Genomic DNA, 56902 nt, shown 5'->3' with positions numbered 1-56902 from the left:
TTCAAACATTCACAAAAAAATTAAAAATTAAATTATTTTAATTTATTATTCAATTAATATTAAATTATCCTGAGCCAAAATTTTGAGTCCAGGTGTTACAACTCTCCCTCTTAAAGAAAAAATTTGGTTCCTCAAATTTGTCGTTCTCTCACTAGTTAAACAGTTGGGGGTACTGGGTCCTGAAGTCTGATTCTACCTTCTAAGTGACCTTGTCCTTCGAGTGATTCTGCTATAAGATCTTGATGAAGGGAATTTCTCTGTTGCGAAACACTCTACTCTTTCGGTCCAAAATACCTACCGGTACCTCCTCATAGGATAGATCCTCTTAGAGTGGAAGTGACTCATGAGACAAGATATGTGAAGGGTCTGGGTTGTACTTGCATAGTGTAAACATATAGAATATATTATGGACTCTGGATAGCTCTGGAGGTAGTGTTAGTCTATAGGTGGATATATCAACCCTGTCCAAGATCTTAAACGATATGATGAACCGGAGGTTCAACTTTCCACTCTTTCCAAACCTGTTGAGACCTTTAAATGATATGACCTTAAGGAACACTCGGTCGCCCTTTTCAAATTCTACATCTCTCATTCGGGTATCCGCATAACTCTTCTATCTACTCTGCGCTGTCTGGATGTTCTTACTAATTTTAACTATCTTCGTTATGGTCTCATCTACAATGTCTAGGCTAATCAATTTTCTATCATCCACCTCTTCTCAATAAATCGACGATCTACAGGGTCGGCCGTACAATGCATCATACATAACCATGCCGAGACTTGTTTGATAACTGTTATTGTAGGCGAACTCTATCAGGGGTAAGTGATCATCTCAATGCCATTCGAAGTCTAGAGCACAAGCCCCTAAGCATATCCTCTAGTGTGCGAATAGTTCTTTCTGATTGTCCATCTGTTTGAGGGTGGAATGTTGTGCTAACGAACAGTTTTGTTTCTAATGTTTGTTGAAAACTTGACAAAAACCGAGAAGTGAACCTGAGGTCCCTGTCTAATACTAATGTCACCAGGACTCCATGTAGCCCGAGTATCTTCCAAATATAGATTCATGTTAGCTTGTCTGAGGGGTCGATCATTTTGATGGCCAAGAAGTGAGAGGACTTAGTGAGTCAGTCAACAATTACCCATATTGTATCAAGCCCTGGACGTGCTTTAGATAACTCTGTAATAAAATCTATAGTGATATGTTCTCATTTCTACTCCGGTATTGGTAATGGTTGAAGTAGCCCGCCTGAGCATTGATTTTTTGCCTTAACTTGCTAACATAAAAGGCATTTGAGACGAAATCGACAATTATTTTTTCATCCTACTCCACTAGAATCGGGGTCGCATGCTTTGATTCATCTTAGTACTTTCGGAATGGATAGTGAACTCTGAACTGTGAGCCTCTATTATGATATCCTTTTTTACTTCACTGTCATTTGGAGCACACACCATGTCTTTGAACCTAAGCAACTCATTGTTAGAGACTCAAAATTCTAGATTTACACCATGTTCTGTTCTTTTTCTGAGAGCTACTAGAGTGGAATCAGTCAATTGGACTTCTTTTATTCTCTGAATCAGTTCGGGTTGAACAACTAGATGGGCCAGACATGTGACCCTTTTTAAATCCTGAAACTGTATCTGTTGCATAGGCTCTATTACCCTACATTCAGAAACCATAATATGAGCTAACATACCTGCATTTTTCCTACTAAACGCGTCGGCTATCACATTGCCATTGCCTAGATAATACAAAATCTTACAATCATAGTCATTGAGGAGATCTATTTAACACCTCTTATGCATGTTGAGATTCTTTTGGGTGAATATATAATTCAAACTCTTATGGTCTGTATAAATTTCAAACGTCTCCCCATACAAGTAGTGGCACCAGATCTTCAAGGCGTGAATAATAATGGAAAGTTTCAAGTCGTGGGTGAAGTAATTCTTTTCATGACTTTCAACTGCCTAGATCCATAAGCTATGACATTTTTGTGCTGCATCAAAACACAACCCAACCCTAAATAGGAAATATCACTGTACACTGTATGTCCACCTATCCCACTCGGTAGGGCTAAAACTGGCGCGGTAGTCAACTGCTTCTAGTATTCTGTAAAACTCATTTCACAGTTATTATTCCATTCAAACTTGACGTTCTTCTTCGTTAGTTGGGTCAAGGGGGCGTATATACTTGAAAACCCTTTCACAAACTTGCGGTAATAACCTGTCATCCCCAAAAAATTACGAATTTTCTTAACCGAAGTCAATTTCTCCCAACCCATTACTGCTTCAACCTTCTCGTGATTCACTAACACCCCATCCTTTAATATTATGTGACTTAGGAAGGTAGTTTACTCAAATCAAAAGCCACACTTACTCAATTTTGTATACAACTTCTTTTCTTTGAGAAACTATAAAAGCTGAGTCAGGTGCTGAGCATGTTTCTCTCTGCTATTTGAATAGACCAATATATCATCAATAAACACTATCATGAACTGATCCAAGAATTGACTGAAAACCTTGTTCATCAAGTTCATAAAAATGGTTGGTGCATTGGTTAACCCAAATGACATGACCAGAAACTCATAGTGCTTGTACCGAGTTCTAAAGACCATATTGAAGATGTCCTCTGCCCTGATCTTTACTTGATAGTAACTCGAACACAAGTCAATATTGGAGAAAACCTGAACGCCCTGTAACTGATCGAAAAGATCATTTCGATTATGGAGAGGGGATACTTGTTCTTGATTGTGACCTTATTTAATCTCTTGTAGTCAATATACAACCTCAGGGACCCATCCCCTTTCTTGGAAAATGTGACTCAAATTCTCCAAGAAGATATACTGTATCAGATTAACCTGCTATCTTGTAATTCCTTGATCTATTTTTTCAGTTCTTCCATCTCCACATGACTCATACGGTAAGGGGCAACTGAGATGAACTGGGTGTTAAGCTGAAAATCTATGGTAAATTCAACTTTCCTATCCACTGGCAGTCTGGGTAGTTCACCAGGAAATACATTCGGAAATTTTCAGACTACAAAAATCTCTTAAATGCAAATTTCTTTTTTAGGTTTACCTGATGTAAAAAAGAACAACTGAGTTAAAACATCATATAAACAATGCAGTTACCATGAGGGAATAATATCTAAGACTTTTATTAATTTGTGAAGAGTTCTCGTTAGGAAGATTGAATACAAGCTTCTTATAAAAATGATCTACACTGGTGTGATACGTTGCTAACTAATTCATCTCCAGAATTACATTAAAATTCACTGTGTCTAGTGCTATAAGGTCTACACTCAATTTTGTATATGTTATTTTTACAATATAAGCTTTATATATGACATTCTCTAGTAGTGTCCCATTCTCAAGAGTAAACACAAATAATACAGAATCAATATTTTCAGGTAACATATTCAAATGTTTTGTAAAAGTATGTGAAATAAAAGATTGTGAAACACAAATATCAATTAAAACATGTGCAAGGTGATTACAAATAGTGCACGTACCCTGTATTACGTTTAGGTTGGCTTTAGCATCCTGCTGGGTGAGGGTGTAGGCTCTGCCCTGAATTGAAGGTCTGGCCTAATTTTGATTCCTCGGACATTTTCTTGCGTAGTGTTAGACACTTTCACATATGTTATAAGTATTGTTGAGGGGATAACAGGCCCAGTCCCCATGATCTTTGCCACAGTGCTGGCAAGTCTTGCTGCGTCTTGTTGTCAGAACTAGAGAAGGAGCTTGATTCGCAGGTCTAGGTCTCTTATTCTGTTGAATTGGTGTAGTAGGTATTGGCTTGCAGTGTGGAATTAAGGGTCTGAAATTGCCCACTGTTGGAGGAAAGATGCGAATGTTTCTCTCTATCAGCTGTGTCTTGGCTAGAATTGCTAAGTAGGTGCTAAAATCGAATACATACAGTTTTTGTTTGATCTCAGGATAAATACCCCATTCAAACTTCCTTGCCTTTCTGTCTTCGTCCATCATACTCTTCAAAGAATATTGACCAAACTCTAGGAATTTTAGGGTATATTCAAACACTGTCATCTTACCTTGTACCAGGTGTGCAAACTCTATCTGCTTTAAATGCTAAAGATGCTCTGGGAGGTACTCTTCTTTGAAAGCTACCAGGAATTATTCCCAAGTGATCGGAATGGGTAGGGTGGCCTGTTTCAGCTACCACCAGCGACCTGCCTCACCCACGAACATGTAGGTAGCAAGTATGATATTTTGTTCGGGAACCACCCCAAGAATTGTGAAGGTTTTCTCTGTCTCTGCTAACCAGTACTCGACCTCTTTAAAAGTGGATACTCCTACAATATTAGATGAGTTAGGTCACTTATACCTCTCAATGTAGTCTAGGTCCATCACGGGCGGAACTAGGTCCTATTGAAGAGGAACTAAATTATGTTAGAGAGGGGCCGGGTGGCCCTGTGGCGACACCTGGTTGTATGGTGGGGGCACCAGATTATACTGTTACAGTGCTGGATGATACTGTAGAGGAGTAGGGTTGTATCGGGGTGGCACTGGATGTAGTGCCTGGGAAATTGAAGAAGGAAAAAAAAAAGAGGCCACGTCAGCAGACCCAGTCAGCAGTCCCGGCCAACCGGGACCTGCCACGTGGCAAGACCACGTCGATTCGGGATGGGCGACGTTGGCGATCCGCGTATGCGCGATCGGACAGTCCAGATCAAACGTGTGATCGGACGGCCCAGATGCAATCGCACAGATGGCCCAGATTCAATCAAAAACGGACGAACTAGATTAAATCAAAATGGACGGCTGAGATCAAAAGACAAAATGGTATAAATAGAACCCCCACACCAGACCACAAAACCCTAGCCGCCTGCCCTCGCCGGAGAAGACGAACCAGAAGCCGGCCGCCGCCACCCGCCGCCGCACCGGGGAGATTTTCGACCTCCGATCGAGGTAAATTTCATACCCCGACTTGTTTTTCCACGCTGATTTCCCCTATGGCTAAATCGGAGCCAAAATCCCGGCCAAACGGCCGAAAAACACGGCCGAAATCCAGCGCCGCTGCCGCGTCCCTCCTCAGTTTTTGCTTCCGATGAGGCCCTTCCCGGCCTCCATTTAATGCAATTTCTATATCACCGTGATCACCATTCTTTTCTCTACAGGTTGATCGGAGCCGAATCACCAAAACACAAACTTCACTGGAGAGCCACCGCACCCGAGAGCACCGCCGCCGGTAAGCTTCGGTTTTCCGTAATTTTTTGGCCCCCCGAGGGCCCTAGGGTTGTTTAATTGAAGGATCGATGCAAGTGTGGCCGAATTCGGTCGGAAACGGCCAAACCGAGGCGAATCGCCGCCTCTTGCGGCGGCGCCGTTGCCGGAGCACGGCGGAGCCGCCGTGCCGGAATTGCGATATTGGCCAAAAAGGGGCCCTGGGCCTAATTTGGGATTTTTTGGAACACGTGCAGGTACCAGTAGTGCGTTTCAGTTCCCCGGAAAAAATTCAGAAAAAATTAGGGACAGCCTGTAGGCGCACTATGAAGCCGTGTTCGGACCCCGAAACGAGTAAGGACCCCTCACCCTATTTCCTATCACGGTATTAAAGTTCAATAAATGATAAAATGGTATTTTATGAATCAACGAATGTGTGAAATTGCTTAAGGTCGCTAATGGAGCCCGAGTCTAGTGTGGTTGTCGGTTAATTGTTATTTGCCATGTTTTACAGTTTTAAAGGCAGCATGAGGTTTGATGTTTTCATTTTATAGTTTCGTGTGCATATTTTACTGTTTTACCGATTATGGATTGAATTACTGGGATATTGATGCTGTATGTTGTCTGTTTGGCATAAATTACTGTTTTACTTGTTTGTATGTGGATTGATGATGCTGACTGAAGGAAAAGAGAATGATAGATTATGTAAATGGGTAATTGTATAATGTGGTCAGCCTGACTAGATATCCTGGGAGATGGTGGACGGACCGGGTCCGTAGGGAACCCTACCGGGATTGTGGTCTCCCATACCGGACGGGGTATGGAGATCTTATGTGTTTTGGCACCCATACCGGACGGGGTATGGAGACGGCCCGTTTCACCCTCATACCGGACGGGGTAATGAGGTTTATAGTTTTGGCGCCCATACCGGACGGGGTATGGGGACGGCCCTGGAATATGATTTCAAGTGTTAAGGGTTAACGGGTAACGGGACCCCTATGAATCCCCATGGATACTAGTGGGCTGGTAAAAGAGGAAAAATATGTTGTGTAACGATTGAATTACAAAAGGTTTGATAAGTATTATGTTATACAGTTCATATATGATTTCATGATGATGATAATATTATTGCTTTCGTATACTGTTTTATGGATTCCATCGAGGTAAGTGGATGGTGAAGGATTTATTATTGATAAAAGAATTTGTTGTAAATTATGCTCCATTGGTCTTTTTGTGTTTTCTACCCACCTTTACCTCCGTGACGGTGAGATATCGTGATGTCTTTACTGGGCTAGTGTAGCTCATTCCTTATTTAATCATTTCAGATCAGGAAGACATCGTTCCCGAGCCGGTTCCGCAGGAGGACGACGAAGGGGACGCCTAAAGACTCCATAGTCATATTCGTAGCTTTTACTTTCAAGTTTCTCCTTTATATAGTTTGATCTTTTATATTTTGTGAGCACATTTTTGGTTTTAGTGTAAGGGATGTTAATCGAATTTTGACTTCGCTTCCGCATTTGATATTTTTAATGTATATTTCATTTTAAATTTCCGGGGCCGTTACACTGGATCTTCTTGTTGCAGGGGTGACTTATACTGTGGCAGTGGTGGAGAGTCAGACAGCTCCCTCCTTTCTTCCCGGGCCTGCTGGGCAGAGATAAGTCTCTTCAGCATCTTGAAGAGCCGATCGATATCCTCGCGAAGTAACCCATCTTGGGCTGCCCTGTTTAGTGGGGATCTTCCTTTCTTCATATTTTTATACCTGTATTCCACAAGAAAGGGTTGAGTGTCGGGTATATTGAATGATTTAAATCTTTATGCAAGGAATAGTTATGAGGAACGTGGCTTTGATACCAACTGTAAAGACCCAAAACCTTAAGTAAATGAATATATATTATAATGGCGAAAACAAATAAGAGTTTAGGGTTTACATTCCTTACACAATGAATCGAGATGCCCAATAGGATTACGAGAATATCTTTTTAAGCAAGTTTCAATAAGGAAATAAATAAATAAAATAAAACACAACTAAAAATCCTACAGAGTTAACCTCCGCTAGGCAACTCTAATAGGATGCAGAAAATAGTTTTTATTCGCAACCTTTTTTCTGTTAAGGACCTGGATCTTGGTCTTTTTGATCTTAAATGGTTAAATTAGGGGAGTGAGTTACAATAGCCCAGTAATAATATCACGCTTAACACCAATATGAAAAATCAAATGTCAGTAAAAATTGTAGAACAACCAATGGAGCCAATATCTCTTTTGTAATAAAATTATTTAACATAAAAAAATCATTATTTTCATACTTACTCTTATGAGTTTTCAAAACCGACCTATGAAGACAATAATCAGGATATCACTTTATTTTATATTTAAATAAATAATAATAGTAAACTTACTAATTTACTCACTTATCGGTACCCCTGGGTGTCTATAGGGATCCTCCTTACGCGTGAACCCAATATTCAATTTATAAATTAACTGGTCGTCCTCGTACTCCATCCAAATAATAGGCGCCAATCAATACTACCACCTCAATACCCCGTCCAGCATGAAGGTGAACTATACCTTTCAACCCTTTCCGGTATGGGACTTCTCAGCCCTATTCGACTGAGTTAATGTCCACGGTAGGGTTTTTCTTATGCACCGGGTCCGTACACCTTTGTCCAGGGTACCTAATAAACCTTTCATACATATATTCCACATCATCAACCAATCATTAATTATATACCAACATCCTATATTTACAAATCAACAGTAAGTCATGCAAATTGACAATATGTGAATCGAAAAAATGTGATTAGAATATTTATTTTGGTAAATCAATAAAATGAGAAAAATGGTTAAACAATCAATAACAAAAGGACAATAAATCTATAAATAAAAGTGCATGTGGCAAGCAAACAAATACATCATACTAATAGATAAACGGTATAGCTAAAATAAACAATTTGTATTGACCGATTACTGGCTCAATTGGTAACCTGTATTCAATTAATTAGGGATTTCTACTAATTAAAAAAGACAACGTTATTAATTATTAAAATTTAATTTACTGCAACAGGAGAAAAGGGTGAGAGATTCTTATATCAGATCGGTGTTCGAAACATCATCTTTTTCATCGCGCCTTTTGACAGTTCTTAGGTTTCATGAATTTTTCCTGCAGAAATAAAAAACACGTGTCACGTATCTCAAAGTACCCCAAAAAGGCAAAAATGAGAATTTTTAAATTTTTATGGTCAGTTTAGGGTTCCAGCACGACGGCTCCGCCGCCCACGGCGATACTTCCTCCTGGCCTTACCGATTTTGATCGATTTTGGCAAGTTTTGGCCTGTTTTGCATGGAAACCTGCAAAAAATTGGGGTTAGGGAGCCACTGTCGTTTAGAGAAGGAGAAAATCGAGACCCTACCAGCGGAGGGATTTCCCAATGCGATGACTCCGCCATTTCTCTCTTGCAGTCGGGACTTTTCTTTAGCTAACATGAAACATAATTAAATGAGAAACACGAGGTCAAAAAATCAAGAAAAACGGGAAACCATAAGGGGTTCATCAGAGGGGTTTTGAGGTCGCAATTGCGGCAACTTGGCCAAGCTCTGCTCGCATTTTTCGGCTCATATTTTAGGCTTTTGACTTCGATATGGGTGTGGGGAGGTTCGAAATTCAATTTCAAATGGAAAGGGGAAAAATTTTACTTTTTTGGTGTCGGCGGTGGCTCTAGTGCAGCGATGACGGTGGCTGGTCTCCTCCAGTGACTGGTTCACTTTTTAATTGCCCCTCTTCTTCTTCTCCGATCTCCTCTCTGTCAGCTAGGGTTAGGGTTCCCTGTGAAGAGGAGTTTAAATACTCCTTTTCATTAAATTTATGTTATCCATTCGAGGAGACGTGACCCCTTCTCAGCAGTTAGATTACTTTTATTTGGGAAACAGATCTAGACTGTAATATTTGGGTTCGAAATTTAGCTCGGAATTAATTTTAACATTTTAAAATGTATAAAAATTTATTTTTTGAAATTAATAAATTTTAATTTAATGTGAAATTATGAAAAAATAGGTTATGGATGAAATTAAAAATAATTTTGGGAAAAAAGAGTGAAAATTTGGGTTTGAAGTATATTTTTGAAAGAAAAATCAGAAATTGAGGGTCAGAACATAATTTTAAAAAATTGCAGAACGTAGGACCACCCAGTCAGCAGCCTCGATGAACAGAAGCGTGTCGCGCTAACTCGGTGCCACGCAGGAGGCCACGCTGGCGATCCGCGTGCCACATGATCGGACAGTCTGGAAGCATTCCTGCGTGAGTGGACGATCCGAATCCGTTCCCTCCTCAGGTGTAATCGAACGGTCATGATTAAATGCGTTAAATGGTTCAGATTCGTTTCCTCTTTAAATGCGATCGTACAGTCGAGATTAAATTGCGATAAATGGTCTAGATTCATTTCTTCTTTAAACGTGATCGGACAGTCGAAATCAAATATAATGAACGGGTCAGATTGACGCGAGACGGCTATAAATATCTCGCATAACACCGAACCCAAATCCTAACTTTTCATTTATTTCTTTAATTTTTTCATTTGTTTTTTTAGAAGGGTAATTCCCATAGTTCTATTGAGAATTCTAAATTATTGTGTAAGGAATATAAACCATAACTCTATTATTTCGTTTCCGCATTCAATTTATAATTTATTTTCTTTTAGGTTCCGGGCCACTACATAGGCCGTTCGATCGAAGATGCATGGGTCATATGATCATGTTTGTCCATAAAATCAATATGGACCGTTCGTACGTGCAGGAGTAAGCCCGAGTCGTTGCATCGTTCAGGCTCGCCGATCACCCGCGTGGAACCCGCGCTAGCGTGTCTGCTACGCGACGCATTTTGACTCGCTGTGCTGCTGACGTGGCTGTCTCACGTGGCCCGCATTTCTCTTGTTTGCAATTTGATCTTCTGCTTTCAACTTTTCTTTCAAATATACATCCTGTTTATTTACACTTTCACCTTGTTTTCCAAAATTAATTTCAACTTCATCCAAAATCTATATTTCTTCAAAAATTTACAAAAAATTAAAAATTAAATTATTTTAATTTATTATTCCATTAATATTAAATTATCCCGGGCCAAATTTTCGGACCCGGGTGGTACAATTTTTGATGTGTATACATTTTAATTTTTTAATTAGTTTAATATGTTTTATTAATTTTATAATTATTTTTATTCTTTATTATTAAAAATTATTTTTAAAAATCCAAGTCTGGTTGGACCTGACTCAGGCACATATTGGGCCTAAAGGAGCCAGTGGGCTTGACTATTCTAGGCTTGTTCTACTTGTCGATGTTATGAAATGAAGTCGTGTGAGTTACCGGACAATAACTTAATGTCTGATTCAATTTAAAATATTAGATTATAAATTATAAAAATTATTTAGGGTAATTTTTCAGATTTAATAGATGTGATTTGTTTTTAATAATTATAATATTTATATTTAGATAATAAAAAAATAAATTATTAAATTAAAATTTAAAATTTGATATTCAATATAATTTAATTTATAATAATTTTTTATTTATTTAAATCTTTAATTTTATTTACTAGTAAAAAAAAGTTAAAACAATTCAATTGTACTTTGGATTTAAAAAAAAAAATCTTATAGAAATGATTTTTATTAATTAATTAAATTAATAACAATAATGTCCCACTTATATTAAAATGAATTAGTTTTTACTAAAAAAATTAATTTTTCCATAATTTAAAAAATAAGTTACTAAGTTAATCTGAATTACACACTATATTAATTTATATATGTTGTCTAATAAAAAATTAAGCTCATAGTAATAAATTAACATTTTTGAAATTTAACAAGAATAAAAATATAAAATTAAAAATGAAACATTTATTTTTATTAAAAGATAATATGAAAGCCACCAAGATTTATCCAAAAAAACAAAAAAGATTATTAGATTAAAAAAAATCAAAAAATGAAAGCAAAATAAAAGAACATGCCACGTAGGGGAATATATCTTATAAATGCTGGCGAAACTCCACGTGTCATTCAAGGGACGTTCGTCAGATCTTCGAGTTTTTTAAATTAAAAAAAAAAAAAGAGATTGTTCTTGCATTTCTGTTTTTTCTGTTTTACACAGGAATCGGTGAGTGGAAAACTCAGCGCACCAGACTCCATAGCAACAACGAGCCCCTTTCTTTATCCGCACGGTAATTGATTCTTACTATTCCTTCGGCTTAATTTGTTATTTAGGAATACACTGATTCTTCTATTCTGCAGATTTTGCAATCAAGGACTTGTAAATTTCAAATTCCAACTGTAAGTGCCCTTCACTTTCTCCGTATCTTAAAATATTCCACAGTTTTCTCCTCCAATTTCTCGTTTATGTGTTTCTCAATTTTCGAATATGCAAAATCAGTTTGTTTATCGTGTTAATGTTAGTCACCTTATGGTTTCATTTATATATACTTTTGAAGTCCTCGATTGAGTTGTAAGTGCTTCTATTTATATCGAATACGTAACGTGATCAGCAGAAAGTTTTCTTTGTTTGTTATCTCTTTCCTTTTTTTACTGGATTTTTAATCTGGTAGGAAATGTATACTTACGCAGATCATGAACCGTGTATGTGTATTTCTTGTATCTATATATATGTATATATGCACGTAGGTATCTTCTATATACATATTATTAGCCAATTATGTAAGAGCCAGCTAGTACATCAATTTATTGCACAGGAAATTACGTGAGTTCATGTTTCTTTCCTAGTTAGGCTTGGCTGCATGTTCCAGATTATTACGAGGAAAATATTTGCATATATAAGGATATGAAAATGCTTTAGAGATTAAACGGATAGAAAGAGAAACTATGTTTACTGACCATGTACTTTATGATAATTTGTCACTTTGTTTTTATTTGTATATGGATTCAGTTATTTGGTAAAAACTGAACAATAATAAATTGTTGCTAATATTTTGGAAGTTTAAGTTAATAGCAGTTGGTCTGAAAGAATTCAATTTATAAATGGAGACAACAAGAAGACCTTAAGTCTTCCATTCCATGTGAAATAGTTTATAATAGCCAGTTATCTTAAAAACTAAAGCTGATAGGAAAGTTACATTTTGTTATTTATTCTTAACAAATGCAAAATCAGTTTTGAATAAGTCAACTTCTAAACTAGAGACCAGAGGGTTCTATATTGGTAATTTTGATACCTTCATTAAACCTTTTTATTTTTTTGGTTCCTGTCCATCACTAAGCATGTTTCCCCTTAATTGATCAACAGACATGTGTGTAAATTAATGTGTTCAGGTTCTGATTTATTTGTAATCTCCTCTTTTGCATGTTTAATCTGTATGTACATTGTCTGCTTGTTCTGTTACTGAATTTATTAATTCTGCCTTTTTATTATTCTCTCTAGTTTGTGAGAGTTTAGTGTCTTAAAGGATTGTTTGAATGCAGCCAACAATATAATTTGGAAACTTGGTGGAGAAGTGATATCGATTGGAGCAATGCAAAAGGATTTTAATCCTACTTCACCAAGAATTAGGCATAGACGACGATCAAACGAGGTTTGAGTTTCTCTATCTCTTTCTCTCATTCTCACCCCTGGAGTAAATTACAGTTTTGCATTAACCAGGAAGGATTTTGATTGAAAAGTAACTGATCTTATCCTTTTGGTATCAGTTTCCAGTTGAGGTCAGCAAAACAAATGGAAGCCATTTACTCATCAATGATCAAAACAAGTACAGGTCAATGTGGATCAGGACTTATTCATCTCTATGGATGATTGGGGGTGTTTTGTTGATTATCTACTTGGGTCACCTTTACATTTGGGCCATGGTTGTTATCATCCAAATCTTCATGGTCAGTGAGCTTTTTAATCTACTTAGAAGAGGTCATGAAGAGAGACATCTGCCCCGATTTAGGCTCTTGAACTGGTAATCCCACCTGTTGTTCCAGCATCTGATTTGATGCCATTATATTTAATTCATATTGGTATCATATAATTCACTACACTTGTTCCATAGGCATTTTTTCTTCACAGCCATGCTATTCGTATATGGCAAGATTCTTAGCCAGCAGCTTGTGAACATGTCATCAGAGAAGTTTCTTTATAGGCTTTTGAGCAACCTTATCAAGTATCAGATGGTTATTTGTTACTTCCTATACATTGCAGGTTTGTTAAAGGTTTTCGATTGTTCTGTTTATTTTTCTTCTCCTGATTCTTTTCCTTTAGTTTCAATTAGCATAAAAATCTAAGTATATCCACTCAAATACAGCTTATAGCATTCCATTCTTGTAGCTCTACCCCAAGAATTTCACTACTTTCTTTTGTTATATACTCCAATAACTCCATGCACCTTTTTCGTCTTCCCTTGTCTGCCATGAGCTATTTTTCCTTTCTAATTTCTTTTCTAAATCTCGGTTGGATTCAGGGTTCATGTGGTTTATTCTAACATTAAAGAAGAAGATGTACAAATACCAATTTGGTCAGTATGCCTGGACACACATGATTCTCATTGTGGTGTTCACTCAGTCCGCGTTTACTGTAGCCAATATCTTCGAAGGGATATTTTGGTAACAATAACATGATTTACATAAATTTCTTGTGGGTAGATTTCTGTTAACAGAGTCATATGTATAGAATTGTGTGTGCAAGATATTATGTGCTATTTTCTTTTGATATACATATGTTATGTACTGTTGGCGAGCCTAAGAAGTTTTATATTTATCAGGTTTCTTCTCCCAGCAGCCCTTATTGCTATGAATGATGTTGCTGCTTATTTCTTTGGCTTTTATTTTGGAAAGACACCTTTGATTAAGTTATCACCAAAGAAAACTTGGGAGGGTTTTATTGGAGCATCAGTGGCAACCGTAATCTCAGCATTTATTGTAAGCATAATTTTCTTTAGACTAGGTTTATAAATCAAGTTTTTTCTTTTTGAAGTTTATTTTGAAATTCATTTTTTGTTTAATTAGGAAATGATACAAAATTTATCTAGCATTACAAAAATTAACCTTACAGAAAATATCAAGTGGAATGGAAATAAGGTATTCTGATTTTGTAAATTTTAATACAAAAAGCATTTATTATTTTCATCTTTGGATGTAATTTAGATCTTCTCTTATCTCAATTAATGGTAAATTCTCAAATAAATTATACAAAAATTATTGATTTATTCCTAACATAATAAAACCGCAACTATTACTACCTCGTAATTGTTTTCAAGAACCTTATGGTTTCCTATGAATTACAAAAAAGACTCTCTTTTGTTAATGTTCATTTAATTAGAGTAAGGATAGATGAAAATGTTGGGGAATTTTTTATTTTTATATATCATCATCACATAATGGTTTTATAGAATGTGGATCCATTAACTTGATCACTCGCTATCTTTTTTACAGTTTGCAAACATTTTAGGCCGTTTCCAGTGGCTTACATGTCCGAGGAAGGTAACTTTTGATAGAAATTAATCATTGATACCCCAAAGAACTTTTATTTTTTGATAAAGGAGAATACCCAAGGAACGAACTCATACTGCTTCAGAAACTGCTCATGTCAACGAAATTCATGCAGGATTTATCGACTGGTTGGCTTCAATGCGATCCCGGGCCACTGTTTATACCCGAACACTATTCGTTACCAGGATGGATTTCTCAATGGGTGAGTGATAAAAGTTTTTATGGTTGCATATTTGAATTCTAGATGCCTTGTAGCAATCATGTTAATATATAGAACAATGAAGTTGGAAAAAGAAAAAAACTGAAAGTAGCAATTACAGTAACTTTCACTAACCAAGAAGAGAGAAATAAGGATGGGATATAGAATTTTTATAATAAGGATAATGATTTACTTTTAGTTACTTCTTGTAGCTTCCATGGAAGGAGATTTCAGTTTTGCCAGTGCAGTGGCATGCTTTATGCCTGGGTTTATTTGCGTCAATTATAGCACCCTTTGGTGGTTTTTTTGCTAGTGGCTTCAAAAGAGCATTTAAAATCAAGGTACTCATTCGTTTTTTACTAGCTCAAAAAATTGGAGCATTTATGAGCTTTCAATCACATGATGAACTATTTCCTTTTTCATTTCTTCAAATGTTTTTTTTTTTTCTTTTCTGGTAAATCCAATTTCTTTGAACGATGCAGGATTTTGGTGACAGTATACCTGGACATGGTGGATTTACCGACAGAATGGATTGCCAAGTAAGCTGCTAAACTTTGAAATATTTGTGATGATTTATGAAACACCTAGCTATTTTTTCTTGTCCATCAGCTTCTTATTTTGAGTTAGATTAATCATTATCCCAGTTATTCAGCCAGCATATTTTATTCATCATTCTTTGCTAGAACCAAACCTGGTATTACACTACCCCAAAAGCATCATGTTTTTAAGTATATTTCAAATGCGTTATGGTAATTTAGTGACAATAATCACTTAAGATTGTGTTGTAATAAGACAATTACATAATTTTAGGTAGTTATTAAATGGTTATTAAATAACACTATAAAATATTAAAAAACCACTATAGAGACAAAATGCCTCTCAGTCCAGTCCACTTCTGATTTCTGTACTGGTTTTACCCTTAACCATAAATTGCTCCAAATTAGTGGCACTTAATGGATCTGTTACCTTTGGACATGTTCTGATAACCTGCATTAAATATCTTTCGCCATGTACAAGTTAAATTTCAGAACCATTTATGTCCGTTTTCTAAGTCATGCTTGTCTGTTTTTCAGATGGTAATGGCTGTTTTTGCCTACATATATATCCAATCATTTGTTGTTCCTCAGGACTACACAGTAGAGATGATGTTGGATGAGGTGAAGTTCTTATTTCCGTATATGAAATGCTAATATCTTATCATGTCAATACGAGAGAATTTCATTTACTCATTGGTTTCTTCTGGTTCAACTTTTAATTGACCAAACTTTTAATTCTATAGACTAAGAATAATAACATAATACAAATGTGATAATGATTTGAATGAAAAATTCATCATAATGTCAATTCGATTACCCCTCCATACAAAAATATTATATATAAATATTTAAGTAGGCGTGTAACTTCTCATATACCATCCGTGTTTATGTGACAATTTTGTTGCTTTAGATATTGAGGAAACTCAGTCGAGAGGAACAGCAGGCTCTTTATATGAAGCTAGGGCAGACACTGCAAAATAGGTTGCTGGGGCTATCTTGAACCTTTGTGGACAAATATTCATCTGGATTCTCTAAACGGCAGCTCCTGTTGGTAACTTTATTATGTAGGAAGATTGTATATATTCCTGTAATTTCTTTCGATATACTTGTGTTTTTCTCATTTTTTCCTTTGGTTGCTAACTCATTGTTCTTCAAGAGGCTTTTAGGTTTACCTAGCTTCTAGTCGGGAGAAACACACGGTTTCTCCTAGACTTTGATTTATAACAAGTATTGTGAATAACAAGTTCAAATTGGGTGGTAAGCTACAGTTTCACTTTGTAGTGATTTAACTTCATTATAATTCAAATTTTGTGATTTTTTAAGGATAACTCATTGTATACAACAAGAACTGTGAAGAATAAACTTAATTTGTAGGATAAGTACAAGTTTATTTATCCTGTGACTTACTACTACAGTTTAAATTCTATGATTTTTCGATAACAACTTCAAATTTGTAATTCGGTTCTTTTATTCTTTTTGTTAAATTTTCAGAAATCATTTGCATGTATATAAACTTCTGAACACAAATACAAAAAAACACTACTTATTTGATGTAAATTCCCCAAAAAAATTAAATTACAAAGACTGAGTTGTCAAAAACCAATTTACAGTCTGAGCTGTTACCAAAACATTAATGAGCTAACTTACATGTTCAGTAAATCAAACATTATGGTTTGACTATCATCGGATTACAATACATCCACAATGTACCGAGTTTCACATGTTCAACAAGGTGCATTTGTGGCATTCAATTCTACTGTAAATGATCATCAACTCTATCGTGAATTTTTCACTAACGAAAATCCATTTCCTACCTAAACTCAAATTTCCACTTTCAAGTGTCAAAAAGTATTTATAAGTGCCAAAAACATTACTCTTAGCAGATGAATCGAATTACAGTTCTACATTCACCCTATCTAAAAAAGGGGAGGATCATGACAATTGAACTACAATAACTTTTATTAATGTATATCAAAATCAAAATGAAACATAACAAAGACAAACGAGACAAATTAAATTTCTATTACAATCCATTTGGTTATATATTCTCATTCTTAACCTTAATTATTTGATATTTGTAAAAATTAAGTCATAAATTTATATTTGATCCATTGAACTTTCTGGTGCTAACTTTTCATTCTTGACAAGGCACTAATCACAAATTAATCGAAGTGAATGTCAAGTTAGAACATTTTTCTCATCATAACGTTTATCTAATCTTTCGCATGCTCGGAAGTAGTATTTTGAACTAATTGTAGGGTACACTATCAAAATGGTCAAAACTGGTGATCGGACCATAACCAGATGAAAAATAAAGTCAATCGTACAACATTCCAGTGGAATGATTATTTACTCCGGAAAATGTCAAACCAGCTTAACAAAATTTTCTGAGAATTCAAATAAGATTAACAAAATTTGATCAAGTGAATCCTTACCGGGTAACATACTGAATTTCTGCACGTTCTCTTAACCATTCAAGCACTTTTGCTCCTTCTAGAACCTCTTGTACCTGCAGAATTATTTGTGTTTAGTAACTATGCCTTTGAAGATGTTGCAATCATATAATTAATGTAATTGTATTGCATTTAAGAATGAAATGTTTTTTAAAATACGTAATACTTCTATACATTTTCACGAGATAGTTTCAAAAGATTACAAATAAATTTGAACCAATAGAAATCCATTAAGCTCTTCTATTTTGCTTCCCTTAAAAACTCTTTAGGAAAGTAACACCACATTGATGCTTTCTCAAAGAATTCATAATTTGCAATTTGCATTGTCTGATAAAACACTTGGAAAAAACAACAGATACATTGCCAACACTAATTTTAAAAAGCAAAACTGAGCTTTGAACCACAACCATTTGAAGCCTATAAATGGTAGTTATATGCCAGATTTTATTAACTTCAATGATCTCTTGAGAAACTGCTAGCAAATATTTGCATAAGCAGGATAGCCAGCTAACCCAGCCGAACTGGTCAAAAGAAGCCAACTAAAGCAAATACAATAACACTTTTCCACTCTGCCAATATGGTGAAGTATTCTAACCTGATCTCTCACACGTTCTTCATCATATTCTTGTTTATGTCGTTTGAATTCAGCAATGGAGTTTTCGACCTCCTTGACAAGCTCCTCAGTTGAAAACTGCACAACTCAGCATTTATAATATGGTTATAGTGATGTTTTTTCTTTTTCTCTTCCAGATAGAGGATATATCTTTAATAAATAGTTGATATTAAAGAGGCTGGTCCAAACAGCCAAAGTTGATTCTGGTTTATTCAAGAGTAGGCTAGTATATGAACCTCAATAAATGTGTATACCTGCAAATTTTCTCGCTTGAATATATCTCCTACGGCCAAGTTTTGTTTGATCACATTTGTGATATTCTCTCTTTGGTTTTCTAGATACTCATTTACCGCCTTTGGGCTCGAAAGAGAAGCCAATTGCTGTTCATTAAGTTTCATATTTGCCTGCGTCAACATATGCTGGGAGTGAGAACTGGAAGACAGCAGACATTATATTCATATCATTGATAAATTTTCCTAAAACCAAATTACAAATTATAAATAATCCAGTGGATCCCGTAAAAAACGCTAAAATCATAATTTAGTCCCTATACCATTTATTTTTGTTCAATCTGGTTCCTTTCTTCATTTTTCATCAAATTAGTTCTTGTTTTTTTAAGAAATTTTTAATTTAGTCTTTCTCTGTTATTAATTGTTAATACTGTTATATTAGATGCCACGTGTCAATAAAAATTGGCACATGACAGCTTCTTATTGGCCCAATTTTAAATAAATATCACATGACATCTTACATGGTACTAAACAAAATTGTATGTGGACAGGTTCAAACCGGTCAAAAAAAAAAAAAACCAATTATAAACATGCACCTCTGTCTGTTTTTTTTTATCTCCACAGCTGAAATCACCTTCCTTTTTCAGTTTTACTCTCACAGCCTCTCCTCTTTTTTCAGTCAAACCCAGCCCCGTAGTTTGTCTTCCTCACTCTCTCTGTTTGGTCTCATGACTCTCCCTTCGCACTCTCTCTACCAGAGCCACTCCCTCTTACTTTTTCTTCTCTATTTTTTTCTTTCTCCCCTCTTGGTCATCCCTTTATCTTTCCTTCCCACACTCATCCATCTAGAAAACCCAGCTCTTGGTCCTATATTTATAGCAAAAAACATCATCATCTTTAATGTGAAATCATCGTTGCGCTGCCGCTTCAAGGCGAGATTCCTTCTGCCATCAACAAATCGCATGTCGCCCTCTCTCCTTCCCTGCTCTGCTTCAGCTCTAGTATCATTATCTCTTGCTTTCAGCTCTGTCACCATCTTCCTTCACGCATCACAGAAATTCATCCCCCTTTTCCATTTTCTGTTGGCAGCGCCAAGATTCTTCTTTTTCTCGTCTTCGTACACAAAATCCCAAATTATTATTATTTTTATGTAAATCGGTTCAGACTGGTCAACGTATAAGTATTTTTAATACCACATCAGATATCATGTGAATTATGACATAATATTTAACTTCTAATTGGACTAATAAGAAGCTGTTATCCAATAAATTTGACACTTGACATTTACGTTAATGGTGTTAATAATTAATAATAAGAAGAGACTAAATCGAAAATTTTAAAAAAATACGGGAACTAATTTGATGTAAAATCGAGACAATGATTAAATTGAACAAAAGTAAATAGTAGATCAGATTATGACTTTAGCCCTTGAGAAAGGATGCAATACTGACCTGTATCTGAAGAAGTTTGGCTGCATAAAGCTGCCTACCTTGTTCCTCAAACAAGGATTGAGGAATATCAACATCCACCATCTAGAAATGAAAGTATAAATTGTAATCTATTAAAAATTGCACTTAAATTTGGATAGAAGTTTCATCGATAATCCTATGCAGATGCAATGTGGAGGCATTGAAGAATCATGCCACCTGCATTAATGCAAATATTTACTAGATAAGGTATGCACAAATATTGGAAGAATAAGAAGAAGCTTTAAGGCAATGTTCGGCAAGAGAAACATGAATGATAATCTGAAGAGAGAAATTTAATGCAGAAGTTCCCATTCAGGAACAAAAGATAACCTGACGAAGAAGGTCTAGGATCGCATTATCTGTTGCTTGATCTCTTGCATTTTGCTCCAATTCTTGGCATTTTTGCAACAGTGATTCCTTGACCTGCAGATTTGACATGGAAGAATCTCATTAGAAAGCTGAATTAAACATGAATAGTGGGACCCTAACTATTTGAGTTCGTTACCTGCTCTAAGGTTGTGCAGCCAGGGAGTAGCTTATCAGCTAGGGAGTCATCTAAATCCGGTAAATCCCTATAAAAGAGTTCTTTGCATTCAACCTGAAGGTAAGTGAGTAAGACTAATGAACAAAGCTTGACATGTATGTTATATTAATAGAAAGGAAGTAGGAAGTTTTGTGAAATGACCTTACAAGTGATCTGTTTTTCATATAATCTATATGCTATTCTCCATTTCCTTTCCTCTTTTTTGCTTTATAACATGGACTATCACTATTACCATAAAATAAGGAAAGCTTACAGTGAACTGGGCATGAACTCCACGAAGACTCTCTTGCCTCCATGATTCAGGAAACATAAGAGGAAAGGACTTTGTTTCACCTCGTCGAATTGCAAGTAGTGCATCAAGGAAACCAGGAAGTACCTTATCACCATCTTCTGTATCAAAATGAAAACCTACACAGATTGGCATTGAAATAAGATTACTGGAAAAGGGACTGCTCTATTGAAGGTTATAATGGGTCCATCAAACAACTGGGATGGCCTCTGACTGGTGTAGAGATTCACATTCCTTCAATTGTTATCTTTGTAATAAATAATTAATGTGAAAGAAGATATCCAAGTGCTAACACCAATGAAACGATTCGTGAATAACTCCCCTTGGGATGCGGTGAAAGCCTGTTTGAAATTAATGGCCGTGGACAACAGCACAGCAAGATCTGATTGAATCACACTCAGGAGGTCCTCATATTAACTAATCAAACAATATTGGCCATCGTGCTTTGTAGAATGAAATGAAGAGAAGTTTATAACTCCCGAGGAACCTATCGAGAATACAAGCCAGCAATAGTAGCATTGCATCTTAAGCAGTCAAGAAAGTGAAGGAAATAATTCATTATTTCTTCATTGCACGGCGGCAGGAAACTTGCAGTACAAGATTTTCTGATGTTCATAATATTGTGTGCGACTATGTTAAGCCTTTCTATTCACAGTGGGAACTGACTCATGCTTGTGTCCATATAAATGCCATCCAAATGCAGATTTCCAAGGCATACAGATCTAATTGATTATGATTGTTTGTACAGAAAGCATTGCTAGTCATGTCCTTGAAGTTCTGGTTACAGAGCACGGGCATTACGTTAAGCCTTTCTATTCATAGTGGGAACTGACTCATGCTTGTGTCCATTTAAATGCCATCCAAATGAAGATTCCCAAGGCATACAGATCTAATTGATCATGATTGTATGTACAGAAAGCAATGCCAGTCATGTCCTTGAAGTTCTGGTCATCGAGCACAGGCAAGGAAGCCAGTGCTCATGGTGCAGACTGAGCATTAAAGAGTGATTCAAGCATAAGTTTATAGTGCCAAACCTTTACTTTCTGCATCAGGAATCTGTTGAACACTTGATCCATCCTGCTCAACTGTTGTTGCTGATATATCAAGGACTACAAGATCACCCACCTGTGAAATTTTGAAGCTTCATACAAATTCCGGACCTTCCATGGCAATCACGGATATGCATTTGCAATTTGCATTGTGTTTATGGTTAAAAATACAATAAAACTTGCTTAAATATGCATATGTTACAAAAAAAAAGATGCTACACCTTATGGCGCGAAGGATTTGATTGTAAATATAAATAGTATATTCAGCTAATCTTATTGGCTTGAGCTTTTGAAATAATTGGTCGTAACTCAATTGTTTCTGTGATGTTGTGAAAAAATTAATACCGGTAATTGATTATTCTAAAAACCTAAACTTATTGAAAAGATGGAACTTTATTATTAAAGCAACAGAAGATGCATGCCAGAAGCTATTGCTTTGCTGCTCAATTGTCATTTCTCACAATGTGGGCACTTATCTGGAAAAGAATCATGCTGAAAAAATTAGTGATTCTGAAGAACACTGGTCATCTAAGTAATATTTATGATGGGCCTGGGCTCATATCAGACTTAGGTTTAAGTAGCATAGAGAAGTTTACTGCCAAAAGTTTGTATTAGTAAAGCTATTTGTGGGAACACATCCAAACATAAATATACAAAAAATTAAACAAGAGTAACACAGTTCGCCTTTGATCTTAACGTCCATCAGGCCTCCAGCCCAAACAAGGACAAATATCAAGAAAGCAAAACCCAATTTCTTGAGCTGTTATCTTCCCCGCACAGGCAAGGCAAACAGTTATAAGAACCTACAGTAGCTTAGCCATTTCCAAGAATGGTTTTACAGGGTTTGTATCAATATTTTCCTTTTTCTGTTTCATTTGAGTCAAATCATAAGTGTCAAACCATAAGCCCTCATATTAATACTCACGCTGGTTCAGAAAAACTTCTTAAGAAAAGATAGTTCAGAAACGAAAGCAAGAACAGATAAAACATATAGCTTGTGTACCTGCAGTCCTCTGTCAGTCACAATTTTCAGTGCACCTAGGGACTTGTGACGGCGTCTTAATTCCCGTTTGCAAGCATTTTGAGCATCAATATCACTGTCTACCTCAACAACAATTTTTAAACTTTTATATCCATTCTCAGGATTCCATCTCACTTCAGGTACCACGTCAACAATGACATCATATCTGACGGGCATGTCAGATCAGCAAACAAAATCACAATATTCCATTTAGAGACTAACAACCTCATAACATCTGTTTTTTTCTGGAAACTACCTCCATTGAAGAGAGCATCACTACATATGTTGAGAGTAATAGATGCATGCCCATGCATTATTGAATCACATAAACAGAGGATAGAAGAATATTCAAATGAGATATCATAAAGGATGTATATGTGACAAACCTGAGAGAGTTCAGAGAAGAATAGGTTTCCTCCATGTCAGAAAATTTGGTTACTATTCGGACTGAGTCTCTCAAAGCCCTTCCAGTCACCTATAAACAGAAACATAGATCTTATGCTCGAATGATAAAAAAGAAGAGTGTCAAATGGAGATTGTTTGAGAAAGTTCACAACGAAATGAGTTCCTAAACTACGAAATGGCAAAAAATAGCAAACTTGCTCTGACCCCTTGTCTAACCCAACCCCCAACTTCTTTTCCCCATTTCAATGGACAAAAGAAAAAAAAAACGATTTTGACATTTGTGTTCCTTCTGACATGAACAAATATTTCGAGTTGGAAGAACTGCCAATAGGTTCTATGTCAGAAACTTTTAGTTTTTTCCTTTATTCAGGTAAGTTGACAGGTAGTATGTACTTGCACGATTTGCTAGATCTAATACGGTTCTGCCTGAGAGGATAGACATTTGAGCTGCTCTATTTATGTTACCATATTCTGCAGTGACATGAAATAAGTCTGCAGACCTAAAGCATCAAAAGATTGATAATGTTTGCCCCCTTAAGAATAAATGAAATTGGAAAATCAACAAACAAAATGGTGGTTGCTCACATGCAAGTGCATCTGCTTACACTAGTTTTACATACCGAAGACATGGCTTTAGGAAGGGTCCTCTTCAAAATAGATTCAACTGTAGCCTTTTGAACATATTGCTTCCCAACATAACTTATAAGGATACTCTCTGGAACTTTCTTTCCAGGGCGAAATCCTGGGATCTGCACATGGAACCAATAAAAAGATTGCAAACAGAAACCAAAAATCTTATATTTACACAATTTTCAATAGATATTATGTGCTCATATGCCACAATCCAGAAGAATAAAACAAAATGTCAAAAACCATATTGCCGAGTCGCAAGCATTTCTACATGAGTATCAAACATGATAAAGAGACCCAAAGATCAAATCCTTATAGAGCAGAAGAATCAACATCTAAAGTCTTTTCCAACACAAGAAATCATACTTAACAACAGTACTGCTCCAACTATGAATTCTCCCAGAGTAAAATATTCAGAATATGGTAAACAAGCAATCCATATTTTCTATTAACATTTAAAATAATTGAAGAACTTGAGAATAAGGAAAAAACTTCTCTTTTCTTCTCACCCTCTTCTTTTTTTATATTCATCGGTAATCAGCAACATTTTATAAATAAAGGAAGGAAGAAAAAGGCAAAAACTAACAAACTTCCCTAGTGGAAGGAAAAAAAAGCATAACCTGGCAGTAACCATTTTGTTATATTGTCAGGTTGTAAAAGACAGAAAAAGGAAAAATACAGAAAAATAATTCCACTCCCCCTCAATGTAGCTTACATAAATATTTAGTAAGCCTAAATTGGATATTAATTCGTTGAAAAGTCATTTGAAAAGTACCTTTGTTAAAATATCTACAGTTTGCTGATTAATAGGAACGTGGAGTATTGGAATGATCTGATCTTCAATTTTCTCCCTGATGAAGTGCCTATTTATTACCACGTGTTTAGTTCGATCATGATATACTGGATTTTTAGATATGTTGATTGTTGCTTTATTGTTGTACCATACTTTCATTGGAGTAGTAATCAAGAATTTCATTTCCATTAGAACTCTTTTTAACCAAATTCTCTCACATATTCCTTGAGCAAGTGACCGAAATTTAGCTTCTGCGCTACTTCGTGACACAACAGATTGTTTCTTATTTCGCCAAGTGACTAAGTTTCCCCAAACGTAAGTACAATACCCAGACATAGATCTTCTATCAGTTATAGAACCCGCCCAATCAGCATCTGTGTAGATTTCAATATTCCTGTTCATTGTTTTTTGGAAAAATAGTTCTTTTCCTGAAGTTTTCTTAAGATATCTTAAGATCCGATATATCATATTCATATGAATATCAGTAGGTTGATTCATGAATTGACTTGCAGTACTTACAGCAAAATTGATGTCAGGTCTAGTATGAGCAAGATATATAAGTTTACCCACAAGTCTCTGATATTTTTCTTTATCAACCAGCTTGCCCCTTTTAAATCCAACTTTTGTAGTTGTTTCCATGAGAGTTTCTGCTAGTTTACACTCGAGCATCCCTGTTTCTTTTAATAGGTCAAGAACATATTTCATTTGTGACACAGATATCCTCTTTTTAGAACGAGCAAATTCCATTCACAGAAAATACCTGAGTGCTCCAAGATCTTTTATATCACACTCCGTTGGCAAGAAAATTTTGAGTTTTTTAATTTTCTCTATGTTATCACCTGTTAAAATAATATCATCAACATAAATAATTAGGATAGTTTTTTTACCAGAGACACTGTTCTTGACAAATAAAGTATGATCAGACTGACATTGTTCATAACCCATATGTTTAACTGCTTTGGTAAATCTTTCAAACCAAGCTCTCGGAGATTGTTTTAGACCATAGAGTGCCTTTTTGAGTTTGCATACCTTGTGAGTTTTATATGTGGTCTCAAGACCTGGAGGAACTTCCATATATACCTCTTCTTCTAAATCTCCATTGAGAAATGCATTCTTTATATCAAGTTGACAGAGAGGCCAATCGAGATTAGAGGCAAGAGAGAGTAATATCTTAATAGTGTTGTGCTTAGCCACTGGGGCGAATGTCTCCTGATAATCTATCCCGTAGAACTGAGTGAAGCCTTTAGCTACTAGACGAGCTTTGTATCGATTCACACTTCCATCAGGATTGTGTTTTACGGTAAATACTCATTTACATCCAACTTTATGTTTTCCCGATGGAAGTTCTGTCAGTTCCCAAGTCTTGTTCTTTTCAAGAGCTCTAATCTCTTCTTGAATAGCACCTCTCTACATTGGCAATACAAGGGCTTCATGAATAGTTTTATGTTTAGTGGGGCTACCATCAAGTTTGCTTATATATGCATGATACTTTGAGGACAAATTGTCGAACGAAATGTAATCCTGTATAGAGTGTTTAGAACAAGATCGAGTTCCTTTCCGCAAACCAATAGGTAACTCAGTATCATGATCAGTAGTGGTAACCGTATCAGAAATTGTGCCTGAAAACTCATTACCTGATGTGTTCTTATTGCTTAGAACTGGAATAGACTCATGATAATGTGTTGTTGGTTCCGAATCTTTATTAACGGAAGTTTTGTGTCTTCTACTATAAACACGTAACTCTTTGTTGATAGTAGGAATGGATTCAGTTTCACACTTTTTGATACTGGTTTCAGAGAAATTTGATGAGGACTCAGGAATAGTGAGGGGAGAAAAAATGAGAGGTGGTGTACTTATATCCCATACTTGATATTCTTGATTAGGATTTTCTCCCTGAATATCAATAGTGGAATAGGACTGGTTTTCAAAAAAAGTGACATCCATAGTGTTGTAAAAACGACGAGTTTTGGGACAGAAATATTTGTATCCTTTTTTACTTGGTGAGTATCCAAAAAAACACATTTAATGACTCGTGGGTCAAGTTTACCCCTGAGGTGAGTATGAATATGAACATAGGCGGAACAACTAAAAACTTTATAGGGAATGGTATGAAGAATATGAGATTGCAGAAATGCCTTGAGGAGGATATCATAGGGTGTTCGAAATGAGAGAGTTCGGGAGGGCATACGGTTTATCAAATATGCAGCGGTGAGATCAGCCTCTCCCCAAAGAAATTTTGGAATATGGGTAGTGAACATGATTGATCGGGCTACTTCAAGAATGTGTCTATTTTTCCGTTCAGTTATGCCATTTTGTTGTACAGTATTGACACAGGAACTTTGATGGATAATGTCATGGTTAGAAAAATATTGGCTCAAAGTGGTTCCAAAGTATTCACACCCATTGTCTGACCTCACTTCTTGCATGTTGGTGTAAAATTGATTTTGAATCATAATGTGAAATTTTTTAAAAATCTGGCCAATTTCAGATTTTTCTTTCATGAGAAATAGTCAGATAATTCTAGTGTGATCATCAATAAAAGATACAAACCATTTTGTCCCGATAATATTAGTGACCCGAGAGGGACCCCATACATCACTATGAATTAATGAAAAATGTTTTGTGGGTTTGTAAACAGAACTGGGAAATGAATTTTGAATATGTTTGGATAGCTGACATACTTCGCATTGAAAGGAAGTTGGATTTTCATTTCGAAACAAAGTAGGAAATAGTTTTTTCAAGTACACGAAATTAGGATATCTTAAACGGTAATGTCATAACATGATAGGGCATTCCATATTTAAGTTGTTTACAGATTTAGGATTAATACATACTGCATGATAAGTTTGTTTATTAAGAGAAGAGTTGTCAACTTGCAGTAGATAAAGACCTGAATTCATACTAGTATTGTCAATCGTCTTCCCCGAATCTAAGTCCTGAAATTCACACAGTTTAGAGTTAAATGTAGCCACAAAATTCAATTCCTGTAATAATTTACTTACTGACAGAAGATTGCAATCCAAATTTGGAACATATAGCACAGAGTATAAAATTAACTTGCGTGTCAGTACAATTATTCATGTTCCTTCGACCTGGGAGCTAGAGCCATCAACAATTTTAACTGAGAATTTATTTCTGCACTTACTATATTTCTTGAATAATGAGATATCCCCAGTCATATGATCGGAAGCATCTGAGTCAATAATCCATATTTCCTTTTTTGTGGAATAAGTTGAGAAACTAGAAAAATTACCTTTGTGAACTGTAGAAGCATTACTGAGAACCATATTGGGTGAAAACAATTTTTGGAGGAGGCTGATTTGTTCAGGACTAAATAAGGGGCTTCCAGTAGAAATGGCTGCAGTGGATCCCTCCTCTATTGAGATAAAATTACCTCGATGAATTTCCTCCATTTCCTGCTTTCGTGTTTTCTTCTTCTCAACCGATTCCTTCTCAGCTGGTTTCCCGTGAAGTTTCCAACATCTTCCACGAACGTGTCCCAGCTTTTTACAGTATTCACACCATGACCGTCCCTTTCGCTCAGTCACCCGACTTGTGAGAACAGTACCAGTCTCGGGTGAAAAAGATATGTTTTCAACAGGGTTAGGGCTGAGTTGCGAGTCACCCATCATCACTTTCTTCCTGCTTTCTTCGCGTCGCACCTCCGAGAACACCTCTCTGATGTTCGGGAGAGATTTGGTTCCAAGGATGCGTCCTCTTACCTCGTCGAGGTTTTTGTTCAGTTCGAAAAGAAACTTGAAGATTCGTTTCTGTTTCACGATGCTTTGGAATCTCCTGGCATCCTTTGGGCAGCTCCAAGCATGTTCCTCAGAAACATCAAGTTGCTGCCATTTTCGAGTAAGAAAATTGTAATATTGAGTTATTGTTTTTTCTTCTTGCGCAGATCATGAAGGTTTGCTTCAATTTCGAAGATGGCGGAAGTGTTGTCGCGAGTGGAGTAGAACTCACGAGTTGCGACCTAGATATTGTGCGCAGTCTCATAAAGGAGAAAATTTTCGCCAATCTCAGTGGTCATTGAGTTCACCAACCAAGACATAATAAGATTGTTCTCAACTTTCCATATTCGAGCATTTGGATCGTTCATGGGATGTGAGAGTTCTCCAGTGAGATATTCATCTCGGCTTTTCCCTCGAATGAACATCAACATCGAGGACGACCAATGAAGATAGTTACTGCCATTTAGTCGATGGCTAGTAACGAAAGATGGAGCCTGATCAACCACAGCATGACGGTCAGGCATCAAAAGGTGAGAGCCCAAAAGAACTTCGGGCGGAGAAGGGCTTTGTTCATCCATTGCCTATTGAAAGCAAGAGAGATGCTAAAGAATTTGGATAAGGCTTGCTCTGATACCATGAAGAACTTAAGAATAAGGAAAAACTTCTCTTTTCTTCTCACCTTCTTCTTTTTTTATATTCATCGATAATCAGCAACATTTTATAAATAAAGGAAGGAAGAAAAAGATAAAAGCTAACAAGCTTTCCTAGTTGAAGGGAAAAAAAGCATAATCTGACAGTATCTATTTTGTTATATTGCCAGATTGTAAAAGACAAAAAAAGAAAAAATACAGAAAAATAATTCCATAATAATAAGGCCTGAAAAACCAAAATCTAAATGGTCCAGAAATTAAACAACATAAGTTCCATCATCATATTTAAAGTAATCCATCAATAATATTGCTCATCATTGCCAATTTTAATAAACTAAAAATACAAACCTTTGCCTGCTTCATTAACTCATTGATAACTCTTTTGTAGCAATCATCACATACGGCTGGTGGAACTTCTACACTCAACCTCACCTGTGCAAGAGGTACATATACTGATAAACTGATACATATAAATATATACATACATGTATTAGTACTGTCTGAACAAGTATATCTACAGTAAATATTAACTAGTTAGTTAATATCTAGTTTGTTAAAGATCAGTTAGTTTGTTGTTTTGTACAAAAGTGTTTGTTAGTTTGTTAATAAGTAGTTAACCGGTTGTCAGTTGGTTAACTATTGTTGTGTTGTTAAGAGTGGCGTGCACGTGTATAAATAGCAATAAGAAAGACAGAAAAAAATACTCTGTTCTCCATATCATACTAAATAAAAAATAATTTTTTTTTCTCTCTCTCTCTCTCTGCTTCACTTCCGTACAGTAAAATTGCGGAAACAGGAACTAGGTTCCCAGCCAAACAAAGAACTCAACCATATCAAACCGCAAAAATTTGCTTATTAAATTAGGAAATTGAATTCCAAAAGACTAGGTGGAAACAGATAACATTAAGTAACCTGGTGAAGCAACGCATGCATCTTTTTCAACAGAAAAAACGAGCAGTATCGACGTAATCAATAACATAACCAGCATCATATAGTACATTCTCAATTGGGAACAGAACAAGGATAAGATTTAATAGCCTTGATAAATACAAGCAATTAGCTAACGAAAAAAAAAATCTAAAAATGCATTCAGAATTATCATAAAAAATTAAAAAGAAAAACTCACTCTTGAATTGGGCTCTTCAGTCTCTGTAACCTGAATATCGGCGGGAAGCCAGTCTTCTTCGACGCCAGCGGCCACGGAAGACGAAGAAGCCGCCTGAACGATGAAGCCGCTCGAATTCCGGCGAAACCAAGGCCATTGATGACAGCTAATTCGGCGGGAAAACGAAAAGGTTTCGTTAGGATAATGTAACGACCTTTTGCTGCCGGATCGAAGAATTGAGCTCTTAAAAGAAACAGAGTGAACGCTCGCGAAGGGGACAGAGTCATGAAGACGAAGGCTTGGTTTAAAAGAAACAACTGAATTCAGCATCGTCGTTGAGCTGAGAACACAGAGCTCCATTTCCGGTCTATGTCAAGAGAAAGTGAGCTCTTTTAGCTCATTGTAGATGAGACTGCTCTGATACTTTGGCTCAGCAAAACGGTACGTTTTATCCCACGGTTTAATTTAAATAAATTATTATCCTAATTTCGAAATTCGAATTATTACATAAATTAGGTTTAGTTTTTTCTCAAAATTTTCAAGGAAAATATTTGTCTCATTTGTGATTAAAATATTTTAATAATTAAGTAGATGATTATAATTGAAATTCTTAATTATAAAACCTTAATTAATTAAAAAATAAAAAAAAAAATCAGCTTTATTTTTTATTTTATTAATCTATTTATAAAATAGAAGGCAGTTATTACGTTGCTACCTTTTTTTCGGTGGAAATTATTACCTTGCCAGTTACTAGTTACTAGTACTGGAGGTGGAAATCGCAATTGATGCATTTAAACGGTGTCGTTTCAATGAGCTAAACGCTGTCGTTTTCGCTATCTGCCGCCACTTTTCCTGGGTGTCTATTCTACTTTTTGTACTTCTGTCTTCCTTCTGAGCTACAACTAGCGAACAGACAACAAGCCTGGGTTTCTCTGCTCTCCAATCCATTATTCAGAGAGATAAAAAGAAGGTGAAATGGAGGGAGTGGGGTCGAGACTAGGACGAACCTCGTCGAGGTACGGACCAGCCGCGACGGTGTTCAACGGGCCGGTCAGGAGGTGGAAGAAGAAGTGGGTCCACGTGTCTTCATCCTCTTCGTCATCCACTGTCAACTATGATTCCTCCCAATCCAACGGCCACAACAACGCCTCAACCCGACTCCTTCTCTGCAGGTGGACTCCCCTTTCTTCCTCCTCGGTAGCCAACGATAGCGGCTCCGTTGCAGCCGAGGAGCCTCCTAGGCGCCGGTTCAGATATACTCCTGTATGTTTATAAGATACCTAAGTTGTGCATAGCACTTGTTTCTGTATGTATATACGAGGTTCTTCGGGTGTTAGGGCTTATGGGGTTTGGGAATTCAGACTGTGTTTGGAAATAATTTGTACGTTTCATGTATGTTAAAAGTGGGTTTCGCTTTTACTTTGATGCATGCTTGATGAAGGTCTGGAGCCTTTTTCTTGTTATTGTTTGATCTTGTATAGTAGTGTGCTAAAAAGTTATTTCTGAGCATAAACTCTGGTTCCATGAAAGTAAATTTTTTTTTTTTTTTTAAATCTGGCTCTGATTGATTCCGCTGAATTTTCAGATTGCTGTGATTGAAGAAAGGAAAAGGGCAGTTAGAAAGGAAGTGGAAGATGAAGCTAAGACAAACGAGACGAACCCGTTTGCTTCTCCGTCATCATCAAAGCATGATGAGTCAAAAGATAGAAAAGATTTGAAGGAAGAAACCCAGGTGATTTCTGTTTTTTCTTTCTTTGGTCATTTGTATTCTTTCTATTTGTCTTTAGAAGTGAAAATGATTCTTAAGATACACCCAAAATGTCAATAATCAGCTGCAGTAACTTGCGCCGTTAATGATTATGACATATTCACCTCAGAAAACCGAGGTTTCAGAATTCTTGTGCAGGACATCCCATTTGCCTTGTGCACAAATAGATACAGACATCGTGGAGAAAACCTAGCATTTCAACATGTGCAAATTAGTTCAGCTGTTATGGCTGTGCATCTAGGTGGTTGTTTAATGATTTTTGTATTTGGTTTTGCAAAACATTTTTTGGGGTTTGTGTAAGTAATCATGATCGATTGGAGTGGAGAATTACTCTCATTAAACTTGTTTACACAATCATCACTTGTAACTGTTTCGGATGTATGAACTTCATGGGTCCTTTGTGGAATTCATTTGTTCCAAGCATAATAACTCATTTAATCTGTGGATTTTGGAACTCCAAAATCTGTAGTTCACACCCTCTGTTGGATAGGGTTGCATGGGCCATTTTACATGAGAAGAAGGAGGAAGTTTTTGAGAGTTTTATACTCGCCTGATGGTGTTAGTGATTTCGTAAGTTTGGGCCATAGAATAATACAACCAACAGTGATGGTTTGGAGACTCAAAGTTATCTGATTATGGTTAAGGTTGTTCTACTTTATTGCACCCTTTTCTCATGACTTGATATGATGCCACTTAGCTTTAAGTTGATGACAGCTGCTAGGTTGAGGTCCAGATTGTTTCTTTTGGTGGTGTCTGCTAGAAAATAATTTTTTGCTTTCTACATCTTCACTCCTCGGTATATCCATCCATTTGGTGGAATAACTTCATAGTTGCACTGTTGACTTTTGGAGGGCGAATTCCATGACTTTTGAATAATGATTTTGTAATTGCACTACCTCTCTAAAGTCAAGTCTGGTCATGGTTAGGAGTGTTACATGTTGTTTTCTTTTCTTTTCCGCAACGAAAATTGTGCGAGTTGGTTATATTCCTTGGAGTTTTTTTATGAGAAAGTTAAAGAAAATTAACAGAAAGTGTTTTTACCATTCTACCTGTTAATATCCAGCATATTCTAGAGGAAGTCAAACAAAAAGACCATGTTAGTTTATTAGAGTTCCACCATTGGAGTTTGTTCTGTTTTGAAGTAAATAACAGAAAGGCCGCTAAGTTTATAAGAACTTTGCTTGGCGCTTAGTATCCAACTGCCTCTTTCTGGTCCTTCTGCCTTTTTGCTTTTCCCAATGAATTTTACCTCGTGCAATGAGATTTTTCCAATAACTTCAGCTGTCTGGCACATTGCACATTCCGTCACTGTTAAGATTTCTTAGCAAATTGTGGGAGGGGGTGAAGGGAAATTGTCGTTATTGCATTTTTGTTTGTAGCTTGATGACAATAATATCTATGAATTTCATCAATCAACTGAGATTTTTGTTAAACTATTACTGTAAATGTGATACTACGTCAAGTGTACTCGTCATACAGAATTCATCATGTAATCATTGTATAAGATAATCTCTTGGGTGATACCGAAGGATTTTGTGTGTTTTTAGAGTAGGATTTGCGGCTGCATTTGGAATTTCTTCATATTGAACAAATTTTGCCCTTCTGGAATTTCTCTGCAGGAATCGCATACAAGCCACATGGATCTCGGCTTATCATTGAACTGTCAGAATGAAGATCTTAATTCTGTTGGGCAGAACCAAGATGGTTAAGCAATAACAGTAACCCCAAGCTGTTCCTAGAAGATAGACTGATTTCCGAGCATTTCCTGAAGCCAAAAATTTTTGATTCATGGTTCATTGACATGAACTCAGAAATTGAAAACTTCTTGTAGGTTGTATTGCATATACACCTTTTGATTAAGTAGGCTTATTTCCTGTAAATATGTGATTTAGGAGGTGATTAATATTGTTATTATTAGCAGACTCCAGTTTATCCAATGGAATTCTTCTGTGTATATGTATATACATTTCATCTTGTTGCCAGATAAAATCTTTTCTTCTCGTGCCCAGGCACCTCTAAGAAAACAACGGTTTCTGCAACCAAGTTCCAATGGTGTTTCAAATGAGTAAATAAATGGCTTATTTATTTATAATTTTATCATTATGAAATTTTGTTTCTTTAGCAATAAGAATATCCATATGTTATCAAGTCAGTTTGTTTTTCTGAATTTTCTTAAAACTTGGAGAATATATGAGAAAAAATTTACTTAATGCAACATAAAGATCATGAAAATGCTTAAATTAAAAACACTATTTTTATTTTAAAAATAATTATAAACAAACTAAGACAATAGATTTTAAATCTCATAATTTTAACAAATTCGAAAAAAATTGTATCATACCAATTATACTCAAAACTCTACAGTTAAAAATACTAAATAAGTGAATGCCGTAATCAAAAGTCATATGAGGATATTCCCAAAGGCCTAAACTTTACTTGTAAGCTTAAAAAATAATCAACACTGCAGCTGAGGCTAAGTTATAGTACTTGAAAGACAAACAGGGTAATTAAAAATCTTTTGCTCGTTGCATTGAAATAGATAACAGGCCTAATCTAATAGGAATCTTTATACTTGGTTATTCTCACAGACTGACAAAATTTTCAAGAATATTTTTCTGTCTAAGCCTTTCAAGCTTAAGATCCTTTATTTGCTTGCCTCCTTGTTCTCCATTTCTTGAGTTACGCCAACTTCAGCCGGCCGGATAACTCTATCATAGAGCATGTATCCTGACTGCAAAACATAAACAATATCCATGGCTTGTAAATTTTGTTGTAATCAATTTTTCAAAAGTTCAAATTACTAGTGAAGTATTCAATTTATTGTTTAAAGTAAACCTTAACAAACAAATGCAGAATTGGGTATGAACCATGCAGATATAATCGGAAATGAACATACAAAGAACCAGAACACACAACAAATTTACAAAAAGTAAGCCTCAAAACCAAGATCTCAAGTTTTGACAGCATATTAATCAATAAATTGTAAACTATCAGGAATATATTAAATTTATCATTTATATTCTATCTTAAGAGTAAATATTTCAAGATCATAGCCCTTTGGTACCAAGTATCAGCTAGGCCTGTAATTATCCCAGTCACTTTGTATTCAACCAAACAAATTACAAATGGCGCCTTTAACTAAACTATACATAATCACGGAAGAAACTAGAATAAGAACAAAATATATCGCCTTGGATAGTTTTAAAGTGCTCAATAATTCATGTAATTGTATACTAAATGCCTTATTAAAAAAAAATCGCATACTAAATGCCTAACATGAATTAGGTTCCAGTGACTAGTAGCAGTTACGATATAGTTAACTGCAAAGAAACATCTGAGCCAATTAGTAAATTACCTTCAGAACGACAGCAACTGTGCCTGGGGGCTTGGAGGCATTGGGAGCTTGGAATACTGCATTATGCCTATTTGGATCAAATGGCTCATTTAAAGGATCAAACCTTTCTATTCCAAACTTCTTAAATACCTGAAAGCCAAGAAATTAGAAAGCCTGTAAGCAAATGAATATGAAGACCCACATTTTAGAACATGCTCAGATTTAAAAAGATATTCTACTTTTTCTAACATCATTCATATGTGAAATTAGGGAATAAAAATATAATGAAGATACAGACTTGAAGCCTTCATGGTTTGTATTTCATTTTATACCTCTCCAAGCTGTTTCTCAGTCATTCCAACCCCTTCAAGAAGTGTCTTTAGCAGTGCTGCAGCTCCAACAGTATCTTTAGACTCATCAATTTTTGAGAAACTCTCTTTGACAACCGAAGAAGCTCTTCCCAAATTGTCTGCTACATCCAACAGGCTCTTCGCAAAATTCTGCATTACATTTAAAAACAAGTATTAATATGAAATTCTTAACTCAGTATTCAAAATTCATTGGATATTCTGTCATTCATCAATATAAGTAAAAGAACCTGTATGGCAAATTTTTTAGAGTTTTCTGCTTCCCGTCTTGTCCTGTCCATGACATTCTCCATTTCAGCATAGGTACGAAGAACCTTGTCTTTCATTTGTTCAATTTCTTTTTGCTTAATCGTCAGAAGCTCTTCTTTCTCCGCCAAAAGTTTCACCATATCATCCATTGACAAGTCACCATCACTCTCTGAATCTGAATCAGAAAATGCAATGCGTTTAGTACCTCTTCTCCTTCTTTTGACAGATTGAGACATGGAAGGTTGAGATTTAGAACCAAGACCTGATTCTTTTGTTTGATCAGTCACTTTAGCCTCTTCTGGACCCTGCTCTCCACCTGCATCTCCATTGGTTTTTGTGGGTTCTGTACCCGTTCCATTCTCTTTTTCATTACGTTCAGGGGATGCAGATGAAGACATCCCAAAACGTTGAAAAATGGTGGAATTCAATGTTGAATGGTGGAACAGGGACACCTGACTCGCAACAACCTGGAGTGAAAAAGATTAACATTTATGGTAAATTTCACATCCCAAACCAAATAGGCACAGAAAATGAGATATTAGTCAAATAGAAGGGGAAAAAAATCTTGTTTGTGATAGCAACAAAACCGTCCAACAATATCCGAAGTCTGTCTAAATTTCTAATTAGCAGCAAACAAAGAGAGAAATTATTGGGACTGTCAAACAATCTGGGTCCAAAAACAAAATTCAGCAGGAGCAGGTTCCTAGCCCACTTGTCAATTTAATGTTTATGTTTTAGCTAACTAACTGAAACCTTTCCACTGCAGTCAGATCAAACCAGATAGCATGTTTATCAACGGTGAGACATTAAACAGGAATTTATCCAAATTTTTTTCCCGTGAGTTTCCTTTCCAATCCAATAAAGTTAGAGCTCGCCTTAAAATGTAGGAAATATAGGAGTTATAGATTATAGAGTTTCTAAACTCTTTAAGAGTGTATAAGTTGATAAAGTCTTTTTATAAATAAGTTATCTAAGTTTGCAATCCGAGTTTATAAGCTATATTAGTTTATTTACATGTTCGAGTTCTTTAAGCATCTTATCAATTATGAAAAATGTAGGAAACCCCAAGAAAATTATAAGTGAAATTCAAAAACATCCAAAAGCATAAATTTCGATTCCCTGTATAAAAGTTCAGACATATAACCAATATCTAACCAAGAAAACACGTATAATGAACTAAAAAGCATTAAGGATTCAAGATTAATGATTTGGGACAAATTTAGATAGAACCTTAAACCCTGGTAAAACCCTGCTCATAAGCTGAACTTGGAAAACCGAAGATTTCGATAACTACCTTGCTTCGCGATTCATTTACAAGAGAGTGGGATTGCTGGAGGAGGATCGGAAGCTGATTCCTCGCCGGAGCAGAGATTAACAAGGTGCGTCCACAGACAGTGCTCGAGACACGTGACAAAACCCTAGACACAGACATGGCTGAAGGTTGAGGAATAAAGAGGGTAGAAAGTTAGAAGATCTTTCAGAAATGAGAGATATTCGAGGCTAATTTCTTTCTCAGGCCGCGCGCGAGAGAGAGAGAGAGAGAGAGGAACAAGAGGAGACGAGGAGGAAAGCAACGTGCTTGGAGAGAAAGAAACCGAACCGGAATAGGAAAGAAAAAATAAGAAAGTTCGGTGTTTTGGGAATTCTTGTAAGGTGGCGAAATTAGCCCTTCCCGAGAACGGCGTCGTTTTAGACATAGAGTACTCGTTTTTGTTAACTTGGTAGGTCTCACTAGTTAGACTCCAAATAGGTTTTCTATGTCCAGCAGAAGCCTCCAGAAACAGGAGCTTTGCAAGTTGGACTTTGTTTGGAAATTTGGAATTTAAAGTAAATGAATTTTACAAATAGCACAAATTTATTTTAAATATGTTAAAATAATAATTTAGCATATTTAATTATTGTATTTTTAAAGAATTTTAATTTAATTTTTCTTTTTTAATTAATAATTAACATTATTAATTAATGTATTATATATTAAATTTTATTGTAAATTAAAAAATTAATATGTGAAATAATTTGAACTGTTCCACAAATTAAAAAGACATCAATCTCTAAATACATGAATTAATTTAAATAAAAAATAATTAATTAATCAACAGAGAATTAAAATAAATTTTATTGGTAAATATTTATGTAATATTAATATAATTTATTTATTTTAAATAATATTTATACTCTAAATGAAAATAAAAATTTATAGTATTGATTATTTCTTGGAAGATCGCTCGCATTTCAGTCGTGACGTGCGGCCAATTTTCTGAGTGAGCAAATTAAGTGCTAAACTACCAAAAGGGAAAAGAAAAGTTTTTAGTTCTCTTTTGGCGTTATAACAGCTTGAATTCTCATGCAAGCTCAAGCACACGCAAACAAGGAAACTCTCACTGCCAGTACCGCGTAACGATTAAGTCCAAGGTAATTGGTTCGGAGGTTTGATTCAGCAGGCACATAACGTAGTTTATTAATTTGTTATCGTAATTGTAATGGCTACATTAAACTCGAGAGAACATTGAATAATAATCAAGTTCTCTTAGTTAAAATAATCACAGTCATAACGAGTTAATACTTTACTAAAATATAACTTTAATTATAAATTTATTGATAGAATTTTTGTGATCAAATTAAACTTCAGGAAGTGAGTTTCGACATTGCAAGACATTTGCCTTGGTGACATTCAAATATATTTTATTTCCATCTAAGTCTTAAATAACTTGATATGTATTGTACAACCAAAAACTCTACCATGTAAAACTAAAGTTCATAATGCCTGGGGGAAAAGTAGGAAGAGACATGCAGCCCAAACACCCGACTTTTCTACCAAAGAACAAAAGGGAAAAGCTATCAACTTGCTTCTATTTTAAGTATAAGTTTGAAAACCAAGCTAATCACTCACCTCAGGAAAACCCTTTTTGGTGTCTTGACACGATGACACCTTTCCTCTGTTAAATTCTGATACAACGAACAAATTTATAATTCACCTACTTAAAGGTTGATTATCAAGTCTGAACAAGCCCCATCCACCTCAAGAGAAAATAAGTATTTTCTCCTTTTGCCACTCAACTGAGAATCATTCATACCAGCCTCACCAACTACCTTCGGGCCTGAAATAATATATACCACTGAATTAAAGACCAACATAGAAAAATATGGCATCATGTAAGGCAATTCTTTGCTTTATCTTAACTTATTTCCTGCTGCAACTATCAGAGATCAATGCAAAAGTTCCCGCCATAATTGTGTTTGGAGACTCTTCGGTGGATTCTGGAAACAATAACCAGATCTCGACAATCCTGAAGAGCAATTTTGCACCATATGGACGGGATTTTATTGATGGGAAACCTACTGGAAGATTTTCGAATGGTCGGATTCCTACAGATTTCATTTCTGAAGCTTTTGGGATCAAATTGACGGTGCCTGCATATCTTGATCCAATGTATAATATAACAGACTTTGCTACTGGAGTTTCCTTTGCTTCTGCGGGAACTGGCTATGATAATGCTACCTCAGATGTGCTAGTAAGTCAATCTATGCATCAACTCTGCACAATGCTGTACAATAATGAGGTTTAACTTTCAAGTAACTTGTCTACGATATACTCTCAATCTATTTTTTTTCCGTTTACACTTGCCTGCAGTCTGTACTACCTCTTTGGAAGGAACTGGAGTACTACACTGAGTATCAGAACAAGCTAAGAGAGTACCTAGGTCACGAAAGAGCAAATGAGATTCTTAGGGAAGCCCTTTACCTGATAAGTATTGGAACCAATGACTTCCTAGAAAACTATTATCTTCTTCCACACAGATCGTCAGAATTCTCCGTGGAGGACTACCAGAATTTTCTGGCAGAAATTGCAAGAAATTTCATCACAGAGCTTTACAAGCTAGGAGCTCGGAAGATATCTATTGCTGGGCTTCCTCCAATGGGATGCTTACCACTGGAAAGAACAACAAGAATCTTCTTCAGAAACAATTGTGTGGAGAAGTACAATGACGTAGCTAAAGATTTCAATGACAAATTGGATGGCTTGGTCAGGACATTGAACAAGGAGCTTGCTGCAATCAGGCTGCTGCTTTCAAATCCCTATGATATTCTCTTACAAATCATTCAGAAGCCAGAGTTCTTTGGTAAGTTTTTCCAAACATTCCCTCTGTAATTATGGTCCAAACAACATCTCATTATAAGCATGATCAGAGTCACTGTAAGGGTACACCCATAAATATTCAATCCTCTAAGATCTAACTGCACCTTATTTCCGAATCTACAATACTTCTGGAACTTACAGGAGTCTCACTTAGAGCGAATACACATGCAAGGTCTGGATTTGTATTATGTTTAATAATTGAAGCTGGTGGCCAAACTCTGACCAAGACTAACCTCATTTATTGATTTATGCATTAACTGTGCCTTGCAGGCACATACAACGGCATAAAAATATGTTAGCACATTTATACTTCTATAAATGTGGACTTTTCTGAGTAAATCCCCAATCACAGGTTTTCAAAACGTGAAGACGGCATGTTGTGGAACTGGATACTTTGAGATGAGCTACCTGTGCGATAAAATGAACCCTTTTACATGTTCAGATGCAAATGAGTACGTGTTTTGGGATTCCTTCCACCCAACTGAAAAAACAAATAGCATCATAGCAGATCATGTGTTCAAAAGTGGCTTAATTCAGTTTCTTTGATTGGACAACAGTGTAAATTGTAATTGGCATGCATACTTGTTACAAACTAAGCCTAGGCAGTTGGTAAATTCTTTTGCATTCATTAATATTGCTTTATTATCAAGATAATCTTCTATAAGATTACAGTATGAATTACTCGACATTTAAATTTATCTACAATATGATTCTCTCCAAACTTCACCAAGAACCAACCCTAAATATTTCAAGCACTGTGTTCTTTTCTTGATATAAAGTACATCGGATTCTCAGGTTGATCAACTGAGATCATTGGACAAGTGATTGCACATGATAACTCCACGAAACGTCTCCACATCTGCAATCTTTTGGCAGGTGTGGGAGTTGCAACTGTTTGTGTTCTCTTGCAAAAATGGTTTAGAAATTTCTGAGAAAGATGGATAATAGAAGGTACTTCTCGGTTGATAAGGTTATTTGCATGAAATAACCAAACCTCCAAAAGATCAGAGAACTATTACTCAATCATTTTTTTCAAAATTCTATCATGAAGATGTGCATAAAGCTCAAAACAAAGAAACATACTTGCTCAAGTTATTATTTTATGGCAAAAGAAAATACTACATACAGGCAACTTCAGTAAAAAGTTAAATTCTCAACTTAAAGTCAGGAGCCAAAATGGTGATTTCATAATAGCACTTTCTTATTACAACATGAGGCAGCTAGATATATGTCAGAGGCAACATGATGAAAGGGCTGGCTTTGAAATGAATATGCAAACCTCTATATCAAACCACGCAGCTTACTTCTGCTCCTTGGGAAAATGCAGTTTGATCAAGTCAGGAAGTTCAGCAAGCTCAATCTGAGGCTTGCCTAACATAATGCTCTTCAACTTCTCATCACAGATGACTACATTCTTATTGTTGGGATCCTAATCAAGAGATAATGAGTAAACATTTTTTTGTCGGGGACAATGAACTTGTAATGAAGCATAGAGATACAACTATACAGAACCATAAAGTAGGTTTATGTTACTAAAGTTTTAGAATCAGGTTTGGCGGATCATGAGATCAAAACCATCTATTCAACTAACATAATACAAGTCATGAGACTTCCTACTTGAAAAATATAATGTTTCATTTGAACAAACGATCAGAAATCAAGATGATCTATTGTTTCAAATTCTTAAAGCTCATGGCTAGGCATATTCTGTGTCAAATGATGTACCAAATGGAAGAACAAGATCAACAAGTACAAAGAATAAATTATACAATTTTCAAATCGTCAAAAGATGCTGCAAGACACGGACGAAGCCGGAGCAGCTACATGCAAAAAACAGACAACATTTTTCCTTAAAAGGTATCAGGAACTCACACGAAACAATCTTATGAAGATGCCCGTTTCGTAATATTTTAGAAAAAACATGTAAACAAAAGAGGGGATTTATACCTGAAGTTTGTTGGCCTTGATATACGACCAAACACGCGTGAAACAGCCCAAACGAGAAATCTGAGATTGACCCACAAAATCTCGGAGTGTTGAAGGAAGATTTACAAGGTCAATTAGATTAGCAAGCTTCTTTGGATTATCAGCGATAGTCTTCTTCAATTTCTGTGGTAGCATTCTCCTCAATGTTCAACTCTCCACTTTTTCCCCTAAAATTCAGAATCAGCATGTGTTTTAACTCAGAATTACAGCATCAGTCATTTCATCTTTACTAATCCATACAAAGTCCTAGAAAACCGAACAACTGAAGGCAATATGCTACAAGACACTTCTCTCTTGTACACAATTCCCCATTTTGGCAAATTATGATGGCAATTCCAGCATTAAAATTCAATACCCAGAACCGAAAATCAACAAACCACCAAGTATACTTCGTCCATCACCCAAAAACCCAAGTGGAGTTTCATCAAACACATGGCATGCATCTGTACAACGAAACTCTACCAGGCACTAAATAGTCAACCATGACACAGAAAACGAGGTATAAAGTTCGAGAGAACATGAAGGTTGAAAATTTTGAAAGTAAGACTGAGCTAAACCATACCTTCAGAGAGAGAGATATATATGTGTGAAAGCCCGAACAGAAAAAAAAAAAGTGGTTTACTCGGGTTTGGACTTCAGAAGCAAAAAGCAAATTAGCAAGAAGAGAAGCGAGAGAGATCGTTGATCTTAACAAGTAACAAACCAAAACGACGCCGCCTTTTGGGGAGGGGTGCGAAGGGAACGACGCCGTTTAAGTGTATCTGATTTGGAGGTCAAACAAGCCCATAACGATAATAGTTCTAAAAGCCCAAAAAAGAAATGTGGCGCGGAAATTTTCTCCCTAGCTTTATGTTATTTCAAAAATATACTCACTTTATTTCTCTGCATTTCAATGACACCCTCTCTTTCTCTCCACTAAAGTCACACGATTTCAGATTCTGAGGAAATTGCTTGGGAATCACGATGAACGATAATAGAAATCTGCACCTGGAATAGTTGAAAATCCACTTTGTGAGAATTCCTTGATCAGTTGTGCTTCTTTTTTATATATTAAGGAACTTCCATAATCGACATACAGTGATTAGCATATTCTGTTCCTAATTACCGCCATCGATGGAGGTAACTGACGACTCGAAACTCAATATTTTCTCCTCATCCTTTCTGGGTTTTTTATTACAGTGTGAAACCCATTTGGGAAATTAGCAACGAGGAAGCCACAAACTTTGTCTGAAAATCCTCCATTAATAAACCCTACCCAGTCAAAAATACCAGTCTGTCATGTCCTGCCGTAGCGCAGAGAAGAAGAAAGTCAAGGTCACCACAGACCCTGTGATGAGAAAGCAATTAGCATCTCTTTAAAGAAAGTGAAAGCACCACCATTATAGCAATGCCGAGTAATGATCAGCAGCAGTCCTATGATCAAGATGAGTCAAATTTTGATGATGATGGTGAGTTAGAAGCTGATGATGGGGGGGGGGGGGGGGGGATCAAAATCAAGCCAGAGATTCACCTTCTCCATCAACGCGATATCTGATGTTCGATGCAGGACCAGAGGAAATCAGAAGAGTACTGGGACATGTGGGCGCTTGGAGTACAGTATGTTATAAATGATGTTGCAGTATCAATAATGATATTATATTCATAAATATAATTACTGATATACATACAATATGACAAAAAAACACTACTGAGTTTAACATAAAACTACTTTTTTTTTTTTCCAACAATAAAAAGATTAAAAAGAATCAATAGAAGCAAATACTAAAAAATAAAAATAAATCTAAAAAATATGAGGGAAATCTAAAATTAAAGAATATTAATTAAATTTCAAGGGGTAATCAGTGAATATATAGCATTTAATATCATTACCAAATTTGTAGTAGTGTAAACAGATTATTAGGGGTACTTTTCCATTTAATTTAATTTACAAAAAAATAGGACTACCAATAGAAAATATTGAAGTGTCAATATGAACTCCTTAATTTCTATTTCTCTTTATCAAAACATGATAATTCTCTCTCTCTCTCTCTCTCTCTCCCTCCCTCCCTCCATACATACATATATATATATATATATATATATCCCTGCAGATATTGGACATGCCAGCATTTCCAAAAATCTGGGGGGAAAGTAAAATAATTGCACGGCATATGATTTAAGCCTACCATTAGACTCTAAAGATGCCCTAGTCATATGGATTTCTGAAATTCTTCAAGACATCTGGGATGTCATACCCCAGCATGTCGTCCACGGACTGTATCATTTTAGACTTCAGTTTCTCAAATTTGTCAATATTGTAACCAGCCAAAATTTCCCTGAAGTGCTCAACATTAGGGAAATCTCCAGGAGGTAGATGGTGCTCTCTTTGTACCTATGAAACCGAAATGAGGATTATATATGTACCTATGTATATACATATTAGGTATACAATATGATTATGGATGCCAAATTAAACAGTCAACTGTGCTAATATAAGAGAAATAAGACCTTTCCAAACTCGTCTGCTAAATTGTCGATGAGTCTCTGTTGAGCCTTGGCTTTGCCCATCATAGCAGGCATCTCCTTTTTGAGATGGCCGATGATATAAGCGTGTATCTTGGCTGCTCTGGCACGTTTTACAAATTCGTTGATCTGAGAAGCATAAACCTCGTTAGGATTTTCTCCAATATATGTAAATATGATCAACTTGATGCCATGCAAAGAATGGTGTTTAGTATGCATGAGTGAAATTTATCAATTTCCTAAACACAAAAACAGGAAAAATAAATTGATAAAATAAAACTCACTCGACGATCACAAGCCTTCTTAGGAATATCTTTTAAATCAGAAAGAAGGTCCTCCTGCTCTTTTTCAAACAATTCTTTCCCAATTGGACCAGTAGCGGCTTCATTGACAGGTTTGTCATTGAATGAACTATAAAAAATAAAAGGAGACGTGATAAGAACATAGAGTTCCTACATGTTTATAAGAACTACTACATTCAAATTCTGGAACAGAGGAATTTAACATAGCCTCTCTTCTGCTTGGTTCACACATGAAAACTTATCATCATGAGAAGAAGTAACAAAGAGACGTACAAGAAACGTGTCTTCTTCAGATCTTTCTACGTAAAACACTTTTCATTAATAACGACTAAGTTAATGGTCTAAAAATTAAGATCTAAAGAATAGAAGATTAAGATCTAAAGAATAGAAGATCAAGAGCCTACCCAATATAGACACGCACGACCTCAGGAGTATTAAGAACTTTTCCTAGAGACCACATCAGTGCTCCATAAACTCTCATGAGCTATATTAAAATTCAAAGCAAACAAGTTAGGAGCATAAACTACAAGACCACTTCAAATAAATGTGAAAACCAGAGAGTTAAAGTGCTCTCACTTGTTGAGTATCAACTTGGTCTGCCTTATTGAGGACCACACGGATCTTGTCATCATGACCACGTAAAGATGAAATTACACGCTTGAACTCATCACTTACGTCAAGTTTGTGAGGATCAAATAGAAGGAGAATGAGATCACACTTAGCAGCAAACCATGATGTTACACCAGTAAAATCATAAGCTCGCTGCGTCCGTTGCTTTTCTCCTGATAAAACTCCAGGGGTATCAACAAATGTTATGTGCTCCAGTAGCTTCAGGGAAGTAAAGATGTATTTTAGAGGTTTAGGAAATAGTGTAAAAATATAATTCTAAGTTTTTAGATTGATGGCTCACAGGATGTGGCATTTGAGAGCATTCAAACTTCGACAAAAATGCAGTTCCAAAACTTGTGAGACCACTGAAAGGCATGTCTGCTTGGACAGCTACAGTATTTCCTGGAATACTTCTTTCATCAGGTCCAGACTGTTAGAAAAAAGTAGCTCGTAAATTCTATTCCAGGACAGGAGAAAAGATGGTAATCTAAGGCAGCCAATATCACTTCCACTTTACGGCAGAAGACAATCAATCTGAGTTACAGTCTCATAACATGAATGCTTGCATCTACTTCCAGAGAAAATATTTACAAAAATGCTACTAATGCATCTATACAACTCTGAATCCTCATAAAAGGAGCTCCAATTCTAGTTAGTCTCTTAACCTCAATAATTTTCTATCTAATGGTGCACAACACACAAATTACAATACTGTAAGTGCACAAACCTCACAATCCTCGGGCAAAGAGCAGGTTCCAGAAGTTGCAAAGAGAAACAATCAAAATATAAACTAGTAATATGAAATGCATTTAAAGTTTTCAAAACATAACCATAACTTAAATAAGGATAGATATACAACTTTGTGAACAACTGCTTCGGCTTTAACCAATCAGCTTCATCGTTTTTTAAGGATAATATCCTGAAAAAAAAAATGATATTGTTGCAGTTCTCACTATAGAAAACCATTCAAGAATTTTGTCTAAGGATACTCTGGCCAAGAAGGAACATCTCAAGGAACAAATCCAAATTATATTAAGAAGGAACGGATATGTTCCTTTTATTTATATGCATTACCTTCTTTAATTTATTTCAAGCTTACTGTTTACTCTTAAAAGTGAAAATTCATTCCACCACCATTTATTGTTGATGAGTAGTTATCTTGAGAAAGAAAGTTCATCTTTTCAATGTAGACCATAATGCTAAAACCTTGCTAAAAATACAGTAATTTCATGGACAAAATAATAGAGAGTATGGGGACATAATATGGAAGCTTGGAGGATAAAATGACCATTGAGAAGCTTCAGCAAAATCAAATAGGAAATCAGTCCCAACTTTGGGGTGGGAATTTTTTATTTAATGAAATTAATGGCAAAGTTGTTAATAAATAAGTTAAAGGACTTGATATATACCATGACAACAACAAATCTGTCAGTTGTTGGCTCTGGTCCAATATGGGCTCCTGTTAGAAATGATCAAAAAACAAATAAATAAACAAAAATGAAAAAAAAAAAAATCTAATCTGGGAAGAAAGAAAGAGAACAGGGCCGGTACTTGCCTGGATAACTACTTTTAAGCAAATGTTTAATGAAAGTTGTTTTCCCAGTGGAATATTGACCCAAAAGCATAACCATAGGCTTGGCATCAAAATCGCTATTTGTCTGCACCAAACCATAAATTATCAGTATCCTCCAATAATTCTGTCTACATTGGAAAACAGATAAAACTAGATGAAGATCAACCAAGACACATTCCTCTTACAAAACCAAATGGAGTTGCCAACTCACCAATAATGGGGATACAAAATCGTTAAAACGGTAAGTGACTTCTAATGGTTTCAGCTTCTGAATGTACAATCTCTTCAAGCCATCAATAATTGAAGTAACAGAGGCTAGAGGTACCTGATATATGGCAAAACGATTCAGGCACAAAGGCTAAACTCCATACCATGCCCATCCAGAAACCAAATAGTAAGAAATTGATCAAAGAAACATCGTCTAGCATCATGATATCCTATATACCAATTACAATTCCGTGTCTGAAGATAAAAAGAAATGAAATCAGAGGTACCAGGCATAAACTTAAGAACTCCTTAAAAAGTAAAGCAAATGTATCAAATCTGAATAGCTGCAACTCTCAGATCATAATGATAAAACAAAGTTGCATTCATTATGCCTCAAAACTAGGACAATCGGCATCATCATCTACCAAACTCACATTCCCACATATTAACTATTCCAAGATAATAGAATAGACAAAACTATCATTCCCACAAAATCTAACATCTGTGACAGCATAGACCAATAAACTACTAGTGAGGATTTGCATCATTCTCACAGCAGGTATAAAGCACTAACAACCATCATTGCCAAAATGAAGCAAAGTTGACAGTTTAATAAAATAAAATGATCTTAAATTAAATCTAGGAACTAGAAGAAATGTCTTTACAGAACTCATATGTTTTCCATTTTTATTGATCTCGTATTGTTTTTGAAGTAAAGCTGCTCGTAGCAGCATTAGAACCGTGAAATCATTGAATTTGAAGCCTGGAAGTACACATCAATAACTAAGGTTCATGTTCCTGTTTCCACCAATATTAATGTGATGAAATAAAGCAGCTCACATTAAAACAATAATAACAATAATAAAGCAGCTCAGCAGGACAAGGAATAATTGCAGCATTTGCAAATGTTGTTAGTGCATTTCATGAATCAAACATCTGGAATATGTAGCAAGAATATTCTAAACACAAAATCCTATGCAGATATACCACACACAAGTGTAATGTTCAATTAGTAATGCTGTTATTCAATAACATTATTTATAGACAGAAAAGAACAAACTAAACAAGGAAAACACAAACCCTCAGGAGGGAAAATAACTATTTGTCTCTGGTGCAATAGAAGCATAGCAGTAGTTACCAGCTTGTACCTGAGTTTATAGTTAAAACACAAACCTTCTTTGAAGACATTGAGGAAAACCAATTAGCTGAAGGTGATGATTGCACTTGGGAACTACCTGCATTGCTGACAATTAGTGAATGCAACACAAAACCTAAGAAACCCATAAACCATTTTTAGTAATTATGAGAAAGTTTCTACCATTTACTTCAGGGTCACTTGACTTTGACGAGTGTTTCTTCTTCTTCTGCATTGATTTCATGCCAAATAAGGAAAAAGAACCTTTTTTTTTTTTAGATAAAAGGAAAAAGAACTTTTAATATTCACAAGATGGGACGTGATCTTTACAAAATAAATACATCATACTTACTGCCAATAATGCATCCAAACCATCCATTGCAGGGGATTTCACATTTTGAAAGTCAACTGCAATTTAAAACAATATTTCAGCTGCATGTTAAATGATTACACAGCATAGAGAAGATAACCAAAGAATATAAGGTTGAATTTGGTTCAAACTTTAATTGTATGGAATAAGACAATTCAAATTGGATAAAAATCTAAATAAAAACAATGTTCTAACTGTAGGTTAATTTCATGTCAATTCAATTTAGGTGTTTTTATGAGCTGCCTGTAAATGAGGATATAAATCTATGATGATAAAATTGAAGATATGAGTGGAATTAATTTAATTATACATCAAGCATATAAAAACTGAATGGGAATATGATAGACTTCAACCAAACACTGTAATTCAGAATCTATCCCATCAACTTATAATATTAGTTCTCAGATGGTCATTTCAAAAAATAGCTAAAAGTTAAACAGCCTACCATTTCCATTAAAGACATCATGAGTTATTTCATGTCCACCTTGTGCCAGAGAAACTAACTATACATTGAAAACAACCCTTAAGTTAGTTTGTAAGAATAAATTGGCAATCCAATGTAAAAACCACGCTGATGATGACCTGCATAGCAATGCAGAACTCTTTCAAACCAAGATATCCTTGTCTCTTAGAATCCGCAATTGCCCACACCTTTGAGGAAAGAAGAAGGATAGAAGTGGGATAAATTTTAGTCAATAATATGAATAAAACGGAACAAGAAAGTAAAAAAAGGAAATCACAATCAGCAAGGAATAACTTAACAAACAAAACTGGCATAAGGTCTAAACAGCACCACTGAACATAGGCTGCGACTAAGGATGGATCAATCTTACAAAACTTAGCGGATTGACCACATTGATTTATAACTTAAGAAATTCAAAAGGTCGTTAGTTTTGAGCAAGTGATCTATAAGTAAAATTAACTTAATGGGTGTTCATGGTGAAGTTCCAACCAGCGAATCTATTTGGTGCCTTAGTTCCAAAGTCTGAAACCAATACTTGAGAATGATTAGTTGCCACATATTAATAGCATAGCAGAGAAGAAAAAAAAGAAAAAAATAAACTGTGTTCTTCATGATGACTTGCTATTAAGTACGTCAGATCATCAACTCAACCACCGGTTTTGCTGATTAAAAAGCCAATATGGTCTGTATAATCTTTTAGATTCCTTTTATTGAAATAGACCAGAGCTATGATCCTAAATTACCGACTCCCATTAAACCCACAAGAAAACCAAATCTAATTCATCAATTTGACTTAACTAACCCTGACATAGAACAGTATCCAATTAGTGAATACTAAAAGCCGAAACGAAAAACAAGAAGCAAACAACAGAGAAACTTTAACCTGCTTGAGCTCAGGGCGAGACAAATTTGACAAAGAAAAGAACTTAATTGCATCGTTACCAGTAATGCGACCATCACCATCTGCAGAAAAATCGCAATATTCACAAAAGGGGAAAAATGAAAACAACTTTCGCACTAAAAATCAACAATAGTTTTCCTCTCGTTTCTCGTCAAACAAACAGATTATCAACGTCCGTAGAACAACTGCAGTTAAATTTCAAGAACAACAAAAGAAAGAGGAAAATGCACACCTGAATCCGCATAATTGAACCATTCTTGGTAGATCTTTTGGTTCTCTTTAGAGCAAGAACTGATTGGACCAGGATCAATCTCCATTACTTCCTAGATAATCCAAGACTAACTGCTTCCTCAATGGTTATGCAGAAATGATTTCAAAATACGAAACTCATCAGAAGATTATCGTTATCGAGAAGAACAATAACACTTTCGGTGCCTTGCTTCTTTTTTATTGGTTTCCTTCTTACGGGGAACAGAGTCCTTCGTTCGACGGAAATGGAAGGGAAAAGAAACTGTTGAAAACCAAATACGTGGCCGAAACAAAACTGTTAAAACTACATACGTCGCCGTTTGATGGGTGAATTTCACCTTTGTTGCTGGTAATGAAAACCATCAGAACGACAGCGTTTTATCCCCCTTATTGCGCTTGCACCCGCCAAAAGGAGACAATTTGTGGATGGTAAATTTGTCAGTCTGGCCAATGGAAACCAACGAGGCACATGAGCTGTCGCTCAATTCTCTATAAAAGTCACCCAAACACGATAAACATTAAATGGGGATTTATTTTTTAAAATTTGTGATTTTGGTGGCATAATTTAATTTAAATAATTTTTTAATAAATTCATATATTTTAATTAATGAAAGATATATACTAATTATAATAATTTTTAAATAATAATATATACAAAAATATAATTCAATTTAAATTTATAATTTTTTATTTAAAAAATAAATATATTAATTATTCAGTAAACATAATTAATAATTTAATTTAGTTTGATTTAAATGACACACCTTGCCCTTGAAATTTGTCTAATAAGGGTTAATTAAATTTAATGTGCTTTCCTATAAATTATACATTACCCATATAATAATTTTGTAAAATTTTTCCCCAACTTTCTAGTATATACTGAAGTCATTGATCATCAAAATAAAATTGATTAAATTGAGAATTGTCAACCAATTTAATTGCACTTAAAAATTTTTAAAATTTTATTATGTATAGCTTGATAACCATTTGAAATTTTAAATATATATATATATGTAGTGATACGTCTTGAGTAAGTTCAAATTTGAATGCAAATTCATGTTGTAGAGACTTTATTTAAGCATTAGAAAAATTTTCAGAAGTTAAAAAAAGGAATCCTAAAAATATAAAATGTAATCTAAAAATAAATAAATAATAAATAATAAAATTGGAAAGATGGCCAAATTGAAAATAAATTTGAGAGTTTAGTCTACTCTGCAATTAAATAGAAGCCTAAATGATTAAAATTATAAGATTTGGGGTCATTCTATAATTTTTAAAAATCAACCTATCTCCTTCAAAATGACACCATTTTGATTAAAAAAAAAAAATCAATGGTCTAGATTGTAGAGGTCCAGAGCTTAAAATGAAATAAATTCATAAATTTAGTGCGGAAGCGATTAATAGAGTTAGGGTTTATAGTCTTTATACAATAATTTTGAATGTCCAATAGGATTATGTGAATGTCATTTCTAAAAGAAACGAAAATTAAAGAAATAAAACGAAAAGTGAATAACTAAACATCATAAAACAACCTTCACTAACACTTGAAGAAAGTCCGAATAGTGAACTACTCACAACTCTCTTGCTGATCGTGTAACGGCCCCGGAAATTTAAATGAATTATATGTATTAAAAATGTCAAATGCGAAAGCGTAATAAAAATTTTGATTAACATCCCTTACACAATAACCAAAACGTACTCAAAATATGAAGGAACAAACTAACTAAGAGAGATACTCGAAATAAAAACTATAAATATAACTATAAAGTCTTTAGGCGTCTCCTTCGCCGTCTTCCTGCAGAACGGGCTCGGAAACAACGTATTCCTGATCTGAAATGTTTAAATAAGGGATGAGCTACACCAGCCCAGTAAATACATCACACTATCTCATCGCTACGGAAGTAAATGTGGGTAGAAAACAAAAATGACCAATGGAGCATAATTTATAACAAATTCATTTATCAATAATAAAATCCTTTACTGTCCACTTACCTCGATGAGATCCATGAAAACAACATATGAAAACAATAACCCTATAATATCATGAAATCATACACACTTTATAACATAACATATATCACACCTTTACATTTCAATCATCAGGAAACAGATTTCCTCTTTTACCAGCCTACTAGTATCCTTGGGGATCCATAGGGGGTTCCCTCTGCACGTGAACCATTAACATTTACAACCTGATTCCAGGGCCGTCCCCATACCCCGTCCGGTATGGGCGCCAAAACCATGAACCTCAATACCCCGTCTGGTATGAGGGTGAAACGGGTCGTCCCCATACCCCGACCGGTATGGGCGCCAAAACACATAAGGTCTCCATATCCCGTCCGATATGAGAGGTCACGTTCCCGGTAGGGTTCCCTACGGTCAGGTGTGGGTGGGGTTATTTATACCCTTTGCCTTTTAATCTCAACCGTCCATCAAAATTAAATCTGGGTCGTTCGATCGCGATTTAATTGGGATTAAATCTGGGTCGTTCATCGCGATGCAATCTGAGTCGTCCTGCCTGATTGAATCTGGACCGTCCGTGCGCGTGAATCTGGGTCGTCCGTGCGCACGTTTGATCTGGGCTGTCCGTGCGCGCGGGAACGGATCTGGGCTGTCCGATCGCGCGCACGCGGATCGCCCACGTGGCCCGTTCCCTGATCAGCGTTGTCTTGCCACGCGGCGGGTCCTGGTTGGTCGAGGCTGCTGACCGGGCCCCTGACGTGGCTGCTGAGGTGGGTGCTGACGTGGCGCAATTTTTCTAAATTACGTTTTGACCTCCGGTTTCTGATTTTCTTTTTAAAAACACCCCCAGAATCCAAATTTTCACCCTTTTTTTCCCAAAATCAATTTCAATTAAATCCTAAAAATATTTTTAACCAATTTTATCATTATTATTATTTTTGTTTTCATGAAATTAGATTAAATTAAATCAAATTAAATTAATTAAAAATAAAAAAAATTCAAATAATGACAAAATAAAATGAAAAAAAATAATAACACTTGGGGTGTTACAGATCGGGATCTGGATCTTAGTTCTCTTAATCTGAAATAATTAATGAAATGGTGAGTTACACTAACTCAGTAAGAATATCACATTAATCATAGATACGGAAAACTGAAGATTGGTAAACAAAAATCAGAAAAACAACTAATAGAGCCCTTATTTTATTTGAAAACATTGAAACTTGAAGACATTTGTTTAATACTTACCGTAACGAATTTTTCTAAAACAACCTATGAACGTCCATATCCATATTATTTTTTACTTTCACATATCATTTTTTCAACCTATGAACCTCTAAACCATTCATCGCGATTAATCTCGACCGTCTAATCGAGTCCAAGGAGAAAACAAATCCGGACAGTCCACGCGCGCGAAATCGATCCTGAACCATTCGATCCCAAGGCATGCGGATCGCTAACTTGGCCTCATACGTCGCACCGACGTCAACGTGTCTTGCCACGCGGTCCACACTTTTTGTAACACCCAAGTATTTTTAATTTTATTCTTATTATTTTTATTTTTATTTTTTTTTTTGTATTTGAATTTTTTATATTTTTATTTAATTTAATTTAATTTAATTTAACGAAAATAAAAATAATAATAATGATAAAATTAGGTAAAAATATTATCTGAATTTTAATTGAAATTGATTTTGGGAAAAATGGGTGAAAATTTGAATTATGGGGGTGTTTTTGAAAAGAAAATTAGAAACTGGAGGTCAAAACGTAATTTAAAAAAGTTGTGCCGCGTCAGCACCCACGTCAGCGGCTCGGTCAGCAGCCCAGACCAACCATGACACACCGCGTGGTAAGGAAACGCTGATACGGGACGGGCCACGTGGGCGATCCGCGTGCGCGCGATCAGACGGCCCAGATCCGTTCCCACGCGCACGGACGGTCCAGATTGCATCGCAATGGACGGCCCAGATTTAATCCCAATTAAATCGCGATCGGACGGTCCAGATTTAATCTTGATGGACGGTTGAGATTAAAAGGCAAATGGTATAAATAACCCCACCCACACCTGACCACAAAACCCTAGCCGCCAGTGCCTCACCGGTGAAGAAGAACCAGACGCCGGAGGAGCCGGCCGCCGCCACCTGTCGATGCACCGGAGAAGTTTCCGACCGCCAATCGAGGTAAATTTTCTCTTCCTGGCTCGTTTTTCGATGCTGAGTCCGCCTATGGCCAAACCGGAGCCAAACCACCAGCTAAACGCCCTGAAAACCCAGCCGAAGTCCGGCGGCGCCACCGCGACCCCCTTTTATTTTTGTCTCCGATGAGGCCCTTCCCGGTCTCCGTTTGATGCAAATTTTATACCACTGTGATCACCGTTCTTTTCTCTACAGGTTTATCAGAGCCAAACATCAAAACGCGACTCATGCAGGAAGAGCCGCCGCACCCGAGAGCACCGCCACCGGTAAGTCTTGGTTTTTCGTAATTTTTTGGCCCCCCGAGGGCCCTAGGGTTGTTTTATAGCAGGGACCGATGCAAGTGTGGCCGAATTTGGCTGAAAACGGCCAACCCAAGGCGGATCGCCGTCGCTTGTCGCCGGAGCACGGCGGAGCCGCCGTGCCGAAATTCTGATATTGGCCGAAAGGGGCTCTAGGTCTAATTTAGAATTTTTTGGGACACGTGCAGGTACCGGTAATGCGTTTCAGTTTTTCGAAAAAAATTCAGGAAAATTAGGGATAACCTGTAGGTGCACTGTAGAGTTGAATTCAGACCCGGAAACAAGTAAGAACCCCTCACCCTGTTTCTTATCATGGTATTAAAGCTAAATAAATAATTAAACTGTACTTTGTGACTTTATAGATGTATAATTGATTAAGATTGCCAATGGAGCTCGAGTTTGATACATTGTTAGTTAATTGTTGTTTGATCTAATTTTCAGTATAAAATACAGTATGATGTTTGATGTAATTATGTTATGGTCTCGTATGCATAAATCATGGTTTCTTTTATTATTGTTTGTATTATGGTGAACCCAATACTGTGTTGTCTTGTTTGGTGTCAATTACTAGTTTACATATTCTGTATGATTGGATGATTGAGATCAATAAAAAAGGCAAAATGGATAATGTGGACAGTCTGACTATATATCCTGAGAGATGGTGGACGGACCGGGTCCGTAGGGAATCCTACCGAAAACTTGGTCTCTCATACCGGACGGGGTATGAAGACCTTATGTGTTTTGGCACCCATACCGGACGGGGTATGGGGACGGCCCGTTTCACCCTCATACCGGACGGAGTATTGAGGTTCATGGTTTTGGCGCCCATACCAGACGGGGTATGGAGACAGCTCTAGTATCAGGTTGTAAATGTTAATGGTTCACGTGTAGTGGTGACCCCATATGGATCCCCATGGATACTAGTAGGCTGGTAAAAGAGGTAAACATGTAGTTTAATGATTGAAATGCAAAGGCGTGGTAAGTGTTATGTTATAAAGTCTATATGATTTCATGATGATGATAATGTTATTGCTTTCATATGTTGTTTTCATGGATCTCACTGAGGTAAGTGGACAGTAAAGGTTTTTATGTTAATAAACGAGTTTGTTATAAATTATGCTCTATTGGTCATTTTTGTTTTCTACCCACCTTTACTTCCGTGGCGGTGAGATAGTGTGATGTCTTTACTGGGCAGGTGCAGCTCATTCCTTATTTAACCATTTCAGATCATGAAGACGTTGTTCTCTAGCCCGTTCCGCAGGAAGACGGCGAAGGGGACGCTTAAAGACTTCATAGTTATATTTATAGTTCTTATTTCGAGTATCTCTTTTAGTTAGTTTGTTCCTTCATGTTTTGAGTACGTTTTGGTTATTGTGTAAAGGATGTTAATCAATATTTTTATTACGCTTCTGCATTTGAGATTTTAATACATACATTTCATTTAAATTTCCGGGGCCGTTACACTTTTGGTGGATTAAATCTAATGAAAGGAAAATTAAATAAACAAATATAAAAAGAGGGAAAGAAAGCCCAGCTTGAATGGGTTGAGCTTGTAGGAAGAATAAAAGAATTCTAGTGATGAATTGTGTCAAACCTGAAGAAATTAAACCCCAAAAAAAATTAAACCTAGTGGGCGCAGCCTATAGGAAGGGGATAAGAGTCATTGAAATTTCAATGGGTCCAACCCTTATAAATGGGTTAAGGCAGAAGGAGAAGATTTAGTTTGAGGAGGCACCATCGTAGGTGGCAGAGCGGTGTCGGAGTACGGTGCCATCGTCATGCCAGAATCTTAAACCAGCCCCATAAAATTTTAAACCCTTTTTTGGCCATTTTTTGAGAATTTTCGGGATATTTGACGCGTGTTTTTGGTTTTCACATAAAAACTTAAGAAATTCAAAAACCAAAAACTATTGGAAAGTGCAGTATTTCGA

The 56902-nt window shown here is 35.9% G+C and overlaps 7 protein-coding genes across 12 annotated transcripts; 3 read left to right on the top strand and 4 right to left on the bottom strand.

Annotated features, from left to right (window-relative positions):
- Nucleotides 1–11258: 11258 nt before the first annotated feature.
- On the top strand, nt 11259–16701 carry LOC110826074 (Phosphatidate cytidylyltransferase family protein). Its single transcript, XM_022056664.2, has 13 exons — nt 11259–11385; nt 11456–11494; nt 12635–12744; nt 12860–13113; nt 13204–13352; nt 13612–13753; nt 13912–14068; nt 14582–14629; nt 14754–14840; nt 15050–15178; nt 15320–15376; nt 15911–15994; nt 16284–16701. The coding sequence occupies exons 3-13, from the start codon at nt 12685–12687 to the stop codon at nt 16371–16373; spliced, it is 1257 nt and encodes a 418-aa protein (XP_021912356.1). The 5' UTR covers nt 11259–11385; nt 11456–11494; nt 12635–12684; the 3' UTR covers nt 16374–16701.
- A 945-nt stretch (nt 16702–17646) lies between these two features.
- LOC110826069 (trigger factor type chaperone family protein) lies at nt 17647–30803 on the bottom strand. 2 transcript variants are annotated; one of them, XM_022056658.2, is made up of 13 exons: nt 30383–30802; nt 29605–29688; nt 24067–24195; nt 23428–23516; nt 23024–23207; nt 22006–22096; nt 20936–21090; nt 20644–20736; nt 20469–20561; nt 20121–20201; nt 18694–18843; nt 18422–18517; nt 17647–17882 (listed from the first exon to the last, which is right to left on the bottom strand). In XM_022056658.2, exons 1-13 carry the CDS (start codon nt 30719–30721, stop codon nt 17805–17807), a joined length of 1662 nt encoding a protein of 553 aa, XP_021912350.1. In that variant the 5' UTR covers nt 30722–30802; the 3' UTR covers nt 17647–17804. The 2 variants fall into 2 exon arrangements, with proteins under 2 accessions (XP_021912350.1, XP_088074773.1); XM_088218647.1 differs by lacking the exons at nt 17647–17882; nt 18422–18517; nt 18694–18843 and adding an exon at nt 19124–19782 and having other exon boundaries at nt 30383–30803.
- Nucleotides 30804–31241: 438 nt separating this feature from the next.
- On the top strand, nt 31242–34083 carry LOC110826070 (uncharacterized). The gene is made up of 3 exons (XM_088218646.1): nt 31242–31624; nt 31947–32093; nt 33749–34083. Exons 1-3 carry the CDS (start codon nt 31337–31339, stop codon nt 33836–33838), a joined length of 525 nt encoding a protein of 174 aa, XP_088074772.1. The 5' UTR covers nt 31242–31336; the 3' UTR covers nt 33839–34083.
- A 550-nt stretch (nt 34084–34633) lies between these two features.
- AR192 (Co-chaperone GrpE family protein) lies at nt 34634–37704 on the bottom strand. Of its 2 annotated transcripts, XM_022056661.2 has the most exons (6): nt 37375–37703; nt 36343–36547; nt 36062–36255; nt 35796–35963; nt 35485–35613; nt 34634–34860 (listed from the first exon to the last, which is right to left on the bottom strand). In XM_022056661.2, the coding sequence occupies exons 1-6, from the start codon at nt 37510–37512 to the stop codon at nt 34774–34776; spliced, it is 921 nt and encodes a 306-aa protein (XP_021912353.2). In that variant the 5' UTR covers nt 37513–37703; the 3' UTR covers nt 34634–34773. The 2 variants fall into 2 exon arrangements, with proteins under 2 accessions (XP_021912353.2, XP_088074769.1); XM_088218643.1 differs by having other exon boundaries at nt 36062–36547; nt 37375–37704.
- Nucleotides 37705–39223: 1519 nt separating this feature from the next.
- On the top strand, nt 39224–40860 carry LOC110826076 (GDSL-like Lipase/Acylhydrolase superfamily protein). The gene is made up of 3 exons (XM_022056665.2): nt 39224–39592; nt 39712–40201; nt 40571–40860. The coding sequence occupies exons 1-3, from the start codon at nt 39224–39226 to the stop codon at nt 40762–40764; spliced, it is 1053 nt and encodes a 350-aa protein (XP_021912357.1). The 3' UTR covers nt 40765–40860.
- Nucleotides 40861–41276: 416 nt separating this feature from the next.
- LOC110826077 (SWIB/MDM2 domain superfamily protein) lies at nt 41277–43605 on the bottom strand. 4 transcript variants are annotated; one of them, XM_088218645.1, is made up of 3 exons: nt 43078–43605; nt 42166–42371; nt 41277–41647 (listed from the first exon to the last, which is right to left on the bottom strand). In XM_088218645.1, the coding sequence occupies exons 2-3, from the start codon at nt 42337–42339 to the stop codon at nt 41519–41521; spliced, it is 303 nt and encodes a 100-aa protein (XP_088074771.1). In that variant the 5' UTR covers nt 42340–42371; nt 43078–43605; the 3' UTR covers nt 41277–41518. The 4 variants fall into 4 exon arrangements, with proteins under 4 accessions (XP_088074771.1, XP_021912358.1, XP_021912359.1 ...); XM_022056666.2 differs by lacking the exon at nt 43078–43605 and adding an exon at nt 42767–42918; XM_022056667.2 differs by lacking the exon at nt 43078–43605 and adding an exon at nt 42767–42907 and having other exon boundaries at nt 42166–42362.
- A 400-nt stretch (nt 43606–44005) lies between these two features.
- On the bottom strand, nt 44006–50787 carry EHD1 (EPS15 homology domain 1). Its single transcript, XM_022056662.2, has 16 exons — nt 50499–50787; nt 50249–50328; nt 49485–49553; nt 49348–49405; nt 48885–48940; nt 48716–48761; nt 48571–48632; nt 47402–47515; nt 47173–47275; nt 47027–47076; nt 45919–46047; nt 45585–45836; nt 45413–45492; nt 44991–45117; nt 44692–44835; nt 44006–44575 (listed from the first exon to the last, which is right to left on the bottom strand). Exons 1-16 carry the CDS (start codon nt 50581–50583, stop codon nt 44390–44392), a joined length of 1641 nt encoding a protein of 546 aa, XP_021912354.1. The 5' UTR covers nt 50584–50787; the 3' UTR covers nt 44006–44389.
- Between the last annotated feature and the right edge of the window lie 6115 nt (nt 50788–56902).

Source organism: Carica papaya, chromosome 4 (genome assembly GCF_054855325.1).
Source record: "Carica papaya isolate Zhongbai chromosome 4, ASM5485532v1, whole genome shotgun sequence".
Lineage (NCBI taxonomy): Eukaryota > Viridiplantae > Streptophyta > Magnoliopsida > Brassicales > Caricaceae > Carica > Carica papaya.
This window is presented reverse-complemented; position numbering and strand designations above follow the sequence as displayed.

Excerpts from the sequence above, each read along its gene's own strand:
- LOC110826074 (XM_022056664.2), top strand. The coding sequence starts at position 12,685 with ATGCAAAAGGATTTTAATCCTACTTCACCAAGAATTAGGCATAGACGA. Across the intron at positions 12,745-12,859 it reads ATAGACGACGATCAAACGAG|TTTCCAGTTGAGGTCAGCAA; the intron begins GTTTGAGTTTCT and ends TTTTGGTATCAG. Across the intron at positions 13,754-13,911 it reads ATCTTCGAAGGGATATTTTG|GTTTCTTCTCCCAGCAGCCC; the intron begins GTAACAATAACA and ends TATATTTATCAG.
- EHD1 (XM_022056662.2), bottom strand. The coding sequence starts at position 50,583 with ATGGAGATTGATCCTGGTCCAATCAGTTCTTGCTCTAAAGAGAACCAA. Across the intron at positions 47,516-48,570 it reads CCTCAATGTCTTCAAAGAAG|GTACCTCTAGCCTCTGTTAC; the intron begins GTTTGTGTTTTA and ends GCCATATATCAG. Across the intron at positions 45,837-45,918 it reads GCTCTCAAATGCCACATCCT|CTACTGGAGCACATAACATT; the intron begins GTGAGCCATCAA and ends ACTTCCCTGAAG.
- LOC110826069 (XM_022056658.2), bottom strand. The coding sequence starts at position 30,721 with ATGGAGCTCTGTGTTCTCAGCTCAACGACGATGCTGAATTCAGTTGTT. Across the intron at positions 23,208-23,427 it reads TCTTCTCTGAACTCTCTCAG|ATATGATGTCATTGTTGACG; the intron begins GTTTGTCACATA and ends CATGCCCGTCAG. Across the intron at positions 17,883-18,421 it reads AAGAACGTGTGAGAGATCAG|GTACAAGAGGTTCTAGAAGG; the intron begins GTTAGAATACTT and ends ATAATTCTGCAG.
- AR192 (XM_088218643.1), bottom strand. The coding sequence starts at position 37,512 with ATGTCTGTGTCTAGGGTTTTGTCACGTGTCTCGAGCACTGTCTGTGGA. Across the intron at positions 36,548-37,374 it reads TAAATGAATCGCGAAGCAAG|GTTGTTGCGAGTCAGGTGTC; the intron begins GTAGTTATCGAA and ends TTTTCACTCCAG. Across the intron at positions 35,964-36,061 it reads CTAAAAAATTTGCCATACAG|AATTTTGCGAAGAGCCTGTT; the intron begins GTTCTTTTACTT and ends AATGTAATGCAG.
- LOC110826070 (XM_088218646.1), top strand. The coding sequence starts at position 31,337 with ATGGAGGGAGTGGGGTCGAGACTAGGACGAACCTCGTCGAGGTACGGA. Across the intron at positions 31,625-31,946 it reads GCCGGTTCAGATATACTCCT|ATTGCTGTGATTGAAGAAAG; the intron begins GTATGTTTATAA and ends CTGAATTTTCAG. Across the intron at positions 32,094-33,748 it reads ATTTGAAGGAAGAAACCCAG|GAATCGCATACAAGCCACAT; the intron begins GTGATTTCTGTT and ends ATTTCTCTGCAG.
- LOC110826076 (XM_022056665.2), top strand. The coding sequence starts at position 39,224 with ATGGCATCATGTAAGGCAATTCTTTGCTTTATCTTAACTTATTTCCTG. Across the intron at positions 39,593-39,711 it reads ATGCTACCTCAGATGTGCTA|TCTGTACTACCTCTTTGGAA; the intron begins GTAAGTCAATCT and ends ACTTGCCTGCAG. Across the intron at positions 40,202-40,570 it reads TCAGAAGCCAGAGTTCTTTG|GTTTTCAAAACGTGAAGACG; the intron begins GTAAGTTTTTCC and ends CCCCAATCACAG.
- LOC110826077 (XM_088218645.1), bottom strand. The coding sequence starts at position 42,339 with ATGCTACCACAGAAATTGAAGAAGACTATCGCTGATAATCCAAAGAAG. Across the intron at positions 41,648-42,165 it reads TCAAGGCCAACAAACTTCAG|GATCCCAACAATAAGAATGT; the intron begins GTATAAATCCCC and ends TCTCTTGATTAG.